The sequence below is a fragment of the Capsicum annuum genome, chromosome 2, assembly GCF_002878395.1.
Source record: "Capsicum annuum cultivar UCD-10X-F1 chromosome 2, UCD10Xv1.1, whole genome shotgun sequence".
In the NCBI taxonomy this organism is placed as follows: Eukaryota; Viridiplantae; Streptophyta; class Magnoliopsida; order Solanales; family Solanaceae; genus Capsicum; species Capsicum annuum.
In genome coordinates this window covers 120,920,174-120,992,262 of record NC_061112.1, presented here as the reverse complement: position 1 = coordinate 120,992,262, position 72,089 = coordinate 120,920,174, and the positions used below count along the sequence as shown (strand labels likewise).

Sequence of the window (72,089 nt, the reverse complement as noted above, 5' to 3'; positions counted from 1 at the left end):
AATTTAAGAAAGTCAAATATATATTGGCATATGTTTGGTACGGCAACTAGTTTGGCTTTCAATGAGGGACAAAGCTAATGTGACACATTTGAGATTTTTTTATTTTTTTTTTAAATTGGCAAATTAATGCCTACTTTTTGTTACCCTACATTTTTCTAAAATCTAGTTATTCCCTTTTAAGTGAAATGATATACAAGACAAATTAAAAGAAAGGAGTATGAAGTATGAACGGACCCAAAAATTTTATTGTTATCCATCTAATCGAACACACTTATTTCTAGAGGTAGTATTTATCATATATAGTTGGTGTTTAATTTATAAATATAAAATAAAACATGTCTTCAGATGCACTTTCTATTACTAAAAGTTTAATTGTTGCATATTGTAATTTTGATTTACGACTTAATCACGATAAATTAATATGACTTTGATATATATAAATCATGCAAGAATGTAATAAGGTCATTCAATTGAGAGATTGATGGCTACTAATTTTGCTGCCCCGCAAATTACTATTCTCTACGTCTCATTTTATGCGACACAATTTGGAGTACTACCCAAAGAAAGTAGGAAAAGTGTCATATTTAAATTAAATGAGTAACAAACTAATAATATGCGCCAGGAAAAAAGTAGAATGAAATATAATTTAGGGTTTAAATCAAATCTGTTTGAATAATTAAGCAGTCATATCTTGTCTAATTAGTGTGGCATCTCTATCAAGTTTATTTAATTAGTCTCACTTTACTACGCAATTAGAAAAACATACCCTTAATTTAGTTCTTTTTTCTTTTTGTAGCAAAAGTGTAACTGTATAAGAATGTCTTAAAAAAACTAGCTAGATTTCAACTAGTATCATAATTAACCTCTTTTGGTTGGTAATCAACCATGCATAAAGCCTTTGAATTTGTGATGCTTAAGCTAGTGGGGTGAAAGAGCAACAAGTATTTCTTTTGATTTAATTATTTGCCATTCATAATTTATTGGACACACTAACCTAACTAATCTAAATTCGAGTCGCACAAAGCTCAGTTAAATAAAATGTTCCTTTCAGATATAAGCATTCAGTATCCCTCGAACTATGACTAACGTTGCTACGACACACTCCAACTTCACATGGGTTTTATTACTCCCCTGAACTCAATTTTAACATTTTTTTTTTGTCACCCTTTAGTGCTGCCATGACACCTTTATTACTTAAAAAGGAAATTCACGTAAAGAATATCACGTCAACTAAAAAAATGCCACATCAGCTAAAAAGGGTGATAAAAATACGCTAAAATTTAGGATTTTTTTTTTGGGGGGAGGGGGGAAGGGACCATTATAAAGTTGAAGTGTGTCGTAACAAATTTGATCATTGTTTAAAGGTACTAAATGATTTACTCTTTCTTTTATCAAGAATTTTTTCATAATCAGGATTCGGAGAAGTACAAAAAGCACTAGTTAGTCAGCTTAAATAGTTTAGTAAAATTAGTACAATGGGGTTAGCAGCCTCCTTAAAGTAATACTTCATGGATGTCAAAGCACAAAAAGGGTGGGTAGATAAGATAAGGCAATACTTTTTCTAAAGTCTTTTAACTTTTATTTTACAAATAAATATTTGTTTTTTTTCCCTTTTGACCATACCTCTTTTTCTAGAATTATATTCATTGTCATTTGAAGTTGATGCCTAGGTTGTTTCCCATCCTAGCTTTCAATAATTTGTTTCCTAGTCTATATTCAACTCTCTTAAATTAAAGTTACAATTATCTTTTCTTTTTTCAAGTTACTTATAATTTAGTAAAGGGGGACACTGTAAGAGCTTGAAGAAGCTACATGCGTGTTATACATTATTTTTTGCTTTTTGAATGTCATTTCTTTTTGTTAATCATCAACTTGTAAAAGATTGGGTTCTTACTTAAATTAAATTAAATATGAACTTTTATTGAAATTCCTAATTTTTCAAGAGGTTAAAATTGGAATAAAGTTAAGCATGAGGATCTCGTGGATTCTTCAAATAATTGATGTGTACACTACACCTGCCATTTAATTCTCTTCAATATTTGCTAGCTATGCAAATGATGAAAATCTAGAATAAAATAAAAGAGAGGATTTTAATTAAATTATTAGTTCAATTAAACATTGATTATTGAGGATATGAATAATACCACTATTGCTATATTGAACTACTGTAATACAAGAATAGGAGAAAAAAAGTCAACATTTCAACTGTATAATTATATACGAAAAGATTCTCTTTTACTAGGTCTAACTTTTGGTCTTCAGTATTATTTTTATTATTAGTAGGTAGAATAGAATTAAATTTGTGCCTAACTTAATCTAAAGCTAAGAGTTTTGTTTCGTAATTTAGGTATGTCGGACTAATAGATATACTAATTACTCCCTCCTCTCATTTCACTAGTCCAGTATTTACTTGACATATTTCTTAAGACATAACAAATTAAAATACATTGGAAAATGACTATATATTATAATTAATAATAAGAATAAATAGTTCTGAAATAAAATGAAGAATTACTTTATCCAATGTTTGATGTGGGGTATTAGTTAGTATCAAAATTATTTATTCCATTATTTATATCATAGTGATGAGATAAGTTATCCCATATATATAATATGATGGGGTAACTAATTTCGAAATAATTAATCCTAAAATTAATTATTTTGAGATAATTCTTTTCCAATCAAACAAAAGTGATAAAATTATTTTTTAAATTTGTACCAATTTGCATGACACGCACCCAAAATAATTTATTTTTGTTAATAAAATATAATGACAATCTTGCCGCAATTTTAGCGGCATTTGGAAGGATATCTCATTGGATTGAGTAAAGAAATGGACAACCTTCAAATCTAATCAAAGAGGTCAATTATATTTAATTTAATTTAATTATTAGTTGAACATAAGATTATTTAAGTAAAAGTGCTTAGGTTAAAGGTCAAAGAAAGAGTTCTTTTTTGTTCTGTATATACAAAGACGAAGTCATAAATATGTGAATCACTTTAAAGGTTGCCTTTTTAGTTTTTACAATATGAATTGCTTTACTTGCCATTTCTTTCACTTTATGTCTCGTGGATAAATACCTTAAGCAGGAAAAAAATATTTCCCAGCCTGAAAGTGTAAATTTCGTAGCATATTAGTTTATAATATCATACTTATTTTTAGTAATGATCAAACCCATCGATAACCCCTCAACCTTGTCCCTAAAATTTAATTAGGCCTCTAAACTAAGACATATATCTATTAAACCCCTACCCCCCACCCACCCAACTTGGTTCCAATTGGGCATTTTCAGCTGAAAGCTCAAAGTGTGTGCTGCACAAACACGCTGATGTGGTAAAAAGGGCAAATTGGAAGCTGCCACATGGCATTGTGGGTTCGATAATTATTAAAAATTAATTATAAAATTATTTTAAAAATAAAAACAAAAAATTGATTATTAAAAAGAAATTATAAAATTCAAAAAAAAAACAAATTATTAAAAAATAATTATAAATAAATTTTAAACATATAAAAATAAAAAATTTCATTGAAGATCCAAATTATTAAAAAATAATTATAAAATTATTTTAAAAATAAAAATAAAAAAACAATTATTAAAAAAATTATATATATATATATATATATATTTTAAAATAATAGCATTGAGGATCCTAATTATTAAAAAATAATTATAAAATTATTATAAAAATAAAAATAAAAATAAAAAATTGTATTAAGGATTCCAATTATTAAAAAGTAATTATAAAATTATTTAAAAAATAAAAATAAAAAACTAATTCATAAAAATAAAAAACTGATTATTTAAAATAAATTATAAAAATTTTTAAAAAAATGGGATTGAGGATTCCAATTATTAAAAAATAATTATAAAATTATTTTAAAAATAAAAATAAAAAATTGATTATTAAAAATACATTATAAATATATTTAAAAAATAAAAATAAAAAATTGATTATTAAAAATAAAAAACTGATTATTTAAAATAAATTATAAAAATTTTTAAAAAAATGGGATTGAGGATTCCAATTATTAAAAAATAATTATAAAATTATTTTAAAAATAAAATAAAAAATTGATTATTAAAAATAGATTATAAATATATTTAAAAAATAAAAATAAAAAATTGATTATTAAAAATAGATTATAATTTTTTTTAAATGAAAATAAAAAATGGCATTGAGGTTATAAAATTATTTATAAAATAAAAATTTAAAACTAATTATTAAAAAGAAATTTTAAAATTTTTCAGAAAATAAAAATAAAAAACTCCCCACCTTCCCCAGCCCCCGCTCCCAAGCGTTAATCCCCCCGTTCCTCTTCTTCTCCATTAAAGTGAATCTTGCTTCTCCATGAACCTCAAAAATACACACACAAATTTTTGTTTAAATCAACTTCAAAAATCAAAAGGAGTCTAGAAAAAAATCATTTTTATTGAAAATTTTCATAAAATGATGGATATTAATGGAAAAAAAAGTGATCTTTCTTGTGGAGGAAAAAAAAAAAGAAATGGTGATAAAAGTGATTTTTCTTGGAAAAAAAAGTGATCTTTATTGAAATTTGTTGTAATTTTTCAAGAAATGGTGATATTAGTGGAGGAAAAAAGTGAATCTTGTTGAAATTTTTCAAGAAATAAAAATAATTATGGTGGATTAAAAAGAATTTGTTCATGTGAAGATGAGGGGTGGGGGGTGACGACGAAGACGCGGGGTGGGGTGAGGTTGAAATGATGAAGACAGGGGGTGGGGTGGAGACGTAGGGGTTAGGAGTGGAGGTGGGGGTGGGGTGCTGTAAAGAAGATGACATAAGGGGGTGTGGTGCTTTTTATAAAAAAGAATTAAGAAATAATAGTAATTTAAAATTATATTAAAAAAATAATTTAAATATAAAATTTTTAATTAATATTTTTTGGGGTCCTCAGTGCCATTTGACACATTTCTATTCGTAATATAATTAAAAAAAAACACCTCACGCGCTGTCCGAGAGTGCACTGCACGCGCAGTGCCATAAGGGTAAAAAATGTCCAATTGGAACCAAATTGGGGGGTTTTGGGGTTTAATAGGTGTAGATCTTAGTTTAGGGGCCTAAGTGAATTTTAGGGACAAATTTGAGGGGCTATCGATGCGTTTGACCTTTAGTAATAGAAATATTAAAAGATATGCAATGACCCTCGCGGTCATTTGTCTGTATTTTCATACATTTCGGTATCCAAAAATTTTCTACAACTGCCCCAAGTTATTTATGACTTGCTGGGACTGATATTCGATTCTCAAGCGGTTCGTTTCAGAATTTTTATAATATTTAATATATTATGAAATATTTAATTTAAATTGGCATTTCGTAGAAATAGAATTTGTCACCCTTTTAAAATATTTTTAATATTGATAAAATTCATTATTTTATTCTATATTTATATTACTCATAACTGGTCTTTATAGTCTATTAATATTCATTACGTTATGCCAATTTGTTCTTCGTTTGTTACGAACTTTCGCAAAGATCCCATCATGCTACTTGCAAAGGTCAAGATTCTTATTCTCTCTGCTCCATATTAGTTATCAACATTTTAAAAAATTAATCGTTCAAAATACATGTAAATCTATAAAATGAAAATAGAATTAAATAACTATTTTTTATTGCCGCATAATTATGAGAATGCCTACCCACGACAAAAAAGAAAATAAATTACTTTAAATAGAATGCTAACAAAATGAACAAGAAGGACCCCAACGACCAACTAAAATGAAATGTGGTCCAGAATTTTTATTTTCAGTTATCCATAGATGGCTATAAACCGGTTTCATATTTCAAGTCACTTTAATAGTTTAATTTACATTATTTCTTTCATTTAAAATAAAATAATTTATTTTAGATAAAAAGATTTTTTAATAATATTTTAATTTTGACTATAAAATTTATTTTTTTAAAAAAAAAAATCGTATCAACTTAAACTGAATTATTTTTTTGTTTGTGGAGAATAAAACTATCACGTAACCTACATTCTGATTCTCTCTCTCTCTTTTTTAGCTAATTATAATTTATATTTTATTCACGTATGAGTCATGAGGAGTGGGTCTTTCATTCATCCCCGTTTCTATATTATGCTGTACCAAAATGTTAGGGTCGTTTGGTACAGTGTATTGATAAAAATAATGTATTTATTAATTATGTGTATTAAAAATATTTTATTTGGTATAATTTTTAGTTAATGTATAACTAATGAAAGCATTAGTTATACACTCTATTGTGTATTATGGTGCATATTACTAATACCATCTATTTTTTATGAATTAGTAATGTAAAGTCTTTAATACATGCATTAACTTATTAAATGACTTTAATACCCCTCAATTTTCCTCTCAAAATATTTCACCATTACTTTTTGCGCCATTTTAATTTGCAATAGTGAATCTTTTCAAAATATTTCACAATTTTTTCCCACTATTTTAATCTACAACAATGAATAATTGATTTAAATAATTATAACATATTTTTACTTTGCTTCAAGGGTCTTTAAAAAGATTTAAAAAAATGAAACTATTTCTTAATTTTATGTTTTATATTTTTTTTTTATTTCGACTATGTTAATCCTTTGGCGTAATATTTTATGCGCAAAGACGAAGGTATTGCAATTAATCTGAAACCTCTATATACTAGTTCAACAATACTAATTATATTTGAGATGAAAAAAAATTATTGCAAAAAAGTATACAAAATCAAAGAAGGGTATTTTTGTAAACAAACTTATTTTTTTATAAAAATTATGTAAGATGTATTATTTCTTATACATCAAACTAAACAATGTATAAGAAATAATACCTGCATAACTAATACAAGTATAACCAATACAAACATTATTAATGCAAACATTATTAATGCACTATATTTTGCATTATTCCTTTTTTCTTAAGAACAACTTTTCATTTTAACTTAGTTCCCTCTTTATGTTATGTCATACTTATTTTTTATCTAAAAATAATTTCATTCAATCTTTTAATGTTATGATTTTACAAATATTAATAATTTATTTTATATCACAAATTTCATAATTATACAAATATCTATACCGTACTTGAGTACATTATTTACGAAGGTGGAAAATTGTAAATCAGCATTAGACTTTTATATTATGTGAAGCATGGAGGGATTTAGGTTGAAAATATTGGTGTTTCGGCACGCGTTAAACTCAATAAAAAATAGTTATAATATAATTATATACGAAATGCATAAGAAGTAGTATAAAACGAAAAAAAGAATTTGTAAAATTAAAAAGATAGGTAAGTGCTTTGATTTACATGTGGAATCCTAAAGCTTTGGGTGTCAATATATGTATTTGAACTTTCCGAACACCCACAATTCCTAAATTCTGAATCCGCCGGCCACTGTATGGAAGGATTAATCTGCTCAAGCGAACAAACTTTTTACGGATGAAGATACATATATATAGTACGGACAGTTTGTCTATTGATGAGATATAACTTAACATACCCAGGGGTCGACGTATATTATAGAAGTATTAAAATTCGTATAAATAACATAAATATCAATCATTTTGAAAGTAATTACACTCTCTTCCACTTTTTTAATTACTTTACTCTCTCCCTATTAATATACATAACATGACCAACATATACATAGCATTTTGTGTATATGTTGGGATTTTTACAATATTTAAAACATAAGTTGTGTATTTATGTAATTTTTAGTTAAATCTTGCCAATCGGCTCCTCCATCAAATACAGCAAGAAATGAAGTCAATATTTTTTGGAGGTCTTTTTAATTCCTTGTCATAAAATTTCATCCATAATCAGTGATATATTTTGATCAATGAAATTATCGACAAATTTCTGTATGAAATCCTTTTATATTTGTGAATTATTGTCGATAGGATTGACCGTCAAAACTTATGGGGTCGTTTGGCAGGCGGTATAAGGTGGGATATTTCATAAATATATTTTAGATATCTCATAATTAAATTTTATATCATATTTGTTGATGGCATAAAATTAATACCAAATTTAGTGTTGGTATAATCCACTTTATCCTATCAACCATGAGCTATTTTATATCAACTTCCATTCCATGTGGTATAAAATAATTTAGAAATTATAATCTTAGAATAATTTAATCTACGCATCAAATGACTCTCAAAATATAGCAAGGAAAAGACGGAGAATTAGGGGGGGGGGACCTGCAAGTTAAAGACTAAATCAAATTTACGTACGTGGTCCAGAAATTTTAATTTCTGTGGCTATCTGATAATTTAACTTGTTTCATGTATTGAATTGATCAAGTCATTTTATAAATAAATGCTGTCCACCCAATACACATAATCTCAACGAGCATGTCGACGATATTTATCCCCTTGGCTAAGGTGGAAACAAAATGATACTTTTTCTTGCATGTCTACTGTTCTTCACTAGGGTGAAAATTCAACTATTAACATCTTTAAAAGCTATGTCCTGTTTGTACTAGCGAGAGTTATTCATAAAAAAAAAAAAAGAAAATTAGAAATATCTTTTAGAAATAAAATAAACAACTAAAAAATTCGAATAATTTCCACAAATAATTTGTGAGACCACAACAGTACTCCTTCCAACAAAGAAAAAGAAGAATCACCTATTGGAAATATAAATATCAGTTAATTTTCCTAAGGGTAGTTTAGTCATTTTACTCCCTTAGTTTGTTGAGTCGGTTATTGTAGTCTATAAATAGACAGCTGTACTGTAGCATTAGTGAGTAAGAAAGATCAGTTTTCTCATTAGTGAGTAAGAAAGATCAGTTTTCTTCTCTCATTCGTTCCTTGTTGGCTTCAATGGTGAAATAGAAGTTGTGATTGTTTCTGTAAGTTCTAGTAGATTTCATTTGTTCGTTGATAAGTTGACGTGGTATCAAAGCCAAAATAGTGATCCGCACCGTCGATTTGTGGCTGAGCTAACGCAGCTGACAATGGTGGCAGCAGAAAAATCTCAGAATTCACAAGCTATAGAGGAAATTGATCACCATCATCCACTTTATCTTCAAAATTCAGACATGCCGGGGTTGACCTTGATCGGAATCAAATTGACTGGCCCGGAGAATTACACTTTATGGAGCAAATCGATGAGACTAGTGTTATTGGGGAAGAACAAGTTAGGGTTTGTAGATGGAAGTTGTACGCGAAGATTGTATAAGGGAGATATGGCTCGGATTTGGGAGAGATGCAATGCAATTGTGTTGTCATGGATTCAGGCTACTGTTTCACCGGAGCTCATTTCCAGTATAGTTTATGCATCAGATTCGAAGACGGTTTGGGATGACTTTAAAGAGCGTTTTGACAAGTCTAATTTGACTAGGATCTATCAGTTGTAGAAGGAGATCGCGACTCTGTTGCAAGGTACAGATTCAGTCACTACATATTTTAATCGATTGAAGGATTTATGGGATGAAATCGCCGGGCTAATACCGGGTCCTGGTTGTGATTGCGATGAAAATAAATCGTTTATCGAGCACTTGCATCAACAGTGTTTGTTACAGTTTCTCATGGGGCTCAATGAGAGTTTTGGTCATGTACGCAGTGATATCTTGCTTTGAAGTCCTGCTCTCACTGTGAATCAAGCTTATGCACTAGTAGTACAAGAGGAGAGTCAACGTGTCCTTGGTGTGACGGATGGTCATAGGGAGTCACTAATCATGATGGCTGGTAAAAGTAAACCACCTAAATACAAACAAGGGCCAAAACAACCACAGAATTTTGATCGTCCGCATAGAGAGAACAACTTTAGGCAGGGTGCAAGGCAGAACTACAGGCACTTTAAACCAGTAACAATATCAGGAACAGTGTGTGAGCATTGTGGCTACAAAGGTCATCTCAAGAAAGATTGTTACAGATTTGTGGGATATTCACCAGATTTTAAAAGTAAGAAGCATTTGCAGAATACATTTGCTCATAATTCTTCAGCTCAATTCGAAGAGCCAGTTGCAGGAAAGGGCAAATTTATTGATGGAGAAGAATATGAGAAGTACATAAAATTCAAAGGAAATGGGAAATATGTCACAGAGGATGAATATGAGCAATATCAACAATTCAAAGGAATGTCTGCCCAAACTAGTACTTCAGGAACTTCAGGTGATTTCCAAGCACATATGTCGGGTATAATTACCTTGTTATCCAATACTTATACACATGATTGGATTATAGATTCAGGAGCATCACATTATGTTACACCGTACAAGGATTTTTTACACGGCATGGAAAGATGTAGCAATCAATACAATAATGGCATTCAGGTACGAACGGGAATAACATGTCATATTACTCACACAGGAAATGCAGTGATATTAAAACATCACAAACTGAAGAATGTCCTTTACGTTCTAGAATTTAAATTCAATTTGATGTCAATCTCAAAGGTCACAAGAGATTTGTGTTGTTCAGTATCCTTTTATCCAGAATTTTGTGTTTTCCAGGATCTCTACAATAGCAAGGTATTGGCGATTAGTAAAGAAAATCTGGGGCTATATCTATTTTAGGCTAATACAGAAGAAATAATAATAGGAGCATCAACAAGAAATGATATAAGTACTACTGAGCTATGGCATGCGAGGTTGGGTCACCCTTCTTCAACTGTGATGGAACACATACCAACATTAAAGATCAATAAATGGACACAACAATCCTGTGAAGTATGTCCACTGGCAAAGCAGACAAGGTTGAAGTTCCCCATCAATGAGCATCATTTCAATACTATCTTCCAGTTAATACATGTAGATGTATGGGGACCATATAAAGTTCCCAACTTATGATAGAAAGAATTATTTTGTTACTATAGTAGATGAATTCAGCAGATATACATGGACTTATTTGATTCAGAGTAAGAGTGAAGTCATAGTAGTTTTAAAAGATTTCTTGTTGAAATTCAAAAATTAGTTTGATACTACTGTAAAGATTTTGAGATCTGATAATGGAAGGGAGTTTTTCAATTCCAATTGTTTCGATTTGTTCTTTTCCCTTGGTATTGTACATCAAAGTTCCTACCCTTACACACCCTAACAAAATGGGGTGGTAGAGAGAAAACACAGACATATTTTAGAAGTTGCCAGAGCCTTAAAGTTGTAGAGTAATGTTCCTAACAGATTTTGGGGTGAATGTATTAGAACAGTTGTGTACTTGATAAATAAGTTGCCCTCACCTTTGTTGAAAGGCTCCACACCTTATGAGATGTTATATAAGAAGCCCCCATCCTATCACCATTTGAGGGTGTTTGGTTGTCTTTATTTTACTGGGACATTGCCGAAAGGAGACAAGTTTGATGCCAGATCAACAAAAACAGCTATGATGGGATACTCAGAGACACAAAAGGGTTAAAGATTATATGATCTAGAGTCTAGATATTTTCTAGTGAGCAGGGATGTGACCTTCAAGAAAGATATTTTTCTTTTCAAAGGTATGAAGCATGAAGAGATCAATGTATTTCCTATGACACCTACAGGTTATACTTGTGATGAGATTACGCCTACCCTAGTTAGATCAGTACCTTCTCAACCAGCTGAGAATTTAGAGAATTCCTTGCCTCAGGTTTCAAGTAATGATGCAAACATTATCATTAGTCCTACTGTTGAACCACAACATGAAGAAAGAAGAACACAGAGGGTATCCAAAGCACCACTTTGGCTTAAGGATTTTGTGACAACTAAGAAGTCTTCAGCAAATTATTCCTTGGTTGATGTACTGACTTATGAGGCCTTGTCTCCAGAGTATCATTCTTATGTTTAAGCTTTCTCAGCACATGTTGAGCCCAAGATGTTTAAAGAAGCAAGTACAGATAAGAGATAGATTGATGCGATGCAACAGGAAATAAATGCTTTGGAAGAGAATAACACTTGGAAACTGGTCAATTTACCTTCTGGAAAACAAGCCATAGGGTCTAAATGGGTGTATAAGATCAAGTTTAAGGCAAATGGTGAAGTTGACAGATATAAGGCTAGGCTTGTGGCAAAGGGATACACACAACAAGAAGGTTTAGACTACCATGAGACTTTTTCACCCGTAGCAAAGATGGTTTTGGTAAGAACCATAATTAGTATAGCTACAGCAAAAAATTGGGACATTTATCAAATGGATGTCAGCAATGCTTTCCTACAGGAAGATCTTTATGAAGAAGTTTATATGCAGCTGCCTCAGGGATTTCACATTCAGGGGGAGCAAGGAATTTGCAAACTGAAGAAATCCCTTTATGGCCTGAAACAGGCCTCAAGGCAGTGGAATATCAAATTATCTGAAGACTTAATAGCAGCAGGATATCAGCAAAGTGCTTATGATCATTCTGTCTCCATATATCATGATGGATCAGACATGGTCATCATTCTTGTGTATGTAGATGACTTACTCATCACTGGAAGTAATGCTGCCCTAATTCAATTAGCTAAAGATGCACTACATAAGGCCTTTAAAGTGAAGGATTTGGGACAGCTTAGGTACTTTCTTGGAATTGAGATATTAAGATCGGATAAAGGAGTACTCCTAAACCAAAGAAAATATGTCCTTTAGTTAATCTCAGACATGGGATTAGGCAGTGCTAAACCCTGCAAGTACACCCCTAAAGATGAATCAAAAACTCACTACGGTCAAGTATGATACACATGTTGGGAAAGAGGATGATCCAGAGCTACAGGATGTCTTAGGATACCAACAATTAGTTGGTAAATTGCTATATTTGACTATTACTAGGCCTGATATTTGTTTTTCAGTTGAAGTATTGAGTCAATTTATGCAAAGGCCTAAAAAATCTCATATGGATGTTGCGCTAAGAGTAGTAAGATACTTGAAGGGTGCTCCTGGTCTGGGTATTTTCTTCAAGGCACAAGAAATCACTACTATGACTGTATACTGTGACTCTGACCGTGCAGCATGCCCTAACACTAGGAGATCAGTGACAGGTTATGTCGTTAAGTTGGGTGCTTCTCTCATTTCCTGGAAGTCTAAGAAACAACACACAGTCAGTAGGAGTTCTGCAGAAGCAGAATACAGAAGTATGGCAGCGGCAACCGCAGAGATCACTTGGCTTACAGGTTTTTTTGAAGGAATTAGATGTTAAGTTGCATTTACCAGTTGAGCTTTATTGTGACAATAAGGCTGCACTACAGATAGCAGCTAATCCTATTTTTCATGAAAGAACAAAACATATTGAGATTGATTGTCATTTTGTTCGGGAAAAGTTCAAGTTAGGGTTGATTATTCCAGCCTATGTCTCTACTGATCTACAACTTGTTGATCTCATGACTGAAGGTCTTAATGGAGCTCAGCATCATTTCCTCACTTCCAAGCTTGGTGTGTTAGATATCTTCCACCCTCCAGCTTGAGGGGGAGTATTGGAAATATAAATATCAGTTAATTTTTCTAAGGGTAGTTTAGTCATGTTACTCCCTTAGTTTGTTGAGTCGATTATTGTAGTCTATAAATAGACAGCTGTACTGTAGCATTAGTGAGTAAGAAAGATCAGTTTTCTTCTCTCATTCGTTCCTTGTTGGCTTCAATGGTGAAATAAAAGTTGTGATTATTTCTGTAATTTCTAGTAGATTTCATTTGTTCGTTGATAAGTTGACATGACCGAAAAAGGAAATTTGTGACAATCAGTTTCACTTCACTTTTTAATTTTTTGGACTCTCAAAACAGCGTAAATACGTAAGATAATTAGGAAAAAAAATTGATATAAATGTGATTGAACTTTGTTTCTAAGGTTAATCTTTTCTACTTTTGGTTCATCGATCTATATGGAATTTATTAATCCAGTAAATCAATATTTGTGCTATACAAAGCCTAATTATTGGATAAGGGAGGGGTGGCAGTAGTTCTCCTTGTCGAAAGGGACATTATTTTCATACTCGAATTCAATTCTCTGATTAAAAATAAATTATAAACTAAACGTCACACCCTATAATAATGATGTACTAACCACATTCGAAGTGATTTACTCACAAATTTCTATAAAAGATTAATAACATCATACTTACAAAATGAGATGAGTAATATTTTTGAACGTAAATATCTGTATTCAGAGGCCGATTTAGGATGAATAATATTTTTGAATGTAAATCTCTGTATTCAGAGGCCGATTCAGGATTCGAAAGCTTTTGGTGTCACCTTGTTTTGAATAATAATTATACTTCGTACTATATTTTAGGATAGTGAAGTCAATAAACTATAATTATATATATCAAGAAATGTTGGTACCGCATGAAGGCTTGCCTAGTTGGTATTTTCAAGTGTTTTGTAAGAAGAGGTCAAGGATTCCATTCTTCATAGCCACAATATCTTTTTTTTTTAAGAGAAAACAAATAGTTTAGTGCTAAAAATCATTCTTAAAAATTGAAAATACAATGATGAGCGGGAATCGAACCCGCAGCAATTAGAGTGAAACCCAACCATTCCGACCACTTGCACCACCAATTTCTTTGATATTGTGGGTGTCAAGCATAATATTTATATATTAATTGATATATATGCACATAAATATACATAATTTCAACCGAAAAATGGGAGTGCCTTGACACCCCAAACCTTCTTACATAGATCCGCCCCTGTATGTATCGGAGTAACGTGAATGAGCACGTGGGTGGGAAAAATGAAAGAGAGTGACGTGGGTTGGCAATCAGCAAAAAAACAAGAGGGACAGCTGCTGGGAAAACCAAAGAGCAGTAGGCACGTGGGAAGTACATGTGTCGGCTACGGTCAAATGCCGGTGCCAAGTAGGGACACGTGTTTCACTTATACACCTTTCCAATGGCCCAAATGTTTGACTCAAATAGTTTCATATTACTCGGCTCCTATTCAATTGACTTATTTTTTTTAAAAAAAAAATATTTATTAGGGGCGAATTTAGGAGGTTGGGTAGAGATTTTTGAAAATTTAATAATTTTTATGTAAATTTTATATTTATATTGAAAAAATTTAGTGAATATATAAAAATGATAGCGTGCTGTAAGTCTAGTGCCAAAGAAGGACTTATAAAAATTTTATGTTGATCTCTTGATTGTGGGTTCAAATCTACTTAATTGTTATTTTCTTCGTCTTATTTTATGTGTCGCTTTTTAATCGGACACAAAATTTAAGAAATAATTGATGACTTTATATAATTTATAAAATTGCCCCTCTTAAAGTTACTTTATTGATTATTTTTTAGTTGTCTTTTTTTAATAAAATGGAGATTAATGTGAAAAGATAACATTATTTTTGAAACGAATAAAAGAAAACGACGATACATGTAACGGAGGGAATATTTAGTTCTATTTTTATCTAATATGAAGAATCTATGATTTTTAAATTCTGAATATGTTATTAATAATGTATTTTAAAAATTTAAATTTAATTACTATTATTTAATATTAAGGATAGTATGAGAAATTTTATTTTCTTAAGTTGTTAAAATAAATAAGAAAAATAAAAATATAGGTTTTTAATATAAGAGTGGAATAAAAGTGAAAGAGTGGGGTTAGTACGGACTCCCGAGTCTTTAAAATCTTATTTCTACTATTATTCTTCCCTTTCTGTTTTAGTCCTCCGCTGACTTTCTCACCCACATTTGTTTTCAAGCTGATAATAGCTTATTCTTTTTCTTTTTTCCTCACATTTTCCAATAAGAAAAATACAACAAACAGTATATTATACAGTATTTTACTCTTGTTACAATAAAAAATAAGGAAAATACAAGCTTGTTCATTTGAAGATGAATGCAAGAGTGACTCACTTGTTTAATTTTTCAAATGAATTTGATATTTGTACATGTACTTCAAAGTACTCTATCGAGCAATTATTTAAATACTTCGTATCTAATGGTGGAGGGATAATTCTTATATTAAGGTGATTCAACATATAAAAAAAAGTATCTACACAAAGAACTTGACTTTTTTGTAGCTGTGTGTCTTTAATTGGAACACGTAGCTTGCTTTATATTTTAATTTAATAATTCTTTTTAGGATAATTTATTAAAATTTATCATTCTAGACGATTTGATAGTGTGAAAAGTCTTTTTCAAACTGTTAATAACGTACAGAAGTTAAACTCTTTTCAAATGTATACAGACTTGAAGTCTCGGGATTGTTATTTTTTGATGTGTTTGTAAAACTAATTTTTTACGTACGTGTACTGAATGTTGAGACTTGAAAAATGGTGTTGAACCAGTCAGATTTCTATTATTTAACAATATATATCTTGAACTTATTAATATATCGTTATAGTTTCTATTTATTTATTTATTTATTTATTTATTTATTTATTTATTTATTTATTTATGTGGCTCTCTAGATGTTTACATCAAAATATTAATGGAAAACCTCTTCTTTTACGTTATATCTTGCGTAATAGTCAATGAGCAGAATGTTGTTGAAATTGTCAGAATGAGAGTGTTTTTATTTTAATTTCTTAAGACATGCATCTAGATTCTAATTAATATCTTTCTTTTTTTATTTTAATTTATAGCTCACTGCTTTCTATTTTTATTTAATTAATGATTATCTATCTATCTATCTAGCTAGCTTCCATTTTAACTAAACCACTATATATTCTGTTGAATCAAAATTCGAATAAAAGAATAAAATGTTCCAATTTGCTTTCCATAAAGTACGTATTGTTTGTTCACCAAAACGAGACAAGATACTTAGTATGTAACGGTGACAAATTTGACTATACATTTGATTTGAAGTGTGAAAGAGTACTAGATATATTGCCAAAACTTAATCATCACCACATTTAAAATATTTTATTTTCTCTATTAAATAGCTATAATCATTTTCCTATTATTTATATGATCCCCGTTTGTCTCAAATGCTTAAATCCTTAACACGAAAAATGTGGTAAAATAAAATAGATAATTTACCTTGACAATATATATTTCAAGAAATAACTTTTTTTTTTCTTCCAAAACTAGGAATAAAGAGGAAAAATGGTTTTGATAGCTAGATGTATACTCATAGTGACAAATGACTATGGACTTAAAACTTTGTCAAACCTTCTTTACAAAAGTGGGGTCTACATTCTTTTTTACAAAACTTAAACTAGTAATAATATACATATAATATCTCATTCTGCCATTAAAAAATTATTAATAAAATACAATAAAAATAGACCTTAGCTAGCTAGCTCAAAGCCCTCAAACCGAAAAACCTTTTGTCAAAGTTTAAATACAGACACATTATCAACCTCTTGTCAAACCCCATCCTCCACCCTCCACCCCCCACCCCCGAAAGAAACAAAATCCCTTTTTCTTCTACTTCTTAGTTTGTTCTTCAATGGGTGATGAACTAAGAGATTTGTACTATCACCAGCCATTTCAAGAAGATTCTTCATCATCAGTTGTTCAAAATATACATATGCTTGATCCATCTTTTATGAGCTATACTAATGAGTATTTATATGGATCAAGTAGTGATTATGTTAACAACAATTCACTTGGGAAACCCTTTGGATTTTCATCATCATCTCCATCACCATTTTCTTCAAGTAAAGATGATATGATAAAACAAGATCTTCATCATGTGGATGCTAATATTAATATTAATAATATTAGTGAAACCCCAGTTACACCAAACTCTTCAGTCTCAAATTCTTCTTCTAATGAAGCTGCTGGTGATCATGACGATTCTAACAAGAAAGATAAGCAAGTCAAGGATGAATCCTTAGAAGATGGTGAAGATGCTTCTAAAAAAGAGTAAGTTATACTTCAAGATCCTGCCTTACCTTTTTTGCTTATTTTCATTCTTAATTTTGATGGATTAATTCATGGAAATGATGATTATATGTATAGGAATAAAGGAAAAAAGAAGGGAGAGAAGAAGCAAAGGCCACCAAAATTTGCATTCATGACAAAGAGTGAGGTTGATCATCTTGAAGATGGATATAGATGGAGGAAATATGGACAGAAGGCTGTTAAGAATAGCCCTTATCCAAGGTGATTTTTTTTTTTTTGGGGGGTGGGGTGGGGTGGGGGGGCTCATTTCTTTAAAAAAATCCTTCAAAACCCTAAAAGAATACACTTCTCTTCCATCAAGAATCCCTATTAGGTAGCTAGCTAGTCAAATCTATAGTATTTAACTAGTAAAATTGACAACATCTTCTTCTTCTTTTTCTTAGTCCACATTGTTACCTACTAGTATATAAATTAAAGATTGTGTTCCCACTTCCCTAAGTTATGTTCCCATTTCTTGTTCAAGACATTAAGCTTAGATTCGTATAAAGGTGTTATAAACTGGTCAAATCTTATCTCTGAGCAATCGAAATTCATATTGATATATCTTGTGTATACATATATATGTTGTTTGGTAGGATATAATCTTTCAATCTCTTTCACCAATGTCATGATGTTCTTCTTTTAAGACTAAAACATTACCTTCTTATAAACCATATATATATAGATCACATAATAGTTGAACTATAGATGATAACACTCTTGTTGTTTTTGTAATTCTACAGGAGCTATTACAGGTGCACAAGTCAAAAATGCCAAGTGAAGAAGCGTGTGGAGAGGTCATATCAAGATCCCTCTGTTGTTATCACAACATATGAAGGTCAACACAACCATCATTTGCCAGCTACACTCCGTGGGAGCGTTGCAAGAATGTTGAATCCTTCCATGTTAGCACAACCATCACCATTAATGGCACCACAAGCTGCAGCTTTTCATCAAGAACTCATCATGGCTCAAATGCCTCAACTTTTTGGCCATGGCAATGCTTTTGGAAGCCCCCCTATGTATCGCCAAAATCTAACTCATCCACTTCAGAATCATCAACAGATGCAGCTTCCTCCTCATCATGACTATGGACTTCTCCAAGACATGGTTCCTTCTATGTTTAATCTTAAACAAGAACCATGAGGTTCTTGAGTCTTTCACCTTTAATTAACCCTACTTGAACTTATTTATTTATAGCTATTTCTCTTCTCTTTTCTTTATCTAGTAATAATTTAGAGATATAGATGGACTCTTCTTTAATTATCTCATGTATTATATATTTAGTACTTCACCATCATATATACTATCTAATTTTCTCTTCTTTGAGCTTATTTAGATGCATGCCCGCCCTTTTGATTAATGCTTTTATACCTGAGGTGTTCTTTCGTATGAGAGGAAGCAATGATTCATTTTTCATCTTAAGGTGGATTTCATCAACATTATGAGGTAATTAAGTCATGTATTCCTTTTGATCATCTTCGATTTGTTTAATCATCTTATGTTGCCCTATATGGGTATATGTTCATATACACATGTGCAGAGATGGAAAAAAAAGTTAGATTGGTTTGTATTATACAGATCATTGTTTTGACCGCACGGATTTGTTTTTGGACACCTCCCAAGAGACCTCATACTAGTTGAATTGGGTGAGAGACTTAAATATTAGACATGTATCCTCTATTTCTCCGGTGTGGGATTGATTTGCTTCCCAAGAATCATTGCATAGCATGCATGACCGAATGTGAATTTAAAATTTTGATTTAATGAGTTATGAGTTTTCGAAAATATCGTTTATGGAGTTTTGAATAAATTATTTATACATTTTAAGTGGAGTTCAATCTAACACAAATACAATATTTGATATGACAAACCTAGTAGGTTCTGTCGAACCAAGATAACTAGAACTCTAGCTTAGACTTAGAGTGCACGCATCAAGGGATGTTATGGTTCTTACATTTCTTCCTTGCATTTTGGTCCTATATAAATATATGACATTATTTATTTATTTGTTTATTTATCCAAAGGTGTTTATTAATCATATTTATCCGATAATCAACTGATTATAGACTAATAATAATTGATTGACTTTGTAATGGAAATTAATAGAACAAGTAATCATCCCCATAAGTTTTTGTAATTAAGAAAATTCTATGCATATATAAAACAACCCTATTTAAACAGAGGTAGAGGTGGATAAGATTCATGTTTTAAAGTTGATGAATTGCCACAAATAATTTGAAATTAACATAACATAATATTTTGATTCACAATGGACCATTTCTAACAAAATGCATGATGGAAACAAAAGTCATTGAATTCCCGTCAACCACACCTTAAGGGAAAATTTCTACAACATTGCAAAGACTATATACATATATACACATTCATTTAAACTTCCTTTATGGAAAAGTAATATTTGTTGAATTAGCCAAAGCACGTGGTGTGACCGCAGTATTTTTAGATAGCAAAAGGACTTTTTATAATTGACGTGAATGAGGAATTAAGGGGTTATAAACTTTAGTGATAAATTGTCATTTCCATTGAGATAATGACACATTATTTTGTAATGCACTAGAGTTGGGATTTCAAAAGATTTTTGGACAATCACATCATGTGAAAAACACTATGGTACATATGTAGTTTGCGTTTCAATCTTCACATTATTATTCTCTGATCATGACTAAACGTAATTAGTATATTCCTAATTAATCTACTTTTAATTCGTGGTGCAATGGATAAATATGAAGGTTTCATTCAAACAACACTCAAATGTGACTTAGAAATAAGAAAATGACGTTCATATACATATAGGATTTTGGATTTTCATAAATCTATTCATGTCCATATTGAATCATAAGAAATAAAGTATGGTAATGATACTTGGTGGAGGATTAAACTAGTACATTTATGAAGAGGAAAAAAAAATTATTTTAGTTTAGAATACATTGAAGTTCAAACTAATTAATGGCCTTGAAGGTTAGTTATTTAACAGCCCCACGGAATCAAACAATAGTTCCTGGAAGATGTGATTTTGTGGATCAAAACCTTTATTTAATTTCTGATATATAGTAGAATAATTAATCTAAATTGTCGTACACTGATGAATTCTATTAAAAATTGATGGTGGGTGTATAATATATAATATTTATATACAGAATAGAAAAAGTAAAAAATAAATTTTATTTCGACTAATTGCATAAAGATACTAAGTATAGTGTGAAGAAAATCAAAAGTCAAACAAAAAAAAAACAAAAACAAAAGGATCTAAAAAATCGGCTGCCTTTGATGAGAAAGGCTCAACGGTCAACCAATAGCTATTTGACTTTGACTCTATTAATGACAAAAGCTATACAAATGGGACACACACACACACACATATATATGTAATTTTTTTTTTTTTATTCTCGAAACTAAAGTTGGTTCACAAAATTACAAGTTGCAGCAGAATTTAAGCACAATTTTTTGTTAGTTTTTCTGAGATTGTTTCTGTAAAAATATTGGAAAATTTCTTGTTTGTCTTTAGCTTTAAGATAGAGCCATTCAAATAAATATATATAAACTGTTTGGTGGGAAAGCAGTGAAGCTTCCTGAAAAAAAACACTAATGGTCATATATCTTGCTAGCTGAGTACACATCTGTTCATATTGACACTTTTGGTTTACAAAATGCATGCAGTACGTTTTAATTACATCTTTCTTGAAAGAATAATTTGTATGCGCGCAGGTTCAAGTCCTGAAAATGAAGTCGTCTATAATGAAAAAAGATTTCATTTTTTTAGTACGGAAGTTCAAAATGAATACAAAACATCGTATGAGAAAATCAAATAATAAAAAAAAATACGGAGTTTTTCGCAGTTGAATGTAAACCAAAAGACAATAGGTGGAGTTGTACAAGATACTATAAATCCCAAACATTTGGACTTTGGTCATATATGTGTATAAACATTTGGATAGAAAATAACTCGAGTCAGGCAAAAATGACTCGAACTTCATGAAACTTCAGTCAAGACTAACTAGGATATCATATATCTAAAGTTATCCAAAGTAGTACACGTGAAAAAAATGTAATTAAAAATGGACCTAAGTTTAATGTCGGTATTGTAATAGAATATTCGTACAGTTTACCCTTTTTAGTAAGATGATAAAGTTAGTCCATGGAAATACATGATCTGTCCGATCCATCTAAATGTTATAGTAAAGTCATAATAAAGAAAGAAAAGAATTATTTAGGTAATTAGACAATTACAAGAAATTAAAACTTAATAAGAGTTGAGTGAGTTAGATTATAATCCATTGTTTAGAACATCGAACCAACTCATTTTAGCTCAAACAACCTTTGTGTTAAGAGCAGTTAGAACTAGTGCTGACTAGATGACAGCTGTACAACAAGTGATGTAAAATGTAGCTAGCAATTAGTTAGAGTTAATTAGGATATTAAATAGTAGAGCTTGGATCAATTGTAGCCAATGAGATAAATCATTTTCTGAATGAGAAGTTATTTTTCTCTATTCTAATTCTTTCCAACCAACTCTCCTCTTCTTCCTCTCTGAGTCCATAGTAAATACCATTAATGGTGATATCTGAGAAAATCAAGTAATTCATCATGATATCAAAGCCAGGTTCGCTGGTCTCTTCGATCCGCCAATAGATCAATCCGATAATTAATTTCCTGTTGAACTCATTCTGTGCAAGTTTGAGTGGTTTGTATTTTCAAGGTCACAGCTGTAATGGCGGTCAACAATGGTGGAAATCCCAGTACTACTGCAGATCCAGTTAATGGTAACACTACCCAGCATACAGTCATTAATCAACATCATCCTTTATTCCTTCATCCATCGGACACACCAGGTAGCTCATTAATCTAGGTCACACTTACTGGTCCGGAAAACTACTCACTATGGAGTAGTACTATGCGTATTAGTTTATTGGGGAAAAGTAAATTAGGGTTTGTTAATGGGAAATACCCTAAGAACAATTTTGATACTTCTCTCCATGACCTTTGGGAGAAATGTAATGCCATTGTGCTCTTGTGGATCATGAATTCCGTTAGAACTAAGCCTCTAAGTGGTATGGTTTATGCGTCGAGTGCGTGTGCTGTGTGGATGGACTTGAAAGAGAGATTTGATAAAGTGAACGGTTCGCGAGTTCTGTTTTTGCACAAGTAAATTGCTACACTTACACAAGGAATTTCATCTGTTTCTAGTTATTTTTCTAGACTCAAAGAATTATGGGCTGAATTTGATGCACTCATGCCTTGCCCTGGTTGTGGCTGTGAGGAATCTAAAAGATATGTTGAACACTTTGAATATCAGCGGTTATTGGAGTTTTTAATGGGACTAAACGAGTCTTACTCCCAATCCAGTAATCAGATTCTCAATATGTCACCAACAATTACCATTAATAAAGCCTATGCAATGATTATCTTAGAAGAGAGCAGGAGAACTATGTCTAATCAATCTCACATTCCTGAAATCAGGGGAGGTACAACCCTATTAAGTGGAAAAGGTACAGTACATGGTGGTGGTAGTTCAGCTGGTTTCAATCCTCGATCAGGTGAAGGCTATTCAGGAGACAATAACTCTTCAGGGTTCAACTCTGGGGGAAATTCCTATAAAAGAGAAATCAATTCTTCTGATGCTATGGGTGAAAGAAATTCTGGTCCTAGCTCTAACTTTGGGAATGCTCCTAGAGGAAACAGATATCCTAGCTCAAACAACACTTATAGAATGAAGAAAGGACGAGTGTATTGTGACTACTGTCATTTTAAAAGGACATACAAAGGAAATATGCTACAAGCTTCATGGCTATCCACCTAATTCATCACCTAAAAAGAGGTTTGGCTCTGGATATACTTTTGGGCATCCAATAGCTAACTGTTCTCAGGATGTCTCTAGTAATGCATGTGCTAGGCAATCCGCTTCTATAGCTAACTATGCAGGAGGATCGAGTGTATCTGCAAGTGTTGATAACATCAATTGGATGCCACATCAATTCACTAAGGAGCAATACACATAGATCTTACAAATGCTGGATAAAGAATTTGACTCATCTGACTGTGCCATAGCTGTAATGTCTGCAGGTATGAGTTCTATTATGAGTCAATGGATAGTAGACTCAGGAGCCTCAATCCATATGGTTGGTTGTCTTAAGTTGCTAGACGAGTTTAAAATATTTCCACAAGATCAAAGGGGCAGAGTGTAATTGCCTAATGGTGATATAGCAAGTGTTACTCACTTAGGCTCTTCTCATCTATTTCAAGGACATAAGATCTCAAATGTGATGCACATTCCAGCTTTCAGATACAATCTCTTATCTGTGTCTAAACTAACTAAGAAAATGAACTGGGCTATTCTCTTCTATCCTGATTTTTGTATATTTCAGGACATCTTAAGTGGACAGGTGAAGGGGATTGGTAGGAATGAAGATGGTCTATATGTATTCAACTCAGATAATTCAAAAATCACCCGTGCTTCAGCAAATAACTCAATTTCTACTTCTAGACCAGTGTCAGTCTGCACTGTTCAGAATACATCATCACTTGATGTTCTTCTCTGGCATAGGAGGTTAGGTCATGCTCCTGTGAGCTCTCTGAAGATTATACCTGGTGTACCTAATGTACTAAATGATACTGCTGTCAAAGATTGTTCTATTTTCCCCCTAGCTAAGCAGACTAGGCTTTCTTTTCTTGTGAGTACATCTGTTACCAAGTCTTGTTTTCAGCTTCTACATACAGATGTGTGGGGACCTTACAGGGTTCCACTCATGATGGAAAAAAGTATTTCTTGACTCTTGTAGACGATCACTGTAGATATACTTGGATATTCTTGCTACCATCTAAATGTGAAGTAATTGTTGTTCTTAGATCATTCCTTACTATGATAAAAAATATTTACTCTTCTACAGTGAAAGTTCTTAGAACAGATAATGGTAATGAATTTTTTAACTCTCACATGACTGAGTTACTGCAAATATTTGGAGTCGAACAACGGAGTTCTTGTATGTATACTCCTCAGCAAAATGGAGTTGCTGAAAAGAGACACAGATACATTCTTGAAATTGCTCGATCCTTGAGGTTTCAAGCTAATGTACCACTCAAATTCTGGGGTGAATGTGTATCTACAGCTGTATACATCATCAATAGGACACCATCTTCAGTCCTTCATGGCAAAGCTCCAATTACCATTCTTAAGGGTGTTGCTCCCTCTCTTACTCATATGAGAGTATTTGGTTGCTTAGGATATGTTACTGATGTCAAAAAGCATGACAAATTTGCTCCAAGGGCAGTTCCAGCTGTTTTCCTTGGTTACTCAGCAACTCAGCAGGGTTACAAGATGTACACTCTTCACTCTAAGGAGTTGATCATCAACAGGAATTTGGTGTTTAAGGAATCAGTCTTTCCTTTTATATTCCCCACTACAGGATCTCCTTTGTTTTCTATTGTTGATCTTTCCTCTTACCTGTACACTTATTGTCCCTCAATTTCTATACCTTCTTCCACTTCAAGTCATGCTCCTGCACTTACTACTTCATCTGAACCACCTTTTATACCTCATGTTTCATCTACTGAGATTCCTACCTCTTCATCTGAACCTGAACCACCTATCTCTACTACCTTTTCTTCTTTCATTTCACTCAAAAAATCAGCTACGCCAGTCAAACCTCCCCTATGGATGCAAGACTATATCACCAAAAATTAAGGAAAGGCAAGGCTAGTTGCTGCTACCCATTATCTGACTGTCTGAGTTATGCTCATTTCTCTCTATCTTATAGTCATGCTCTTGCTGCTTATTCTAATACTGTAGAACCCTAATCCTTTGAAGAAGCTGTCCAGGATCCTAAGTGGGTTGCTGCCATGAAAGCAGAGATCTCTGCTCTTGAAAATAACCACACATGAAGAGTAGTGGATTTACCCCCTTCTAAATATCCCATTGGGTGTAAGTGGGTCTTCAAGATCAAATATACTTCTTCAGGTGCCATTGAAAGATATAAGGCTCAACTAGTAGCCAAAGGGTACAACCAGCAGGAGGGGCTAGATTATACTGAGACATTCTCACAGTGGCAAAGATGGTCACAGTGAGGTCTGTTCTAGCTATTGCAGCTGCTAGAGGGTGGTCTATATTTCAGATGGATGTGCATAATGCCTTCCTTCAAGGTGATTTACTTGAGAAAGTATTCATGACTTTGCCACAGGGATTTGCAAGCTAGGGAGGGACTAAAGTGTGCAGGTTTCACAAATCCCTCTATGGGCTAAAATAGGCCCCTAGGCAATGGAACAAAAAACTCACTGATGCTCTTGTGCAACTTGGGTGGGTTTACTCAGAGTCACTTTGACTACTCTCTATTCACTAAGAAGGTAAAATCTGAACTGATAGTAGTTCTTATGTATGTGGATGATTTGTTGGTCACAGGAAGTAGTGCTGAGTTAATACTGAAGACAAGACATAGCCTACAACTCAAGTTTAAGATGAAAGACTTGGATTGAGTTTGCAAGGTCATCAAAAGGTATTGTGATGAGCCAGAGAAAGTATACTCTTGAGCTAATAGCTGAGATGGGACTTGGGGGAGCTAAACCAGCTACAACTCTACTGGAGACTAATCTGAAACTCAAATCTGTTGAATTTGATAAACTTACTAATCAAAATTCAGGTGATGGTGATTCCATACTAGCAGATATTAGATAGTATCAGAGACATTGGTAGACTTTTGTATCTCACTATGACTAGAGTTGATATATCTTATGCAGTACAAGTGCTCAGTCAATTCATGCATCAACCCAAGCAATCTCATCTTGATGCTGCCATGAGAGTTGTAAGATATATTAAAGGTGCTCCAAGCCTTGGACTTCTCATGCCATATGTAAGTTCTGAAAAAATGGGAGTATTTTGTGACTCTGACTGGGGAGGATGCCTTCAAACCAGAAGATCTGTGACTGGGTACTTAGTCACCTTTGGTGGAGCTGTGGTCTCTTGAAAATCTAAGAAACAGGTTACAGTAGCAAGAAGTTCTGCAGAAGCAGAATTCAGGAGTATGGCCTTAGCAGTTGCTGAAGCAACATGGCTGGTAAATGTGTTCAAGGAGCTAGGGATCAATATAAATGTTCCCATTCAGATGTTCTATGACAGCAAAGCTGCTATTCAGATTACAGCAAACCCAATATTTCATGAAAGAACAAAACATATTGACATCGATTGTCATTTTGTTAGGGAGAAACTATTACAAGGAATGATCAAGACTTTTCATGTATCTACCAAGGAGCAAGTAGCTGACTTACTCACCAAGAGCCTCAAGAAACATCCACATGATTATTTAATGTCCAAACTGATGTTAAAAGATCTCTTTCAACCATCAGTCTGAGGGAGGGTGTTAAGAGCAGTTAGAACTAGTGCTGACTAGATGACAGTTGTACAACAAGTGATGTAAAATATAGCTAGCAATTAGTTAGAGTTAATTAGGATATTAAATAGTAGAGATTGGATCAATTGTACCCAATGAGATAAATCATTTTCTGAATGAGAAGTTATTTTTCTCTGTCCTAATTCTCTCCAACCAACTCTCCTCTTCTTCCTCTCTGAGTCTATAGTAAACACCATTAATGGTGATATCTGAGAAAATCAAGTAATTCATCACTTTGACGACGACAACAATTAGAACAATATATTTAGTATATTTCTACCAAGTGGGGTTGAGGAGGATAAGTGTATGCAGTCCATACCACTACCTCAGATATGAAATAAAGATGTTGTTTCCGATATACTTTCGGCTCCAAATAAAACAATCTAGACAAAAAATAGTAAAAGGACAAGATACAATAGAAATCAATACATCCAATATATAATACCATATACAAGATACACCAAGTAATACAACATCCTAAACTAATACTTTCTACCTTAATCCGCCTCATCCACAACTTCCTATCGAGGGTCATGTCATCGGTAAGCTGGTGTTGCTCCATATCATGTCTAATCACCTCCCTCTAATATTTTCTTTGGTCTACCTCTACCTCGCTTAAAACCATCCCTAGTCAACCTCTTATCACACCTCTGCACTGGGCCATCCATTCCCCTCCTCATCATATGATCAAACCATCTCAACCTCGCTTCCCTCATTTGACTTCCATCGAAGTCACCCCACCTTATCTCAAATAACTTCATTTCTAATTCTATCTTTCCTAGTATACCCATATATCCACCGAAACATTCTCATCTCTGCCCCCTCCCTCTCTCTCTACATATATAAAATCCTCTCATTGGTTAACTTAATTAGCTCTCCCCTTCATGTAAAATATTTATATATAGTTGTTCCACAACATGTAAACCCAAGTTGACCTAATATTCCTCACATGGTAAACTATCATTTTGTGTACGCAAGATTGATATTTGAATTCAAATTAAAGTTAAATATTGTATGATTAAATATGAGGTATAGACTAAAGATTTGAGAGAATCAAATTTAAAATATTTTCCCGACATATTGAAGATGTCAAAATTCAAATAGTATTAAATTAGGTGAAGCACATGGTGGAAGAGATGGAGTTACTCTAAAAAGTCAAAATTCAAATAGCCCTTCCCGCCAGATCAGGCTAAATTGGAACTATGTACGTACTCTACTATATATGAAAGAAGATCCAAACACAACAGTGGTCAATTTTGTTATTATTATGATTAGTAATAATATTTATCACAAGGAAGAATAATTGACCATAGATTTGGCATGGCATTATATTATATGCATTAAAGAATTACATGTTATAGGAAATAACGCATTTTTTTTCTCGTTTGCCCTCATCCTCCCATAAAATTCTCATAACTATACAAATTTTTTGGAAACATCAAATAGTAATTAAACCTGTTTTGTTTGTATTTTCTGAAATATTGTGTCTGTTTTTGAAGATCCATAAAAAAAAAAATTTCCCATTTCCTGGATCTATGTTTAGAAGAAGAAAAATTGAAAATGATAATAAAAATACTTTCTCCTACGAAAATTATATACTAGATGTGTAACGTAATTAGATGAAGGAATAAATATTAGTCTTTTGCCATTCTTATTACTTATTGCTATTCTAAAAATGCAATAATTCTAACATGGCATACAGAATTGGGAGTTTATGTTGGGGGATGACTATCGATAATTCTAATATGGCATAGGGAGTTTATGTGAATTAAAAAGTCATCTCAAAGTATTTACGTCAGATTTAATTTATAAAATAAACTTTCATCTTGATTTGTTTGTTTTCTGATATACGGAGATCGACTAGCTTTGTGAAAAATAATTAATTTCATATTTTGGTTAATAACCGAGGCCATGAAAACGCCAAAGGGATACAACACTAACTACATATACATAAAAAAAAAAAATAATAATAAATTTAACCTTATATATTGTAATTTTTTGTTGAATGAACTCTCTTTTAACCACAGGGGTTGGTGTGGTGGTTCAGCACCTCACCCCTTAAGCAAGAGGTTGGGGGTTCGATCCCCACCTCTGGTGAATGGAGAAAACGCTGTGGCCAGTTCCCTACCGCTTAGTGCGCTGACAGTGGAACGGAGACAGTGAAACGAAGAATTAGTCTCACGACTTCCGATTGTGAGGATACCTTGGGAAACCAAAAAAGCAAAATAACCCTCTTTTAAATTGTCATCAGTTGTCAAATATAGTACTAATCTAGAAGTAGTAAAAATAGTGAATGGTTGGAGTTAGCAGTGGGCTTTATGTAACATAACTTTTCAATCTAGAGTTGCTAGTGCAGCCTTGGAGGCTGTAGTGGTGTGAAAAATCGAATTGATTAATAAATTGAATCAATAAAGAGGTTCATGGTTTATATTATTATTAGGTTAATGCGATTATTATTAGGTTAATGCGATTATTATTAGGTTATTGCATTAATGGTTTTCTAATAGTTTATAAATTTCTTTATTGAGTTATTGATTTGGTTTCGATTTTTCCTCATCGGGTTATTGGATAAACCGATAACCCAATAAAAATATTACTTATTAGGTATAACTTAATTTCTCTTTAATTTCTACAAATCTATTTAATTTTCTAAAAAGTGAAAAAAATATACTAAATGCGCAAAGCATGAGTACTGGAAAGCTTTATGCATTCAGTAGCTTCCAGCGACTAGGGTTCAATTTTTTTTGAAACTAACATTAAGTTCAAGCTTGAAGATTTTTATAAAAAATACATCATGTAGGATTTTGAGTACAACTAAGATTCAATTTCTTTTCATATTAGTTGCTATTATTTTCATGTCACACTATATTGCCTGAGAACAAGAATACGAGAAGTCATATTTGTTTCATGAGCATTTTGTTATGGGCTTAGCATAATTAAAAATAAAAATCAATAAACCAAACCTATAATAAATAAAACCGAATCGAACCTATAATAAATAAAACCGAATCGAACCACTCCGATGCACACTTCTAGCAGACAACCTAACAGCCTAATTAGTGAAATTTGAAGATTTGGTTTTGTAGTTCGATACAAATAGTATTTGTCTAATCCTCTTTTCGCAGGAAACCCGGAAGATCCATAAATAAAAGACGATATCTTTGTAAAATCATTTTCTTCCATTACAAATTGTAAGTGGGCACTAGGCACAAGAGATCATTTCCTCTAGGTTCTTTTGCCCATAATTTTTTAAGGGCGAATTTCAGCCCTATGGAAATGCAATTTGAGAACTTACAAATGTTTCATCCAAAAATTCACAAACAATAAAAAGAAGATAAAAACAATTGCATTGGCCAAGAACATTTCAAGTCCGCTAAGTAGAGAACACAAGTACACTTATACATTGCCTATTATTTCTTTCTCTTATCACTGGGTAACGAGGAACATATACGACTATGAAAGACGACAGGTACACAGAACCAAAGAATTGAATACGTGTGGTAATTGATATCATACAAATGATTGTCCCTCGGAGACACAGGAATTTTGAGGCAGAATCTGAAAATAATTCCTTGTGTGCTCGGATTTAGCAACTGCAAGTGATACTCCACAAAACTGTTGATGATAACATGCTTAATGCTTTGCAAGCTGGCTTTGAATATCAACATCTCTATCCCCATTCAAGAATACAATACGATTGATCTCTCATTTCCATGTCTAGTTTAGATCTTCTCTAGAGTTCTATGCGATAGTGTCATCGGATCCGTCGCAATACAACCTGCCTTGGAGTGAAGTACTTCAGACAAGCAGTTCTACCAAATAATCCCAAGCAGGAAAATGCACACTAGGATGATGATTCATGAAAGGGGATGAAGTGACGGAGCAGACAGCATCAACTATGTATTGGAATTTAATAAATAGAAAGAACTTTCATGAAGGAAAATATTTTCCTCAAGATTTATATGCGGAAATTATTTTACCTTGAGAATTTATCTTCTTGATCATGTTTCCATGTTTGATCAAGTAGAAGAGTCGGTAAAACAAGATAACTGTATATGATAGAGGATAAGGTACAGATAGTGTTTTAGGAGTAATATATTTGAGTACGTACTGTGTGTTGGTTGGAATCATTTTCTCCCTTTAGAATAAAGTAGCCCTTTCAGAAAAGAACACTTTCAACAACATGACAACCGAACATTTAAAACTAAGTTGGTGTTTGGCCATGAAAATCAAAATTTTATGGAATTAGAGTTGGAGTAAACATTTTCGGTCATTCAAACCAGACAGCACTTTTTTTTTGTTTTTTGGGCAAGTAAGATAAGAACTTACAGATCAATGAGGAATCTGTAGAAGCATAAAGGAAAGGCAATATATGGACACAGAAATCAGGATCCCAGCAATGAAGTTGTGAAGTAGCTTCTGATTGTCTCTTGTAGGTATGAAAACCATCTTGAGTGTGTTCGTTAGTTCAAAAAGCCTATATGATATCTGCAGAAAGAAAGTGGAATGCCCGATTGAGAAAACAGATGAGAGCAAACGGACCAGATAAGATCACAGCTAAAAAGATTCAGGAAAATGAAAGTGAGAGCAAATGTTACCAAAAACATAAGCTTACCAAAACATAAATGGCAGTGACGAGCATAAAATTAAGCAAAGGATAATCTGGGATAAAGGACAGGAGCCACTTAGGCTGTCCATTCGGCATATTTGATCTGCACATGAAGTCAGGAAGCAATAAGAACTCAAAAGCATGCTGGGCTTATCAAATCAATCAACATATAACTAAACATTCTCTGACAAGATACAAGCATTGGACAAATAGCTCTGGCATTACAAGGAAACCACGTAAGAGTGCTGGGAAACTTTAGAGACAGGCTGGGAATAAAGTATATTACGTAAGAATAAGGATGTCAAGAATTCACAGATAAGGAATTGGTGCATACAGTAATACCTGCGAGAAAGTTAACCACGCAGAAAATCTTAAGTTTAGCAAATTACTTGAAAAATGTCGCAGGTGATGGAATGTTTTGTCATGATTAATTAAATAGAGGGCAACTATTTTGCTCAAACTGTTTTGATGGTTCATGATTGATTCAATAGAGGTTTGATGGTTCATGATTAATTAAATAGAGGGCAACTATTGAATTGCTCAAACTGTTTTGATGGTTCATGATTAATTAAATAGAGGGCAACTATTGCATTGCTCAAACCACCACCATTCAGAAGTTCAAATGGTTACCGAGGAGAACTTTTATTTTAATATTTTCGGTTTGCAACATACCCCCTTATGCGCAAGCTGATTCTGTTTTCTTAGGTTAAGCACGTGGAAAGTGTCATGGATGACAGTGAAACTCAATGCAGAATGTCAGAATACCACATTAAATTGTGTGAATTGTCTCATCTAAAAATTCAAAAATTAAATGACGAACAGTTTTATTTATTTATTTCAGGTTTGAAACAACAACGATTATATATTTAGAAGAAAGCAGAAATCTACACACCTCAGCCAGATGTGGAATTGCGAGATATAGGTTTCCAAGGTGATTTTTCCCAGCCATCTAGAAAAGTAGAGTACTTAACAGTTAAAGAAGCGAACGAAATACAGCTCCAACTTTGTCTAAGGATTAGATGAAAATAGTGATCTGCTGAACAGGAAAAGGAAGGTATGCATCAGCACCAAATGGGTCAATAGAATCTTACGCAAAGAGAGTCAAAGAGAAATTCCGTAGCTCCTGAGTAAAATTCCGCAAGCAGATGTAAACACTGAAAAAAGGAAAATAAAATGAGAAAGTAGCACAAGACATCAGGAGAGAAATCAACAATATACTTTCTTTATTTTTGGCACATCATATGCAAGCAATGATTGATGCTGTATACAAAGTTCACGTTTGGAAATGAAGGGCTAAATAGAATTTAAAGAAAGTTTAATACACACGTTATGGGAATCCACGACGTGTAGGGGTGAAGCTTGTTGTATGAGGTCTTGTCCAGCTTGTATATGTATTCATACCACAAGTACCCAACCTGAGGAAGACCGATGAAAAAACTTCACAAGCCCAAATTGGAGGAAGAAAGAAATAGAAAAAAAGAAAGAGATGTGCCGCAGCAGCAAATACAATTGGTGTTGTGTTAGTGAACACAATAAATCCTACTCACAGCGACAGCAACAGCAACAATTGATGTCTTAATTGTTCGCCTCCGCTTTGGTTCAGACTCCTCTAGTTTCTCCATCCACTTTTCGACCTGAAAAGATTAAGATAAACAAAATATAAGTCCTATACAACAAGTGAAAGACACAAGAATAAAGAATTAGAGTTCTATTGATATTACATTAGGGTGGAAGTAGGCATATATCATGCCAATAATCCATATATAACGGTCCAGCCCAGATCTGAAGTGCCATTCATGCAACCGAGGGAGATCTGGCTTGGCTGGATCAGTGTACCCTACAGTTTGTCAAAGTAGAAAACTATCATCAGGTGACAAGGGCTTAAGCTAGAATCTACAGAATGATTAGAAAAAAAAAGAAAGAAGGACAAGAAAAAGGGGGGATTCTTTAGTGCTACTTCTTGAAATATAAAAATAACACTTGAAACAGTTTTGTAGCATTCACACTATAATTATATATGTGATTTCTCTCGCATATGATGAATGCGATTACAGAAAAGCATCTCTTAGCATGAATATTAGTCTATCAGTACATTTTTGCTCCAGATAGGTGATTTTCATGAAGACGTCAAAACAAATTTTACAACTATTTCTGAACCATGTCACTTCTTTTTTGGATAATCGTGGCGTCCGGGCCATCTTGCACGCACCTGGACCGACAATATGTACTAAGTAACTCTGTCCACCAAGGCTAGGACCGATGGGAAGATATCACCTAGTATTTTTGTCTCTACTGGACTTGAACCTAAGACCTCATGGTTCTCAACCCATGAACAGTGTCACTTATGGTGATATTAGTTGTGAGAACTTAACCAAATTTATAACGATGACGTTTGCCATTACTTATAGCTATATGTATTCATCTTAAGCATAATATTGCATGAACGAGCAGGTAGCATTTTCCACAGTTCGAAGTGACTTCCAAAACAAAGTTCTCCTTGTCCAAGCCAACAAAACAGTAAGTATTTAAAAGTGATTATGGAGAAAGAAAAAGAGCACGTGCAACATAACCAACCTAACATATATGTCAAAGGACCCCAAAGAAATTCAAAAACTCCAGGAATCTCCCAAACCAGGATAACCACAACAAAGCACATAACAAGCTTCAGAGCCATCACTGATCTTTTCTCGTTGTAGTTGTAGCCAATGCCAAGAGCTCCATATACCATGAGAGTAAAAAGTGTGTGCATTGGACAGATGTAATACAGCATGTAGTCATTGTTAAGAACGATACAACAAAATATAACAAAGAAATTCAGCCTCCACATCATCTGCACACAGGACAAAGTTTACCATATTAACAACATTGAACCTAAGAAATGTAGGATGAAACCACCAAGAGTCTTCTAACTTAAGGTATAAAGTGTAACAAATAATGATACCTGAGCAAACCGAGCAAGACTAAAATCTTTTCTGATATAATAATAAGAGAAGTTCCCAAAACCAGTCATCCATACATATGCAGCAATGAAAACACGAATGGCATTGTATATCTCCGTCGCAGCAAAATAATGATACATCAAAAAGAGGACCTGTTGAACACAGAAGGATAAATTATTTAGACACTGCAAATATCATAGACGGTCGGAGTATATACAAAGAACCAGGCCAAATCCAGAGGAAATACATATAAACACACATTCAACAGAGACTCTGCATAATTGCTTCTTAATATTAACAAATTGAATAAAGAAGTTGTGCAAGAATCATGTTGCCACTTTGTAACACACTGACTGGAGAGACAGAGAAACAAAAAGCAAATGGAAATTATCGCTCCAAAGAATTGCTTACCAGATTTACTTCTTACTAAACGGAAGGATAAGTAGATCAAGAAAAATCATATAGAAAACACTTGCCTGCATCCATCCTTTCCACTCCTCTGTCTGATGACGGTTAAGATAAAGCAAGGATTTTCCAGAAAATGCTGATTTGTCGTTGTGTTTCTTGAAAGAAGTCATTGCTGAAACTATGATAAGGAGACAATATAGAAAGAGGAAGAGATCCCGATTGTAGCTCTGTTCACGGAAAACAATATAAAACAGAACCTTGTTATTTTGAGCTACACTTGCGTTGCAAATATACATCTTAAAACTCCACAATGGAGTTGGCTCACTTAAAAGTACAATTCCAGAAACGATGCAGAAATAGCACACATCAAAGAAGAGAGTGCCCCTTTTACTATAAGACAGTCCCAACCCCCACGCAACCCCACACGTCCTTTCTTAAGAGATGGAGCAATCGTCAGCTCAAAGCTCAAAGCTGACCATCAAATAAAAACAAAGCGAATGGGCACAAGAAAGAAAAGAAGACAACAATTTTATCTAGAATCAATCCGATGCTGGTGGTAAAAAATTTAAAATTCCAAATGCACCAAATAAAGTAAAGACGATCCAAAAATTTCTAGAGAGTAGGAATGAGTTAACACATTAGCATGCATATCATATATATGCTACTAACCCTTCTTTGAAAAAACACTAAAATTAGTTCCATTGAAGAAAAGTATGCTAAAGTTTTGATAAAATACTTTCAAACAACATTAAGACAAAAGTTACAAGCACAATTCCACATCCAACAGTTCAATCTGGATATTACCTTCAGAGAAGGATAATGAACAAGAAAATTCCAGAGTAACAAAACATTTAGGCTGCACTGGCTGTGTCTATTTAACACAGTATGCAGACAACAAGTTACTCTGGATGCACCACAAAATGCTCAAACCCATCCATGAGGTTAGTCAAAAGCATGATCTAGAAAGTCATATCGTGATGCATTATTGAAAAAATTTAAAGATTATGAACCTTGGTAGAATCTGCGAAAACGTTTGTTCGGTCACAGATATAGAAATAAAATAGAATTCCCCCAAATTCGGACCTGTGATTGAAAGACAGACAGGTTAGTATAATGACAAAAAATGCATCCAGCATAATAAAAACGACCAAGAGACTCACATTGCCCTTAAAGTTGCTCGATTTTCAAGCAAAAAGGAGTCCTCCATTGTTAGAAACCTATAAAATAATTAAAAAATGTTTCATGAAGAATAAATTAAGATGGGTCAAGGAAAATCCACTAATCGGCACAGTGCACTGACCTAACTATATTTGTTTTTATTGGTGAACTGGACGACTTCATAGATGCAGATTTTGATAGACCTCCTTCCAGCAAGACAGCTCGATCTTCTTCCTTGATTGTTGCATTTTCCAATTCAACTAGATTATTATCTGAATGACTGCTGTCACAGAGAAGCCAATAATATTAGAAAAAAGAAAAGGATAGTGCAATTGTTTGTATTTCTTTTGTGTAGATAAAACATCACAGTTGCTTTCAGAAATCAGGTTCCCTAAATATTAACAAATAGCAGCCATGTCTACAAGCTCCATGATGATGGGGTTATATAAGTTTTCATATTTTTTCCTTTTCCTTATCAGATGGAGAAATTTGAGCTGGGCCCACTTGGGTTTTATATATATATATATATGGAGAGTGTGTGTGTGTGTTGGGGGTTACGTCATGGTAAGGAGCTGTTTAACTTACACTTTGGATGGGAACAACCACTTCTTGTACTCCAACCACTCAGAGTATAACCATGCAACAAGTACAGGGATAAATCCAAGCAAAAATGACACCTGTAACATGAAAAGGGAAATGCTTCAGTAGATTCTAGATATAATCGCCTTGACGAAATAAAGACAAAACAATCGAACCAAAGAAAATGATGAATAAAGTTCCACGTTGCAGCAGCAAAAGTGCAATGCACCTTACTCCTAAAACCTAACACGCAAAGATAATTCCACAACAACCCGATTCTACAAGTTTTTTAATAATATCTTCCATCCTCCAGGAATGGCATCCCCCACTTCCCCTCTTCCTCTCTCTCTCTCTCCTCCCCTACCCGAGCAAACGATCAAAAATAGTAGAGGAAAAACAGGTGTGTCAGAAATCTGAAGCAACCGTGATCACTAAGCAAGAATCTTTTTGTCCAAATACAAATGTTCCGACAAATGAGATTAAGCTTCAGTTGAGTTTCATCAATCGAGTGAGCCGACTGAGATTTGCTCAATTGTTGAATTATTGTTGTTTTTTTATACTGATAAGTAAGAGTTAAGTTTATGTAAGAATATGAACACACTAAGACAGTGGGCCAAAATTTACAGATTGTATAAATTTCTATCATGGAATCTACATCATTTACGGTGACCAGGTCATCCCAGCTGTCAAAAAAATACATGTGTGCTCAAGCTTATGTAAATTTCTCCGTTTTCCTTTAAAAACACTATCGTTTCTTTCTGTCCAGATGGTCCACCAAATGACCAAAGGTATAGTGTTCCAAAGCTTGTGTGCTTATTAAACAATTGTTGTTGTTGAGCATCAACAACAACAACATACCCAATGTATTCCCACATTGTTGTTGAGCATCGAAGCAATAAAATTGAACATTCTCTTATCATAGATCAGACTTCCAGTACCTAATTGTTTCTCACATATGATGCCATATTTAGTGGTGAGGACATGTTTAACAGCAGCAGTAAATTGTTAAAACGACCTAGAACGCCACCAATCAATTGTACTATAATTAGTTCTTCAACATACCGATAACTATCTGTTCACTAGAAAGCAGGTCTGTATGAGCAACTCACCAAAAAATTCTCTTTAAATCAAACAAAACAAAAGGTAACCCTGTCTTCAGATGCCAAAGGAAACAAAACTACCTTCATAATGAATGCAAAAGTTGCAAATGGTGTCAAATGCTGAAATCCAAGTTGCTTATACTATGAGAGTCAATTTCTAAAGTTTTGGATCTAGCAAGATAAGCCAATTCCTAAAATGCGAAAATCCACCACTAATTTATCTAATATCAAATATTTAGTTTCGCTTTAGAGATTTAAAGACAAACAGCATAGCTGGAATCCAAAGTGTAATTACTGGAATGACCATCATCTGTTTTGGATTTCTTGGTCACAATCAACTTACTTAATTTTTTCCCAGGGCCTTCCCCACCAACAATAGCAGGGGGAATTCAGTGTTACTAAGAGCCATCCCTTTGTTTCTTAAAGTGATGAAGCGACGAGAAGCTAGCGGTTATCACTTCATGGGTGAAGCCACGTGCTCAAACAATGACGTGCAAAGTGATCAAAAGAAGGATACAGTTCTTTGAACCACAACTTTGAGAAGTTGGATTAACATCGGCATTATTACATACCAAATGTTAAAATTAATTATTTTAATCGCAATTTGAGTATTCTAGTACTACATTCATATATGTTTGATACTTCTTAATTTTCATAAACTTCACTTCTTTCGCTTCAAGCCTGATAAACCTTGTCGCTTTCGAGCACTTTTCACTAACATAAACACAGCGCATATCAAATCTTTAAAACTATTAAGTATATAGCAGTTGATAGATGGCACTTTAGAGAAACGTTTTAAATTCAGATTTACATCTTTCTGATGACGCACTTAAAATCAAATCTCTAACAATCTCATACGGTACTAACTTCCCTACTGTTTCATCAACAGTAATAACGACAGAATTACGTAAATAATAACAACAAAACAGCATGATCTTCCAAATTATTGCTTCTACTCCACGAAACAACAACAACAACAACATGCTGCACCCTCACTGTATTAACATAAGCACGTGAATCTTAACACAATTTCTTCGCTTATTCCTCTAGCATATATGAAAACATACTTACTATTACACAAGCAGGAAAAAATAAATTGGAAGAACAAATTCTCTCGCTAGCAAAAAAGCTGAATAATGTAATCAAGAACAGTCAAATTCGACCTTCAGATTCCATCCTTTGTTAACAAAACACGAATAATTCCTTTACTGTCAGTTAAAAAACTTCAACAACAACATGTTGCTACTCTTTACTAGAGAATAAAAATACAAACTCAGTATTTCCATAGATCGCCTTATCTCAATGCTCTTAGATCAAAATTCAGCAACCTTATCAGCATTTTAACTAAGTTGTATACACTCTCCAAACGGATCCGACTCAACAGAAGTCACAATTAACACTACAATTCCACATTTCCACAATTACTAAGTTAAAAAATATATATAGAATCACTCATCACTATAAAACAAAAAAAGGATCAACAAAGAGCATTATACTACCTGTCCAGACGTGAGAGAACCTGAAACTGCCGCCATTTTCCCAAAAAAAAATAAAAAATACTAATACAAAGTTCACCGACAAGTGAAATGCTCTGAAATAGTATGAAACAAATCGAAAATCATAGAAAATCTCAACAATGAAATTGTGTATTCACATACATTATATGTACGTGTGTGTCGAATATATATATATATATATATATATATATATATATATATGTTTGAAATCTCTTTCCCTATATGGAGAGATCTGAAGCAATGAAGAAGGAAACTCCCCGCGTAGGGGGTTGTCGGTGGGGGTGGGATGAAACGGCGTCGTTAGATATGAATTAGTGAATGAATTTTGGGTTATTATACAGAAGAAATGTCTTTTTCCCTTTTCTTTTCACACCAACCGTTGATGGTAGCGGTTGTGGATCTAGGTGCTTGTATTAATGCTATTATTTATTTTTATTTTTCCTTTTTAGTCTAGTTGCTAGTACATTGTTTTCCTACGCGTTATAGAAACTTACAAAAAAAAAAAATTGAATTATTTCATTATTATTTTTATTTTTTGGTAGGAAAATTACCAGATTTTTTTATTTTTTTTTTTGTTTCCTATTCGGTGCCTGCATTGGAGTCCCGATTAATTTGGATCGTGCGTTACAGGGCCTATTAAGGTGGCAGTGCTTTCAAGTTTTCTCCATAGTAAGAGTCAAACCTTGACCTCTGGTTAAGGGTAAAACAGCTCCATCCACTGCACCACAACTCATATTGATTCAAATTCTATGTACTTTCACCATCAAAATAGTCTTTAAAAATTAAGTAAATTGTTAGTATTTATTAAATAGTTAAACATAAAATAAATTGAAAAACTAAAAATTATTCTTATCTGTTCAAATTTTGATGTACAGAGTTATTGTGTTGGTGAGAGTAAGAGATGAGAGATACGATATTCTGAAATCAGTTAAGATATGCATAAGCTGGCGGCAACAAAATTATTAAAAACATGTATATATATATGGAAAAAGCTCCTCCGAGAGGAAATAGTTTTGAATATGTAAGGTATGATTAATGTGGAACTCATTCGAATATATTATACATTGAACAATCGCTAACAAACTAGTATAGTACAATACTAGAGAACGGATTAGCTGATTGAGTTCTATTACATGGATAATTAATTATTGATATATCATTTGTAGGATTAATTATTAAGTACTATACTTTTGTTTTAAGAAGTTTAGTCATGATGATTGCATTGATAAACAAGACAATTAAGCCTTCGTCCCACCTAATAATGTATAAAAGAATAATTCTACCGTTAATAAATTCTTGGTAGAATTGGACTTGGGACTAGTTCCATCCCCTTTATGTTCTAACTTCAAAGATTGAAATTTAAGATAACAAGGCTCATGACTTATTAATTATAATAATAATTAGCTTAATGTAATGCATATAATTAAGGTCATTAAACAAATTAATTACAATGATTTATCCATACTTAATATACTCTATGGACTAATGAGTGCAATTAAAGCAACAAACTTTGTTAGGTGGCTTAAAAGAAACTGAAAGAGATTTAGAGGTCGTTCATAAAATTCAACAACTAAACATTGACTAAGATAGTGAGATCATCAATCAATATATATATATATAAAAGAGAATGAAGACCATGCTGATGTGACATATCTAAGAATTAAGATGTCAGCATTTGCATTTATCTTTTTTCTTATTTTTTTTGAAATTTTGTTCTCATTCTTTTGGTGAAAAAATTAAGATAATATACACGTTTATTAGAGAAATAGTCCCAATAAGAGCTGACTGTTACACATGTTCACATTCCATATTAATTAAAACGTTACAATCTTCTTGGAGATTTTACCGCTTCTCTTTCGTAAATGAATCAGTCCGAGGCAAACAAACAACGCAGTATACATCCCAAACCAGTTTTTTTTCGATAGTTTCTCATGGATCTTTAGGCATTGGTCACATGTTGGGCCATCTCCAGTAGAAAACCTCTGTACAAGTACCTGCACACCAGACCAGATCTCCAATAGCACACCAGGTAATTTTTTAATAATATTGCTAACACACAGAAGGTCTCCGATTCAAGTTCGATGATGTCATTCTCTATTTTTTTTGTTTTGAACTTCCACAGTGTTCAACTTAGTGATTATTGCTTTGACTTTTTTTCTAGAAGGATGATATTGTTATTGTTGTAGCAACAACTTATGTCTCTCTTATGTTTAGGCAATATATATATTTGATAAAGACATGATCAGTGGTGTGTTATTTGATATGCTAATTCAGAGCATGAAGTTGAATAAGCCAGAGGTTACAAAGACCTACATTCATCTATTGTTATCTAATAATGCATGAATTTATTGGTTCGTTTGTTGATTTTCTCCTTCAAGATTTCAATGAGATACTTGAATCTCCGGCTAAAAATTTTGTGGTTCGTGTGAAGGATCACTTTGAAACACTTCACAAAGAGCTTCGATTCGTCCGGACTTTCCTCATTTCTCCACCAGAGCAGCCAACAAAAATAGAAAAATTAGATGACATGTCAGCAGTATTGAAGCTACAGCAATGGAAGCAGGGTCTATCATTCGTCATTGCCATAAAAGAGAAATGAATGAAATCTCTGCCAAAGAAGAGGAACTTGAAGTTATTGGTTTGTTACATTAGGTTGAAACGATAAAGCCAAAGTCTCCAAAGATTTATCTGAACATTCAAAAGCTGCCAATAGAATCAATCTTTCCACAGATTAACGTGTTGGGGTTTATAAATTCTCTGTTTGAGAAGGTGCAATTTAAGTTGCGCAGACTCTTTACTTTAATGTCGCACCCGTATCGAATTCTCCAAAGATACACTATTTTTGGCGAATTCGACACACACCCGCTGACATTTTTGAAGGGTCCGAGCAACATAGCGTGCAACAGCTTTTATGTACTCCAAAATTGATTCAATTGCTCTTGTGAAACTCCAATTGTAGGCCGAATTGCAGGAGCTTGAGCTTTTCAAATCATTTCTCAAGGATGTTGCAGCTCATGACTATCTAGATGAGAATGCTGAGGAATATCCTTCGCACACATATTATACATTTGGCATACAAGATCGAGTACAACACTAATTCTCTTCTTGTAAAGCCTTCCTCTTTATGGCATTGTCTGTTAGACGATGTGATACTGGAGACTGTTTTTGTTAAAGACACAAATCTAGGAGAAACCATAATTGCAAAGCTAATTATCAGACCAACAGAGCTCGACATTATTTCCATTGTTGGTATACCTGGTCTTGGAAAGACAACACTTACCAAGATAGTGTTTAGTGATAAAGTATTTCTCAACGCGTCCAGGTACGAGCTTGGTGCTGTGTATCTCAGTTATATAAAAAAAAAAGAGTTTTTACTAGAAATATTGTGTCAATTTGACGAGGAAACTTACAAGATCAGCAAAATGGATGATTCAAAATGAAGCTAGTTTGTATTTCCCTAGCTAGCTCTTCTCTGTCAGCATGTGAACTGCTTTTTGTCAATCTACCATTTTTGACATTGGTTGTAGCCTTTTTATCAAGTTTCTCCTCTGCTAAAACTATTGCGACAGAGTTATCCAGCCCTGTGGAAGAATCAACATCAATAGCCACTTTTGAATCTTCACTTGTAGCAGTCGTTGGCTGTGTTTCTTGTAGCATGTGTTTTTCTCCTTCTCTTAAGCTTTTTGTTTACATTATGACTAATTTGCTCAATTTAAATGATCTCTGAACATTAGTAAAGTTGCTTTTACCACTTGAGACAACTACACCTGACAAATGATCCTTCATTTTGACCGTGGTCTTTGGTATAAATCATAGTAATTTGGATACAATTTGCATAAAGTTATGTCATCCATGTTTTTATTCAAGTCTAGAATTATGAGTTGATTAAGAACTTTTTACACTTTTCATAATTTATGTTTTACAAATTTTGAAACCTCATATGAATCAACATAACAATTAACCTTATTCTTCAAAATGAAATAAGAATACAATAAAAGAAAAATAACAAAGAAAAGGAAACAAGAAAAAAATATGTAAATATTTATTCTTTTTATGTAATTATTTAATTTATTCTTAATTTTTCTTTTTTCATGTTGTTCATATATACGAAATCAAGTTAACTTTTTCATATTTAATCTAAAATGTTCTTCATGACAGCTAATTCTCATAGAATTTTAGTATGGTGCGAAGCACGGTCAAGTACACTAGTTAGTGATAATAAGATACAAGTTTTATTCAATTACCTTCAATTAAGCAATAAAAAAATAGTTGATTTCTCCATATATTCGACGCGCAGGTGGGTTGTTCTTTGAAGAAATTAATAGAATTGCCTTCTATCAAAATATTAGCAGTATATTTTATATATATTACTAATATACATAATATGCATAAATTTTATATTCTTTATATATCGTGAGAGCTTTCTAGTAAGGTCTCTCGTTATAACAATATTTTACAATAGCGGGTTGATTTTCTTTAAAATCGATATTCATTTTATATTTTACTTCTCCATAATGACATTATACTTAAAACAGAAATGACGTTAATTGTAATGGTATAACTTTTATAAAATTACCCCTCTATAACAACAAATTCAATATTATGTATTATTAATATTTTATAAAAAATATACTTTATACAATATAAAATGAATACGCTCTTCATCAGATATAAAACTAAGCAAATTATAAATTTTTTAGAAAAGTATTTTATCATTGCACTTTAGGCCAACATAATTTTAACACCTAAAGTTTTTTAAAACTCATGAGAAATCACATGGATTGGAGATTTGTACAATCACAGGGTAAAAAGAGGAAAACAAACTTTAGAAAAATCTTCTCAGTATTATTTTGGTTAACTAGTTTAGGTGTACGCGCCTCACGTGTGTATCTTATTTTATTGAGTTCAAAGATTACACTAAATATGATTTTTGTTTAAATAATAAAGATAAATACAATAATTAAATTCAACATCTTTTGAAGAATTTATTTAATTAAACCTAATCTTTACCTATCACCTGTAAACTGCAACAAAACAATACGATGATAGAGACATCAAAACAATATAATTAAATCTAACCTTTTATACAAAAATTTCCTCAAAGCCGTCCGACACTCATCTACCACGTGTGAGCTCTAACAAAATAATGCGACAATAGAGATATTTAAATAATACAAGTAAACTTTACCTTTACACACACAAAAAAATCTCAAAACAGAGATATAAAAATAATACAATTAAACCTAACCTTTACCTAAAAAAATTTCTCAAAGCCTACCGACATTCATCTACCACCTGTAAATTCATCTACGACCTATAAACTACAACAAAATAATACAATAGTGATCACAAAACTTCAGTTTTGATGAAAATAATTCTTGTCTGAGCGGAAATTTTGACACTAAAGAATAAATTGAATGAAAACAAAGAAGATATATATATATAGACACACACACATGTTGAATTCTATTATGTTGGCAAAAATAGTGAAGAAATTGAAGGTTAGAAAATTAAGCATCCACCAATCTAAATATGCAATCGAATCAAGTTAGATGTGTATCAATCATATTTTTCCAATAAATAAATTAGTTTCTTCTCTAGTTTAACATGCATCTCAATATTTATAGAAGTATTTCATTAATAGAGTCCTATTTTTGGAGTATTTTTCTATTCTATTTTAGGAGTATTTTTCTAATTGATCCGTACAAGGAAAAATAATAATTGATTCTCTTTTCATATATTTTAGGAGCCTAGTTAATATAATAAAAATAATTAAATAATAAATTAAAGAAAATAGTGAAAAGACAGTTTTGTTTAAATGAGAGTCTTTTAGTAAAGGACAAAAAGTTTAAAATCACTTTTCTAAGAGTTTTCACACTTTTAATATATTATAGATTATAAATTATAAATTATAGATAATGTAAAATAAAATTTTGAACGAAACTATTTTTGAAATCCTAAATAATCAACATTAGTATCCCGTATTAAGGAAATATTACAAAAAATTTATACGACAATGAAGAAAACATGTGAATTAGACATCAAAAGCAAAAAATAAAAACATGTGTGAGCCTAAAATTACTATCGACACAATTCTCCCCGACTCCTGCCAAATGAGAAGCAAGTCAAAACATAACTACATACTAACCTTCTATCCTAATTTGTTACATTCATATCATCCTATCTCATGCACAAACAAATATACCGCATGCATGGAACAATATTAGAACTAAATTGCATATAAAAGCTATCACCATTGTAAAAAATTTCTTCATAAATCAAAATGAATTTAACCTTCTGCGCTAATTCATTACCTCCTTACCATCCAATCTAATGCACCTGTATAAAGAATTACAAATTTCTTACAAATAAATATACTAAAACATGCAACAATATTAGAAGTTGCACATAAAATCTACGATATTACAAAAAGTATGATTCATAAATAAATAAATAAAAAAATCTTCTGTCAATATATAGTCTCTATACCCTCTTATCTAATGCACTTGCATAAGAAAAATCACAAATTTCTAAAAACAAATATATTGCAAGCAAGCAACAATATTAGAATAAAACTGCACATAAAAACTACAACAATACAAAAAACACGATTCACGCGTACACAAAAAGAATTTAACCTTTTACCTAATTTTGCAATCTTAATATTCTTGTATCTAATGCACCTGTATAAAAAAGAACCACAAAATTCTTAAAACAAATAGACTATGGACATGTAACCATGTATGATTCTATAAAATTTAATCAAATTATTAGTTTAAATAGAATCATAGATTTTTTTAATATACAAAGTAAATTTCTATGATTGATAAGTGTTAAATGTTAATATTTAACATAAAAAGGGACTCATAAATCCAAAAGATTGGAGTTTTATTTGTAACGTACCCCTTTTTTTTTTCTTACTAAATTAATAATAAAACAAAAATATTGATTTGTTTTCTAAATACATTAATAAAACAAGTTAGCTGATTATAAAAGTGTACTTCTTTTTTAGCTGAGAAAAATTGTGTGTTTATTTTCCAATTTTCTTCCTCTTTTTATCATATATTTTAATTATTTTTTTTTTACTTTTTGTCAGAGAAGTAAAAGTGAAAAAGTGAAAACACTTTACAAAATACAATCTGGAATTGTATTTGAAATTTATGACCGACACTACATCTTTTACTAAAGTGAAATACTTTTTCAAAAAAAGTAAAAAATTCTCATGACCAAACAACACAAAAATAAGAAGGAAACTCTCATCCAAAAATCGTGAAGACGTCTCAATCACATGTTGTACATGAATTTTTACTCACCTACACATCATGCGGAATGCAACAATAAATAAAACTATATTAAAGAAACATAATATTTTAAAAAATTAAAACTAAAAACACAAAATCAATTTCCCGTTTAAATGTCATTTGGGACAAAAGAGTGCCCAATATACAGAAATCCGAAAAAAAATTACCATGAAAGAATTGGTCAATCATGAAAAAAATCTTTTCTAATATGGAAAGGACTCTTAATTTAAAATTCATACTTATTTTTTCAATTTGGAGGTGTACAACTACATCTTATTTTCCCTTTTTTCTTCATATACTACTACAAGCCTCCGTTACACTATATTTATAGGGTTTTTTAAGACTCATTATTTATTACCATACTTACACAAGGAAAGAAAACCTATCAAAATTAATTAGCTATATATTTGCCTCTTACCGTATAGCTTGGGACTCTTTAATCCTTTAATATTATAAAGTTAGTTAAATAAAATTAGAAAAAAAAGGGTGAAAAGACAATTTTGTCTATTGCGAAGTTCTTTAATGAAGGACAAAAAATTCAAATAACTTTCTAAGGGGCTTCATATTTTTAATATATCATAGATATAGATATAGATACAGATATAAATTATAGATATAAATTATAGATATAGATATAAATATAAATATAGATATAGATTATAGATTATAGACTTTCCTTTACGGTAAATTAGTAAAGATGGCATTAAATTGCTTATAAAATTATTAAATTCCTTTTTTGCTATTGGTTATTCAATTCTTATACCACAATTAATAAGAATTAAGTTTATTGCATATTTTTTATTCATGTCATATGTCTAAAAGCCAAGCTATTTTTTTAGAAACATAACTATCACTGTGTCAATACTAAGAGGACAATCTACACACATATAAACAAGTGAAGAAGAAACATTGAAACATAAAAATATAAAGAAATACTTTTTTAAATATTGAGTTTTGATCGTATTTAATTAGCGATTGTATTTATTTATCAATTGGAGAAGTGTGTAACTTGTCTTCTTTTTCTTCCGGTCACTTGACAGGTGGGATTTTGATTTTATACATGTTCTAACTTTAAACCGTCAAGTCATTATTGAAAATAGGTGAACTATATATATAAATACTTTTTATGGAACGAATATATAAGTTAAAATGACACCTAATTAACTAAAGGTTTCACTTGGTGCGTTGGTCCAAAGCTCAAAACCTATGTTTTTTTGTTGTAAATATTGAAAAAAAAAATATTAGATTGTGGTTAAATAGCGTTGAACCCAAGACCTCTTCTACCCTTGTGGTGTGGCTCACTGATCGGGGGTTGAAAACCCATCACAGCTATCTAGGATCGATTCTTAGGTAGGGCCTTTGAGTCGAGCCTATCGCACCGGGCTTGCCTAGTACGGTTAAAACCCCCTGACATTACTTGCAAGCTGTGTACTGGAGGATTTACTCAGTGCGCACATCCGAAGGGTATAGCGATTGCGGGTTTTTCTGAAATTAAAAAAAAAAAAAACTTAAAATAAATTACACCATTGGGCCAAGGATATATTCTACTATATAATAAAAGGCTATAAGCACGAACCTCTTCAAAATGTGTGCTTAAAGTAACAACTTTATTGATGAAGGTTTTTTGATCATTTTAGTTAAAGTTTGATGGAGAATTTCAAATGACCAAACTATTCATTAACTTTTTCTTATTGTCAAAATTGTCCTACCTTTTTACAGCATGGCCCAGTAAGGATATCTTTGTAAATATGACAATAACAATACAATATTATTGGCCATAAAAAAACTTTACTGTAGCTTCCATGTTAACTTTTGCATGTTTGGACCATTTTACCCTCTTCCTTATATCATCAATCATATCATTCATCCTCTTTCACACCATCCCATTATTCATTTACTATTTGCTCCATAATTTTACTATATCGTTCCTAATTAATTATTATAAATTATTTATGTGTGCTTAAAGTAATAACTTTATTGCTGAGGACTTTTTGGTCATTTTAGTTAAAGTTTTATGCAATATCTTGTTTGAACATTTGGCTTCAATGTTAGATGGAGAACTTCAAATGACCAAACTATTCATACTTTTTCTTATTGTCAAAATTGTCCTACCTTTTTATAGCATGACCCAGTAAAGATATCTTTGTAAATATGACAATAACAACACAATATTATTGACCATAAAAGAACTTTACTGTAGCTTCCATGTTAACTTTTGCATGTTTGGACCATTTTACCCTCTTGCTAAATTCAAAGTCATCTTCTCAGCAACTGTATGCCTAAGGACCAGAGGAATCTCTCCTCTATCCTGGGCATCCATCCCTCAACTCACTTTGAAAACTCGGAATCAAAATAAGCCACAAAATAAAAAAAGTGACCAAAATAGGTCACCTATTTAATAAGTTACCAAAATAGGCTAAACGTAATAAATTATTACGTTTTTCACTTTTTTCTTAACGATCAATTGACAGAAATAAATAGTAAACATGATTTGTAAAGCGTAATAAATTATTACGTTTTACAAAAAATGTAATAATTTATTACGTTTTCCACAAAAAATAAAAAAATAAAAAATAAAAAAGCAGTGTGCTGTCACATCAATTTTTATGTCAAATCATGTAGTTTGTAATAATTTATTACATTTTACAAACGCTGTTTGTAAAACGTAATAATTTATTACAAATTACATACAGTATTTGTAAGTTGTAATAAATATTACAACTTACACCTACCCCTATCACATCACTTTTACTTTCCTCACTTTTTAAATGTAACCCCATCCCACCCACGTAGAACCCTCCCACCCAACCCTACAAACATAAAAAAAATTATGTTAGACAAAACATTATATTTGATATAATTTGATCTGATTACAAACATATTGTCAAACTAAGTTAAAAATATAATTCTACAAGCCAACTTACAATATTAATAAAATATTAGCAAGAAATTTTAACATAGGTTCAGACTTTGTAATAGGATTGCGTTTTTGCATACAAAATAGAGGAGGATGTCTCTTAACAAGAGATGAAATAATACTATTTAAAAATCTAACCTATACTCCGGTACAAACAGTAACATTACCTACAGTATATAGAACACTAAGAGCACACAAAAAAGAAATGGCTTCTAAAACATGTTATGAAGAATGCTCAAATAATGACAAATGTCAAAACCAATGCCAAAATAGTAACCTATTAAAAGAAAATAAAACGCTAAAGGAAAACATTGAAGAATTAAAAAATTACACAATAATTAATGCAGAGGGATTAGAATATATAGAAGAAATAGAAAAAGACTATACATTAATAAATGTTAAACTCAATTTTATAATTTTCAAAAAGGTATAAATAAAATAGGTATGATAAATAGTCCTAAAGATTTAGATAAAGTAATAAATATTCTAGATAAAATAGAAATAATAGGAGAAAAACCCTTAGCACATTGAAATTCTAATGAGATAACGTGTAAATTAGAAATCATTAACCCAGAATATACAATAAAAACAACATCTATAGAAGCTAAAAATGAAGATACAGAAGAATTCGATAGACAAATTAAAGAATTATTAACTCTAGAAGTAATAAGAAGATCAGCTTCTAAACATAGGTCAGCAGCATTTATGGTAAGAAATCATAGTGAACAGGTAAGAGGAAAAGCAAGAATGGTAATAAATTACAAAAGACTAAATGATAATACTAAAACAGATGCGTATAAATTACCAGACAAAAGTGAATTAATTAATGGAATCCAATGTAAAAGAATATATAGTAAATTTGATTGTAAATCAGGATATTGACAGGTAAAAATGCACCGGACAGTGTAGAATGGACAACATTCACTTGTCCAGGAGGACATTTTGAATGACTGGTTATGTCTTTTGATTTAAAGACAGCTCCACCCATTTTTCAAAGAAAAATGAATAATATTTTTGGGAAATATAAAAACTTTGTATTAGTCTATGTAGATGATATTCTGGTATTTAGTGAAAATATGCAGGAGCATTTAGGACATTTACAAACAGTCTTTAGGTTATTCGTAAAATATGAAATAATAATAAGTAAAAAGAAAATGGAACTATGTAAAACCTATATTAATTTTCTAGGAGTAATCTTAGGAGAGGGAAAGATTAAACTCCAACCACTTATAGCAAAGAAAGTATTACAAATGCCAGACAAATTAGAAAATACGAAAGACTTACAAAAATTTCTAGGATTAGTAAATTACGCTAGAAATTTCATTCAGGACTTAGGTAAAATAGCCGGATCTTTATATGCTAAAACTGGAAGTAAAGGTCAAAAACATTTTAATAATGAATACATTAAATTAGTCCAACAAATTAAAGAAAGAGTCAAACATATTTCAGACTTAAAAATTTCACTAAAAATCAATTATTTAATCGTTCAGACAGACGGAAGTAAATTACGATGGGGAGCCGTATTAAAAACAAGACCTAATAAATATAGTAGTAAAAATGAAGAACAAATATGCGTCTATTAAAGAGGCTTATACAAATAAAAAGAAATTATTATGTAATTGATGGAAGAAGGTCTTTAATTTATATATATCAAAAAAACTTTTATTTAAGAAACAAAATAGTCCATTAAAAAATGAAACAATATAAATACAATCTCAAACTTTGTATTACCTTAATAAATTTGAAATTATTTTATTTTATTTTTAAATTTAAATAATTACTCTGCCGTTTAATATTTAATAATAATGAGTAGAAAAATTGGTTTTGTACAAGTACTAGGTAGAAGTGTATAATAATTTTACTAGAAAATTGAAGGGGGGTATACGTGGGGTGGGAGGGTTCTACGTGGGGTGGGAGGGTTCTACGTGGGGTGGGGTTACATTTAAAAAGTTGGAAAAGTAAAGGTAATGTGATAGGGGTAGGTGTAAGTTGTAATAATTTATTACAACTTACAAACTGTTTGTAAAACGTAATAAATTATTACAAACTACATGATTTGATATAAAAATTGATGTGACAGCACACTGCTTTTTTATTTTTTGTGAAAAACGTAATAATTAATAAATTATTACATTTTACAAACACTGTTTCTAGAGATTAAAGCTTTTAGTTTGCTACTCCGTTTGAACTTAACTAGTGATTTGAAGACATAAAATCTTCATCACAAGTTAAAGATCATTCGGTTGATGATTGGAAGTCATAAAAACTTCATCGTTAAACTAGAAATAAGAGGTATTTAAAGTTGTTGCAACTTTATTAGTAGTATTTTGACATACTAAAAGGTTCCGTCTTATTGTGATAGAAAAATGACTAACGATAGTCAAGTGCATGATGCTGGAACGACTATGGGGGCAACTAGTATTGCCACGAAGAGTCGTACTAATGCTCCGCAAGCTATGGCACCAGCAGAGAAACCCGAAAAATTTGCGGGTATTGACTTCAAGAGGTGGCAGCAGAAAATGTTTTTCTACCTTACAACTCTTTGTCTTCAACGGTTTACATTTGAGGAAGCTCTGGAGGTACCCGAGGGAACCTCTAAACAAGAGCGATTTGTGATTGTGGAGGCTTGGAAACGCTCTGATTTCCTTTGCAGGAACTACATTTTGAGTGGTCTCCAAGATGTCCTTTACAATGTGTATAGTGAAACAAAAACAACAAAAGAGTTATGGGGAGCGCTAGAACGAAAGTACAAGACAGAGAATGCAAGAACTAAAAAGTTCTTCGTTGCAAAATTTCTGAACTATAAAATGATAGATAGCAAATCGATTGTCTCCCAAGTGCAGGAACTGCAAGTGATCATCCATGATCTCCTAGCGGAAGGTATGATTTTGACAAATACCTTTGCTGAACAATTTGAAAGTGTTCTTAATATTCACATAACCTTCATTGTAGGTTTGATCATGAATGAAGCGTTTCAAGTAGTACCAAAATAGAGAAGCTACCACCTATGTGGAAAGACTTCAAGAACTATTTGAAACACAAATTTAAGGAGATGTCTGTCGTAGATCTAATCGTAAGATTGTGCATTGAAGAAGACAATAAGGCTGCGGAAAAAAGATCAAGAGAAAATTCTACAATGAATGAAGTAAATATTGTAGAAGATGACTACAACTCCAAAAAGAGAAAGAAAGTTGGAAATGAAAGCTATCAACCCGAGAAGAAATTCAAGGGAACGTGCTACAACTGTGGCAAGATTGACCACAAATCAATAGATTGTCAGGCCCCTAAGAAAGGCAAGAAAAAAGATCAAGCAAATATGGTTGAGTCCAAGAAAGAAATGGATGATCTGTGCTAATAAGGAGTTGTTTTCAACATTTACTCCGGCTCAAGGAGAAGAAAATATCTTCATGGCTAACTCCGCTACTGCAAAAGTAGAAGGAACAGGAAAAGTATGCTTGAAAATGACTTCAGGCAAAGTGTTGACACATAACAATGTCCTGTACATACCGGAGTTAAGAAAAAACTTGATTTCTATGTCACTTCTAGATAAAACCGGATTCATATGTGTAACTGTTTCCGAAAAAGTTATAATTAGTAAAGGAGAAGTGTATGTAGGAAAATGCTATCTCATTGAGGGCCAATATAAGATGAATGTAATGACTATTGAAATCAATAAAAGTTCTACTTCTTTTTACTTGCTTGAGTCTTTTGATTTGTGGCATGAACGATTAGACCATGTTAATTACAAAACTTTGAGAAAAATGATTAACTTAGAAGTTTTGCCAAACTTTGAGTGCAATAAATCAAAATGTCAAACGTGTGTGGAATCAAAGTATGCAAAGCATCCTTATAAGTCTGTTGAAAGGAATTACAATCCCTTAGACTTATTACACACTGACATTTATGATATGAAGTCAACACCATCACGTGGTGGGAAAAAGTATTTCATAATTTTTATTGACGATTGCACTAGATATTGTTATGTCCACTTGCTAAATAGTAAGGATGAAGCAATAGATGTATTTATCAACACAAAACTGAAGTTGAAAATCAGTTAGAGAAAAAAATTAAAAATATAAGAAGTGATAGGGACAGAGAATATGAATCTTCTTTCACCGAAATATGTGTAGAAAATAAAATTGTCCATCAAACTACGACCCCGTATTCACCTCAATCTAATGAAATTGCGGAAAGGAAAAATCAAACTTTGAAGGAAATGATGAATGCCTTACTTATAAGTTCAGGTTTACCACAAAGCTTGTGGGGGGAGGCTATCCTTACAGCCAACCGAATACTCAATAGAGTTTCCCATAGTAAGACACAATCAATTCCATATGAAAAATGAAAAGGAAGAAAACCCAACTTAAAATACTTCAAAGTGTGGGGTGTCAAGCGAAGGTCCAAGTTCCTATAACAAAAAAGGTTAAGATATGACCTAAGACGGTGGACTGCGTGTTCATAGGATATGCCAAAAGTAGTAAAGTATGTTGGTTTTTGGTTCATAAATTCGAACATCCTGATATTAATAAAAATATGGTAATTAAATCAGATAACGTTGAATTCTTTGACAACATTTATACATATCAAACTAGACATGAACAATCTAGTGGGGGGTCTAAACGACCTCAAGATGAACCAAGTGAGAATGCACATAATGATGAGAATCCAAGACGTAGTACACGTCAAATAACATCAACTTCGTTTAGATCGAATTTTGTAATATTTCTCTTAGAAAATGAGCCTCAAACATTTAAGGAAGCGATGGCGTCTTCGAACTCATCCTTTTGGAAAGGGGCAGTCAATAGTAAGATTGATATTATCTTAAGCAACCATACGTGGGAGTTGGTTGATCTTCCTCCAGGAAACAAACCTTTAGGTTCTAAATGAATCTTCAAAAGAAAAATGAAAGCGGATGGTACTATCGGCAAATACAAGTGTCACACCCCCTTTTTTAACTCCAAAAAGATATAATTTTAAGTTTCAAAAGGATTTTATTATCAAAGTGACAAAAAGAAAATTTGTTTTGAAAAAATATTATTTATATTTTTTATTCAGAGTCGCCACTTGACATAAGTCGGGTGTGCCAAGTCACCCGTGGATATCCTTTTTCAAAAATGGTTTTGTCTCTGTAACACTGATCTGTGAACAAAGTTTCCAGCTAAGGAATTCTGTTGACCTAGGGGAAGGTGTTAGGCACCCCTCAATCCCGTGGTTCGACCGCGGTCACTTGGTGGAGCGTATCGACTAATTTTGACATTATGAATATATAAACCACACAAAAACACACAAACCAATCAATTAAACAAACAAAACAAATCCAAAATTATAGTGTCTAGTCCAATTATTATAACCTGAAATTAAAAAAAGGACTAAAAAGTAAATCTACACTAATCCTAAACTAAGCTTCAAGGCTTTACTCGATGCCTCGGGCCTTCATCATGAACATCCTCCAAGTACAAGATACTTCGGGGCATTCCCCGGATAAATTAATACAAATTCCTCGAGGCATCCCAGGCCAAATGAATACATTTTTTTAGTGCGAGAAAATCAAACTAATTCAACAAAATTTTAAATATTCCACGAAATTTCCAACATTCGACCAAACAAACCTTAATCCTAAATTTGCCTACCCGATCCGGCCTAAAACATAGTACTATCATATTCGAGAGAATTAATAGATATTTTTAATCAATTCAACCAACTGTAGACACGTAATTTTTTCCCCCTCAAAAGTTCGATTTTATTCATTTTTACCTTACCATATCATGTACCCTCGCCCACGTGATTACATCCCACAAAAATACAAAAAAAGTAACTCTCAACAAAATCCCTAACAAACTTTTATTCTTTTAACACCCTAACAACCCTCTCCAATAAGAAAATGACAAATCACCACCTCACCACCCCATACCCTACCCCTTACCCCTACCCGCGTGTACCCCACTACCCCACCCACTCTCACAATTCACTCTACAATATATACTCTCACAATCACACAAAAAAAAAGGATGAGCAACCCAAAAAAAGGAAAGAGAGCAGATCTAAAATATTTTTCTTCTTCCGTTTCCATCATCATCACTGACTTCACGCCGCCTCTCCGTCCTACCAACTACGGCGGTAATAACGCCGTCACCATTATCTTCCTTCTCTCGAAACCATCGACAAAGCAGCAACTCATCGCCGCCGTCGCCGAGCTTCCGCCGACCAACGACGGCGGCAATAACGCCGTCCTCACCATCTTTCTCCCCTCTCTAGCGTCGCCGCCTCAACCACCGGAGAAAGCTCTATCGCCGGCGAAACAATAACGACCAGCAACACCAGCCCCCTCCACCGCCAGCTTCCTCCGTTCTTCCCTTCGCCGCCAGCAGTCGCTGCTCCGGCTGCGGCGCATCGACTACTGGCTCCAAACGCAGCTCACCCCGCTGGCGAAACAGCTCCAGTCACCACTGGAGAATAGGCATCGCCGCCGTTCTCTCCGTCATCGGAGCTCACCGAAGCTCGATCTGCGTCTGGGTTTTGGGTTCCTGTTGTTTGTTAGGGGTTTTGGTTTCGTTTGTTTCCTTGTTCGTCATCGATATTGGATTTTGAGTTTGTCGTTGTCAAATCGCGTCGTCGTTATTGTTTGGGTTTCGTATAACAAAGTTTCTCTCACTGGTTTTGAAGTTGTCCTATTAGTTTTTCCCTATACTGAGTTGGACTCATCGCGATCGAGGTTCTCCGGTCGAGTATTTTGGTCTTCGAATTTCTTTATTATCGTCAAGGATCAATTTCATCGAGGTCCATTTCTTCTAACCGAATCTTTAATTTATCTTGACTTTTTTTGTGATGTTGTGGGTGTGGATGATTTATTTGTTGTGTGTTTGGTTTGAATCTTCGTTGTTAGTGTTTGTTTGATGATTGTAACGTGGTGATACGTTTCGATATTATGTTGGAGAAATCGCAATTACCGTGGTTGATTTGATTCATACTTATTTAATCATGTTGGTTGAAATAAATTTGGGGACGGGAATCGAAAATTGATAAAAGTAAGTATTATGATATTTTTGATACATTGTTGATGTTGAATGTGGTATGTTGTCGAGCGGGTAGGCAAACAGTAAGCTCAGGTAAGCACGTTTAGGATTGGTGTTTGTTGAATGTTTTGTTTATCGTATTTAGAAAGTGTATTTATTTAACCGGGGAATGCCCCGAGGTAATTTGTATTTACTCACCGGGGAATGCCCCGAAGAATTTTGTACGCTAAGGGTGCTCGTGATCAAGGCCCGAGGCATCGGATAAAGCATATTTTAGGACTAGTGTAGGTTATTTCAGTATTTTTTATTTCGGGTTGTAATAATTGGACTGGACTTTACATTTTTGTTTTGTTTTTGTTATTGTTTGATTATTTTGCTTGCTTTTGTGTGGTTTGTACATTTCGTAATGCCAAAATAGTTGATACACTCTACCCAAGCGACCGTGGTTGAACCACTGGATCGAGGGGTGCCTAACACCTTCCCCTCGGTCAACAGAATTCCTTAGCCGGAATCTCTGTTCGCAAACCAGTTTAAGAGTCAAATGGTTTCGAAAAGGATTTTCCAAAAGGTGACTTGGCACACCGGATTATGCCAAGTGGCGACTCTGAATAAAAAAAATGCAAATAATCCTTTTTCGAAACAAATTTTCATTTCTTGTCACTTAAATAATAAAGCCCTTTCGAACTTTAAAATGTACATTTTTGGAGTACGTAAAAAGGGGGTGTGACACCAACCAACCGAAATTAATTCGATTCCACTTTATCAAGACCAATCCCCCCCCCCCCCCCCAAATTATTATTTATTAAGCAATCACTCAATTCTCCATCAAACAAATTTTCAACTCAAATAATCAATCCACATCAACAAACACGTATGATGATTCAAACATATCGAAGCCAAACTAGAACAGGGCTCGTGCATATAATTAATTCAACATATAAACATCTATTGATAAAGATTAATCAAGAAATAGGATAAGAAATGGAACTTTCGAGAATGACTTTTGGTGATAATATGAGTTAAAGAAACCTGGAAGCTCCAACCAAAAACCTCAACGACGAACCAAAATCCAACTCGGTGCCTCCAGTCGAAGCCAAAAATTGATTACGATGAAACAAATGAGACGCACCAAAACTAAAACCCCAAAACCAAAATTAACCAAAAATGTCCTACAATAAAAAACACGACGAACCCCCAAACCCATAAGAAAATAAAAAAAATCGAGTTGAATCAAGTAAATCCCATGAGTTTTTGGGGGGATCAGTCAAACGACGAACCCAAAAGCCTATTTTGGTGAAGATCTAGCCAGAAAGACCCAGCTCTAATTGAAAAGTCGTCGAGATATTTTTCCAAACGCAGAAATCAAGTCTCAGGTGAGACGTCGTTCATGTCGCGACCTTGCCTAGTCTCTCTCTTCCCTCGATCTACTCCCCCCGTTCTCTATTCTCTGTAGACTTTTCTAGCCATCTCCCTCTATGTGGGTATCGATTGTGAAGAAGACCATTGTGTGTGCGTGTAGGAAGATGGAGAAGAAGGAGAACCAAGAAAAGGCCTTTTTTTGTCTTTTTTTTCTATTTTTTAGAAGTCAGAGATGGCCAAAATGGTGTATATCTCTAAATCTCTTGTGATATCCGTGTATATGAATATATGGAGAGTGCTTCAGTTGTTGTTGTGATGATGAGCCTAAAAAACCATCCCCTCCCTCTGTAAGGTATATCTATTGTTATCTATAGTTATAGTGTAGATATAGTCTATGGAGTTTCCTGGAAAGTTCCTATCTTTTTTAGCAAGAAATGTGAGAGGTAGGCTAGGTGGGATGGTTATGTGAGGGGTGAGGTGTTGTTTTTTAATTGAGTGAGTAGTTGGAATCTTTAAAATAAGACAAAATTAGTTAGGGTTTGTTATTTGGATAAAAACAAAACAAAAGAAATAAATAAATAAGTAAAAGATGAGGTGGTTATTCATTTGTTATTCTTGAAGAAAATTATAAGATAGGGTCAAAGTGCGTGATAACAAAGTAAGAATTATTTTCGATGGGACAAAATTACGTGTTTATATCATGCCCCCTTTGAATGAAACACTAAGTGTTTTCATGCAAAGAAGTAGACAACGAGACAGAATTTTGTCTCGATCATTAGTCAAAGAAAGAAGGGCAATCGAGTCTTGACGGACATCCTACCTACCCAAGTTATGAGGGAATGAAGTGACAGGTATCTTTCAGGATTGGAAGGAGGATGACTATACCGAGTTGGAGAGTCGAGTGAGGTTCCATTGGGGTTCTGGTCCGCGGCTCTGTCATTATATCAAAAATAAAAATTACAATTTAAACATAAATGGAATTACAAAATCCTATCTATCACCCTATTCTTCAGGCGGGCTCCTGACTTGCAATTTCTTTCAACTTGTTTCTTGGTTTTCCATTGCTTCATTTCGTTGTTTGACTTTCATTTATTTACCTTGCTCTTCAGGCGGGCTTCTGACTTGCCATCACCCTGTTCTTCAGGCGGGTTCCTGACTTGCAATTTCTTCAATTTCCCATTTCACTACCCTATTCTTCAGGCAGGCTCTTGAAACTAGAATCAAAATTGGAACGAAAATTATCTGAAATAAAGATTAAAATATAGAAGGGTTTCATCATTTTTGAAAGTAATGTCCCATTTTTTAGGAGGGTCCTGAATATAAAGTAAAGTCCCATTTTTCAAGAGGGTCCTGAACAGTAGGTAAAATCCCATTTTTCAGGAGGGTCCTGAACAGAAAGTAAACTCCCATTTTTCAGGAGGGTCCTAAATAGAAAGTAAAATTCCATTTTCCAGGAGGGTCCTAAACAGAAAGTAAAATTCTATTTTTCAGGAGGGTCCTAAACATAAAGTAAATTCCTATTCTCCAGGAGGGTCCTGAGCATGAAGTAAATTCCCATTTTTCAGGAGGGTCCTGAACATAAAGTAAATTCCCATTCTCCAGGAGGGTCCTGAACATGAAGTAATTCCCATTTTTCAGGAGGGTCCTGAACATAAAGTAAATTTTCATTCTCCAGGAGGGTCCTGAAGATGAAGTAAATTTCCATATTTAGGAGGGTCTTGAACATAAAGTAAATTCTCATTTTTTAGGAGGGTCCTGAACATAAAGTAAATTTCCATTTTTCAGTAGGGTTCTGAACAGAAAGTAAAGTCCAATTTTTCAGGAGGGTCCTGAACATAAAGTAAAGTCCCATTTTTCAGGAGGGTCCTGAACAAAAAGTAAAGTACTATTTTTCAGGAGGGTCCTGAATAGAAAGTAAAATCCCATTTTTCAGGAGGGTCCTGAACAGAAAGTAAAATCCCATTTTTCAGGAGGGTCCTGAACAGAAAGTAAAATCCCATTTTTCAAGAGGGTCCTGAATAGAAAGTAAAATCCCCAAATATGCTTTCCCAAAGGTAGCTGAACTTATTGAACAAAATTTTGCTCTTATTTCATCAAATAAAATTTATCAGTTAAAACTTAGTGGTAGCTTGCAGCACTTGGCTTCTCTGTATCTGCTCCAACACTCGTTCCTTTCATCTTTGTTCCAACTCGCTAACACTTGCCCTGTCTTGCCGCATCATTGACCAGACCAGCTCGGGGAAATGACTTTGACTCAAACACTGGGTTTCTATTTTACTCTGCCTCCGTGATGGACCCTTTGACATCTGATACTCCCATGAATCCCGCAACCTGTCGGTTGATAGACTACCTTTGCCTTGCTTTGAATTATGATCATGTTTCTCTCATGTGTTGGCCTTGGCTTTTCCTCATACAATTAGGAAGACTGGTAGCAAGTTTTGAACTCCTTTCTCGTTTGTTTTGACACAAAATAGACTCATAGAATGTAAAGAAACAATGGTGACTTTTCTTTTGATAAAATACATAAAAGGACAAACATATGAATGTATAAATAAAAGAAAAGGGCAATGTCCCTCTTTTTAACAAAGAAGATAACTTATCTGAAGATGGCAACCAACTCTAATGACAGTGAGATGCATTTTGGATTAAACTGCCTGATCTTCCTATCCATACTTCCCATTTATTGTTGAGTTCGTGCCTTTACCGCTACCGCTGCCGCTTCTTCAGACCCATTGGACTTATATATATCATTCAATAGACGACATCTTAAAAGATTTTTGCCGTAAACCTCTTTTCTTTTTACTTCCTCTCAAACTCGCCATCGCCTTACGGTGCTCGTGAGGGTTTTCACCAATAAGACTCTCTCATTTTTATTTCTCTCAACTCCCCATCGCCTTATAGTGCCCATAAGAGTTTTCACCAGTAAGACTCTGTCATTTTTTATTTCTCTCAACTCACCATCCCCTTATGGTGCCCGCGAGAGTTTTCACCAATAAGACTCTTCATTTTATTTCTCTCAACTCGCCATTATCTTATGGTGCCCGCGAGGGTTTTCACTAATAAGACTCTCTCATTTTTATTTCTTTCCTAATTTCTTATGCTGAGGAAGACAAGTGATACCCCAAAATACATCATCATATCCATTGCATGCTTAGACTTAACATTATCGAAGATTGATCTGAAGGTCTTTTTTTGGTTGTAACTTGGCTTTTGGATAAGGTTAAAAGAAAAGGATAGCAAGAGGCTCAAATGACACTTGGAACGGGGTGGGACCTACAACTTTTGGAATCGACTCAAACAACACATTAGCTCATGCCCCAGTTTTGTTGACTGGGTGACTCTAAAAATTTTATTTGGTTGGAATGAGCCCGAGATAGGGCAGCCTACGTATCTCACTCACAAGAGAGGAGAATCAGGTCGCACATAGTTCCATCAGCCTTTTTTCTTCTATTTTCTAACTCTTTTATTCTTATTTTTCTGACATTTATCTTTGACTCTATTCTGATTCCAAAAGAGGGATATGAAAGAAAAATAAAACTAAGCTCAAATAGGGTAAACAAAGGATGACACAATGTTTGGATAGCAGAATGAAATGCCTTCATCATATCAATCTTAAAAAATGCAAGTACTAAATATGCAATAGGACCAACAAAGGATAAAATATCATACATAATATCTTTTGACTGCATCAGCATTGATAGCCATCTCTGCCATTTTGCCTTCAATATCTGTCAAATATAAGGCTCCACTGGGCAATACTTTCTTCACAATAAAGGGACCTTGCCAATTTGAGGAGAACTATCCTTTAGCTTCAAACTGATGAGGAAGGATACGCTTCAACACCAACTAACCAACTTCAAAATTTCTGGGTCGTACTTTTTTGTTATACTCTCGATCCATTCTCTTCTGATATAATTGTCCATGACATACCGACGTTAGTCTTTTTCATCAATCAAGCTCAACTGTTCTAATCGAGTTTCGACCCACTCATCATCATCAATCTCTACTTCCACAATGACTCGAAGAGAGGGAATTTCAACTTTTATGGGAATGACTACTTCTGTCTCATACACCAGTAAATATGGATTTGCCCCTGTTGAAGTACGTACGGTAGTGCAATAACCTAGCAGAGCAAATGACAACTTCTCATGCCATTGTCTAGACCCTTGTATCATTTTCCACGGTATCTTCTTGATATTCTTATTGGTGGCTTCCACTGCACTATTGTCCTTTGAACGATATAGAGTGGAATTTCGATATGCGATCTTAAACTGTTGGCATACTTCTTGCATCAAATGACTATTGAGATTGGCAGCATTGTTCGTAATATCATGCTTAGGATTCCAAACCTACCAAAGATGTTGTTATGAACGAAATCTACTACCATCTTCTTTGTTACTGACTTGAAAGTTACTGCTTTTACCTACTTTGTGAAGTAATCTATGGCCACCAAAATGAATCTATGTCCATTTGATGCTTTTGGCTCAATCGGTCCAATCACGTCCATCCCTCAAGCTACAAAAGGCCATGGAGCAGACATCATGTGCAACTCAATAGGAGGAAAATGTATCAGATCACTGTGTACCTGACATTGATGATATTTTCAAACAAATCGAATAGAATTTCTCTCCATAGTAATCCAATAATAACCTGCTCGGAGAATCTTCTTTCACAAGACATAACCATTTATAAGAGGCCCGCATACTTCAGCGTGTATTTTAACCATGACTGTCGAGGCTTCTTTTGTATCTACATACCTCAAAAGTCCCAGATTTGGGGTTCTCTTGTATAAGATTCCCCCACTTAATAAAAATCCACTAGCCAAACGCCTAATAGTCCTCGTTTGATCGCTGGTGGCATGTGTTCGGTATTCTCCTGACTGAAAGTATCGTTTGATATCAAAGAACCAAGGTTCGCCATCGAGCTCTTCTTCAACTGCATTACAGTAAGCATATTGATCATGACTCTGTATATGCACTGGATCAATATAGGATTTATCAGGATATTGGAGCATTGAAGATAGAGTGGCTAAAGCATCAGCAATCTCATTATGAATTCTTGGAATATGCCTAAATTTTACTGACATAAATCATTGGCATAGCTCTTGCAAGCATTGTATCTCCCAATCGCCTTGAATCTGATAGACGAGCAAATCTGAATCCCCCAACACTAATAACTCTTGGACTCCCATATCAACAGCTAACCTCAAACCAAGAATGCACGCTTCATATGCCGCCATGTTATTGGTACAATAAAATCAAAGTTGCGCTGTTATCGAGAAATATTTCCCCAATTTAAAGATAAGAACTGCACCTATTCTGACTCCTTTCATGTTAACAGCTTTATCAAAGAACAACTTCCAACTTGGATCAGCCTCTAGAATGACTTCCTCGACACAGAATACCTCTTCATCAGGAAAATATGTCTTTAGCGCCTCATACTCTTCATCAATGAGATTCTCAGCATGATGATCTGCCAAGGCTTGGGCTTTCACGGTTGTTCGAGTCACATATACAATGTGGAACTCGGTAAGCAATATTTGCCACTTTGCCAATCGACCTGTCGGCATAGGCTTTTGAAGATAAACTTCAAAGGATCCATACGACAAATGAGATAAGTAGTGTAGGACGAAAGATAATGCTTCAACTTTTGTGCTACCCAAGTTAGGGTGTAATACGTCCTTTCAAGAAGAGTGTACCTGGCCTTATATGTAGTGAACTTTTTGCTAAGATAATAAATAGCCTGCTCCTTTTTGCCTGTTACATTATGTTTCCCCAATACACAACCGAATAAATTATCCATAACCGATAAGTACAAAATCAAAGGCCCGCCAGGCTTGGGTGGCACCAACACCGATGGATTTGAAAGATATCTTTTGATTTTATCAAACGCTTCTTGGCATTCTTCAGTCCACCCAATCATAACACTTTTTTTCAGCAACTTAAATATGGGCTCACACGTGGTTGTGAGTTGAGCAATAAATCTGCTGATGTATTTCATTCTACCCAGCAAACTCATCACCTTCGTCCTATTCTTGGGCGGGGGAAAATCCTGAATGACTTTGATTCTCGAGGTATCCAATTCAATTCCCTGACGGCTAACTACAAATACCAACAGCTTTCCAGACGAAACTCCAAATATATATTTTACCGGGTTGAGCTTGAGATTATACCTGTGAAGCCTTTCAAAGAACTTTCTTAAATCTTTAACGTGGTCAGCCTGACTCTTTGACTTAATAATCACATCATCTACATAGACTTCAATCTCCTTATCCATCATATCATGAAACATAGCGGTCATCACTCTTATGTATGTTGCTCCAGCATTCTTCGAACCAAATGACATCACTCGATAGCAATAAGTCCTTCATGGTGTGATAAAAGACGTCTTTTTCGCGTCTTCATCATCCATAATAATCTGGTGGTATCCGACATAGCAATCCACAAAAGAGGCAACCTTGTGTTTAGCACAATTGTCCAACAAAATATGGATATTGGGACAGGAACAACATTGGATAACCGCGTAGGATAACGAGCCACTTGAATGACTTTGGCTTGAAGTTGTTTCATGATTTCCTCTTTGATTTTGATGCTTACACCAGTTTTAAACTTTCTCAACTTCTGTTTCACAGGGGGGAAGGCAGGATCAGTTGGTAATTTATGAGCCACTAATTCAGTGCTTAAACCAGACATATCATCATAAGACCATGCAAAAACGTCCTTATAATCAATTAATGCTTGAATCATTCCATATTTTAGTTGTGGGAAAACATGTACAATGATTGTAGTTTCCTTAATATCTTTTTGATTCCCTAGATTAATTGGCTCAGTTTCATTCAAATTAGGATTCGATTTATCTTCAAACTGTTCCAACTCTTTGCTTATTTCTTCTAGTGCCTCTTCTTCATCATATTCCTCCTCTTGCTTTATTATATCTTGGTTAGTTTGGATTTTAAGATCATACTGAAAATTTCGCATGCATGTCATGTCATTAGAATCAGCATAAAGAGAACTATATAAAGAAAAAGACAAAAATAAAATATATTAGACGCACAAGAAATGGGGACATTGCATTTCATTAAAAGGGAAAGATAGGAGGGTTTAAACAAAAATAACAACGGAATATAAACAAGCTAAATTCTGAGTTACATCTCTAAAATAACTCAAAAAATTGAAAGGAAAACAAAACGAACTATCAAAAACTCGTTCCTGACAGGGAGAGGAGTGACTTCCCAATTGTTGAGACGGACAACTGGGCCTATGAACTGCACACCTGCCTTATTGGTACCTTCTCCTACTTCAACCATGTTAACTTCAATCAACAGGTTCTGAAAGTCATCAACCAATTCAGCTTCAAACCCTACAGGCTTTGTGACACCACTCTTGACAAATTATTCACTGAGTAGTGGCATTATGCAAGGGAGTGACCATGTTTCCTTTTTCCTTCCCTTGGCCTTCTTCAGATCTTCAGTCGTAGGTTCTAATCCTAGACCAAAAGTGACCATGTTCTCATTCGGACATATAGGACAAACCATACCGTGCAGAGACACTCCCAAACCCCTTGCTAGCTCGAATCCATATTTTAACTTTTCATTTATCATCATGATAGAAGCGGCAGATAATTGTGGCCCTGGAATAACCTGCCCTTCAAAGATACGATGCACCGACACTGTATCAAAAGTCTAATAGACAAATGTCTCCTCTATACTATTTGCTTCAACGAGAGACAAAGAAGAATCTTTGTAGGTGGACAAATCCCCTTCACCATGAATAACCACTTCTTTCCTGTCATGCTTAAACTTAATCATCTGGTGCAGTGTAGATGCAATCGCCTTGGCCTTGTGAATCCATGGTCTTCCCAACAACAGATTGTAAGAGGAGTCGATATTCAGCACTTGAAACTCTATGGTGAATTCAACCGGCCCTATGATCAAAATTAGTTCTATTTCACCAATGGAGTTGGATTTTGCTCCATCGAAAGCCTTGACACATACATTGTTGGGCCTGATCCTCTCAACACCGATATTCAACTTTTGCAAAGTGGAAATAGGGAAAATATTTACACCTAAACCTTTGTCAATCATGACATGAGTGACGTAGAAACTTTGCACTTCACTGTAGTATAAAGCCCCCGGTTATGCCTTGTACCTTCAACAGACAATTCATCGTCTGACAAGCTGATCCGATTGACCTTAAAGATTTTAACAACCATTTTCTCAAACTGATTTACTGTAATCTCCCTAGGAACATATGTTTTATTTAATACCTTCAATATAATATCACCATGTTCCTTGGAATGCAGCAACAAAGATAAGAGGGAAATTTGAGCAGGGGTTTTTCTTCAACTGATCTATTATTGAATACTCTGGCAACTTCATCTTTTTTAAAAATTCATCGGCTTCTTCTTCGGTGACAAAATTTTTGATAGATGAAGGCCCACTCACAATTAGCTTGGGCTTCCTTAAACCTTTTGGCACAAAGTATCTTCCTGACCGATTCAAACCCCTACCTCATCTACATCTTCCACTACTTTCTTTCCCTGATAAGTTATCACAGTCCGCTTATAGTTCTAAGGAACCTTTTTTATATTACTATCGGAGGTTGGATCACTGGTTTGATAATAATAGGCGCTGCAAATGCCCCTTTCACCGTCAAGATAGGCTTACCCGGAGCTCCTACCACCATCAACTTAGGCTTGTCCTAACTTAAACCAACATCTTTTTTGGTGCCTTGTACTGTGATCACGAGTTTCTTTTCTCTCTCTTGGATTTTATCTTCTCCCGTTTCTTTCTGTCTCAATGACATTGCTTTCAATGAGTCCTCCATATTCACTGATTTATCCTCATTGGTCTGTATTCTAACAATAGGTTTATAACATCTTGATGACTCTTTCCCATCATATATCAATTCTAACATATTAGTTTTAGCATGGGTTGGTAATGGATTTTGGTTAATGTTTGGAACCTCCGGGCTTGGACCAAAATCTGATTTGCATCAATTAAATCTTGGATGACTCTCTTTAAATACCAGCATTTCTCGATATCATGGTCTGGCATGTCAGACCAATATGCACACCTTAAAGAATAATCGATATTCCTGGGAGGTGGATTTAAAAGCCTTCCTTAAATCGGGCTTAGGAGCTTCATCTTTCTCAACCTATCAAATAAGCTAGCATACGTCTCCCCGAGAGGCATGAACTGATTTTTGATCGCCTTCTCTTTATTGTACTCGGTCCTGGGTTGGAAACTAGGTCTGGAGGGGTTTTGGTAATTTGGTGAAGCTGATGGACGATTTTATAGAGCTTGCACATGCCATTGTGGGTAAGAAGGGGTTTGGGTATATGGTTGTGCGCTATATATTGGGTAAGGAGGGGGTGAAATGGCATATGGTGGGTTTTGCAGAGGGTAGTAATCGTGGGGAGGAATATATGGAGCTTGGACATGGGCTTGGGATTGGGGATAGGGGTGAGGCGGTCTTTTAGGGTAGGAATAGGGTCCAGAAACAACGGTCGCCATGTCCTCTTTCTTCTTTTTACCTCTGAACGCGTCAGATCTACCTTGAATCGCTTGTGTAGTGGATTTCAACTCGGTAAAACTCACTATTTAGCCGATCTTAATTCCGTCCTCTATCATCTCTCCCATTTTGAGAACTTCAATAAAAGACTTTCCCATTGCCAGAAGTAAATGTTAAAAATAGGTCTCATCCTGTGCCTGAATGAAGACCTCTACCAGCTTACTCTTCTTCATTGGAGGCTTTACCCTGGCGGCCTGTTCATGCCACCTTATCGCGTATTCCCTAAAACCTTTACTGTTTTTCTTCTTCTTCATGTTGACCAAGGATTTTTCATCAGGAATCAGGTCGACGTTGTACTGAAAATGTTGCACAAACTCAGGAGCTAAGTCATCCCAGCTGTTCCACTTATCGATATCTTGATCGACAAACTATTTTGAAGCCAGATCGGAAACTCTTGCCAAAGAAAGCCTTAAGCAACTCTTCCCTTACCTCTGAGCCCTCAACTAGTTGCAATAATGTCTCAAGTACGCCACGGGATCACCTTGCTTAGCATACTTCTCAAATTTGGGCATTTTAAAACCGAGTGGAAGGTTAACGTCTGGGAACATGCAAGGATTTTTATAGGAAACACTCTTATAACCTTCGATTCCCTGCAATTTCCTCATGGCCTATTCCAAACTTTTTAATTTACATGCTACGACTTCTTGTTCTTCTGTTGTGACAGGCTTCTCCGTATCAAAAAAAAATATAGGTGGATGAGTGTACCCATACGGTTCATTAATCCTCAAAGTAGGCTCCATGGCATAATACTGATTATCTAAAACCTTCAATACTGGCTCACTAGAAGACCGAGGAAGCACCATTATCAGACGTACAACATAGGAGGGAGCTTTAGGTGGTGGCAGAGCCTCGAAAATAGGCACTTCCGGTGGCGCTGGCTGAGCAGCGGGTGTTAGTTGGGGAGCTTGCAAGGGCACACTAAAAGTACCAGGATAATATTATTATGGAGTGAACCCTGGCGCGTGTTTCGGTGACTCCATGGGAGCAGAGAATTAAGCCTAAAAAAGCGGTGGGCAATTAGAGATATTCTCAAGATCTTCAGGGAGCGGAGGAGGAGGCATGCCACTAGCCCATGCTCGGTGCAGATCTATTTATTATTGCCTGAGTATTAGAACCTCATCATTGCGTTCTGAACTTTCCTTCGGGGATCTTGATCTGGTTCTATGAGTGAATTTTCAATCTTCCTACTAGCTATGGCGGGCTTTGCTTTTGATCTAGTGAAGTACGGGTGACTAGCCAGAGTGCTACAAACCAACCACTGTTATCTAAAAGATGATGCTCATCAAAGACAACACCCGTTAGGATTAGGTCACGCAACAAACATGGGAATCACATTGGTAAAATTGTTCTAGATTCATGTTCATTTCTACCAGCCTTTGAGGGTAGCGAGGTCATTTTAACATCATCCCAATTTTTATCTACACTCATTCACTTCTTTCCTCCAACCACACCTCTTTTCTTTCACCCTCATTTCTCTTTTTTTTTGTATCAGTTCTTTCCTTTTCTTGTCTCATCACCCTTTCTTTCTTTTCTTCTCTCGCTATCTACCTTCGTTTTATCATTCTTTATGGATTTTTCTTTTCTTTAAAAGAGGAAAAATAATGAAAAACAATGAAACAAAATTATTAGATCGAACCCATAAGTAGGTTGCCTACGTATCATGTTTTACATGAATCAGACCTTGCGTAGTTCAAGAGGCATGTACATAAAATCACAAGGTAGAAGATTTTTATGATTTTTTTCGATGAAAAATAAATAAAAGAAAGAACAACGCTGGTTACTACATTTCATAAAAAGACAACTAAAATTGACTTCGAATTTAACACAACCTTAAAACTAATCAACCAAGACTAAACAACACTCTGGACCCACAGGACGACATGCGTGACATTCCTAATGAAGACCCTAGAGTTTAAAACAAACTTGACATGAACTTTAACAAAGGCATAACAATACAATGACAGAAAAATAAAGGACTCAAAATAAAGGATAAGAAATGACGCTTCAGACTGGTGCTCTATCTGATGACCCTGGCTGAGATGAACCTGTTTATGAAGTTCTCTTTCTCCTATTCAAACTTTATAGCATATCTTGCAAGGTCATTGTGATATTAGGAAAGAAGCTTCTAGCACGTAATCCTGCCTCTTGGGGAGTACACCTGAAAAGATTTTTCTGAAACCTTTGTATATTCATGAGCAGACCTGATAACTGAACTCTCAATAACTCTATTTCCCCCCCCCCCCAAGTTTTCATTTCCCCTATCATTACCTATGCATGCTTCTTGTATCCGCCCTATAAGTTGCACTGGTAACGGCCAACTTATACCTCGGGGTATGGTTTGTAGCCAGATATCATATCTCGGAGTGTAACTCGGATTATCCAAACCTTCTTTGAAAGTGTCCACACCCTTCTCTGCCACGTGATTCTTGAATTGCTCATATTTGCTCTCACCTAAGGTTTCGTTCTTAAAGTACTCGACATATTTTAGAAGATCCACCACTGGTTGATCACCTTGCAATCTACCCAATTGGCGCATTACCCTAGCAGGAGTGTATGGTCGAGTGCAATTAAGTCCTATCATAACCAAAAAGAGTTGCATCTGACACCTAGATAAGATTGTTTTTGGAAGAAACCATAGACATCTCCATAGAATGTCATCCTCAGTTCTTGACTCAAGAAATTCAATCCAAGCCTCGATTCCCACGGGTAGCGAGAATTTGGAAACGCGTATTCTTTGTCCCATGGCTTCCACTCAATTGGGCATGCAACGGTCAATCACATCCGGTCTAATTAGAGAAGGTGCATGCAAATGCTCCATCAACCATAGTTGAAACATCAGGTTACTTCCCTAAAAAAATCTCATCCCTCCCTTCACTTCGGTTAAAGCCTTATATATTTCTGTTAAGATCATAGGTATGATAGTAACCTTGTCCTTTTGTTCCTCATGAAATAAGGCCATCACTACAGATTGCAAATGTGTATTGATGCGTATTTTTTCTAGTGGAAATACTAAAGTACCTAACAAAGCACGGGTGAATACTTCAAGACGCTTTCTCTCCCACTTATCCTTAGTCATATGAAATTCATCCCAAAAGCAATCAAAACCTTCTAAGGGCCTGAATCTAGCAAACAAAAAATCTAAGGAAACCCAATAATCATTCAAACAACCCAAATACGTATCTTTACTTTTTAAGCCACAACATTGCAAAAACCTTGTGCCAGTATGATTTCGAGCTTGAATCATACCTTTATCGATATAGGGCAAATGCAACAAACCAGATATTTCTGTCAAATTAGGAGTCATTTCACACTTTTCAAACCTGAACACCAAACTACTCGGATCCCAAAAGGTCAACACACCCTCTATTAGATCTGGACGAGGGGTAATATGTAGAAGTTCTGTAAGATCACCTAATATTTTAATCAGTTTCTGCTGGTCAACATAGTTAAACACGCCCCACCACTTGATTAACTTTTTGGGCACCTTGACAACCATCAGGACTCTAGACTTGGAGGACAAATTCATCTTATAATAACACATAAAATGTTATTCCAAAAATTCAATAGGAGCAAAAGATTCCCAACCCTTGGGACTTTGACGAGGACATGTCAAAGGGACATGCCACTTTATGAATCCAAATTGCCGAATAGTACCACGGAATAAAATCAGCATACTTGGCTAGGACAAGCTAACGACACTAGATTACGAAAAGCAAAACCTAAGTTAAGACTAAGAGAATGGTCAAAAAATAAAGGTTACCGGACCCACCACGGGTTGCCTACGTATCCCAACCAGAGGGAAGGAAATCAGGTATGCGTAGTTCGTCCTGATTAGACAATTAATGATTAACCAACAAATTGACCCTAACTTAAAAGACACAACCAAAGACAAACGAATAAAATCTTTTTCGGGTTTTAATTAGACACTTCAACTAGAACTGACACCAACAATTATAAAGAAAAAATCTTTTTGGTAATTTCATTACAGGAAATGTACAAATTTCTACCATTTTGTTTGCATTTTATTTTATAAAAACCTACTACTATATAAAAATCTTTTTGCAGTTTTTGAATTAGGAATGCTTACTAAAAAAACCAAAACGAAAATCTTTTTAACGTTTTTGATTTTTTGGGGAAATGAGTGCAAAAAGTAAAAAGACATTTTAAAAAAAAATTTGAATTGTAAAAATCAAAAGCCATAAAGGACCAAGTAGGCCCCGCTACACACTTGCTTCTAACTCATGCTTTTGCCCAAATCAGTCTGTCAAATGACCTCGTTACCCTCAAATATGCAACATTTAGCACGTAGGGATGCTTTAGAGGTGAGTTTCCTATAAAGGACCAAGTGGCCCGCTCTAGGTCTTTAATATGATGCACATAAGCATGACCTAAAGGCTTACCTACGTTGGGGTTCACTAACAAGGCTGTTCGGGAGAGCGTATGATCGATAGTGGTTGTTCTTCTTTCCACCTACTCCATAACACCGATGGCTCCCCCCTAAAATAAGAGTGACTCAGCTATA

The 72,089-nt window shown here is 33.9% G+C and overlaps 3 protein-coding genes across 6 annotated transcripts; 2 read left to right on the top strand and 1 right to left on the bottom strand.

Annotated features, from left to right (window-relative positions):
* The first annotated feature begins 12,582 nt into the window (after nt 1-12,582).
* On the top strand, nt 12,583-13,339 carry LOC124896249 (secreted RxLR effector protein 161-like). The gene is made up of 2 exons (XM_047407787.1): nt 12,583-13,048; nt 13,266-13,339. Exons 1-2 carry the CDS (start codon nt 12,583-12,585, stop codon nt 13,337-13,339), a joined length of 540 nt encoding a protein of 179 aa, XP_047263743.1.
* Nucleotides 13,340-17,117: 3,778 nt separating this feature from the next.
* Nucleotides 17,118-18,940, top strand: LOC107857040 (WRKY transcription factor 71). Its single transcript, XM_047406761.1, has 3 exons — nt 17,118-17,682; nt 17,779-17,922; nt 18,444-18,940. Exons 1-3 carry the CDS (start codon nt 17,264-17,266, stop codon nt 18,844-18,846), a joined length of 966 nt encoding a protein of 321 aa, XP_047262717.1. The 5' UTR covers nt 17,118-17,263; the 3' UTR covers nt 18,847-18,940.
* An 11,479-nt stretch (nt 18,941-30,419) lies between these two features.
* Nucleotides 30,420-39,796, bottom strand: LOC107859135 (protein REDUCED WALL ACETYLATION 3). Of its 4 annotated transcripts, none has more exons than XM_047406759.1 (16): nt 39,388-39,796; nt 36,795-36,886; nt 36,352-36,492; nt 36,212-36,268; nt 36,062-36,134; nt 35,120-35,278; nt 34,646-34,795; nt 34,279-34,534; nt 33,426-33,541; nt 33,252-33,338; nt 33,031-33,119; nt 32,796-32,858; nt 32,597-32,653; nt 31,711-31,807; nt 31,425-31,583; nt 30,420-30,877 (listed from the first exon to the last, which is right to left on the bottom strand). In XM_047406759.1, exons 1-15 carry the CDS (start codon nt 39,421-39,423, stop codon nt 31,428-31,430), a joined length of 1,629 nt encoding a protein of 542 aa, XP_047262715.1. In that variant the 5' UTR covers nt 39,424-39,796; the 3' UTR covers nt 30,420-30,877; nt 31,425-31,427. The 4 variants fall into 4 exon arrangements, with proteins under 4 accessions (XP_047262715.1, XP_016559527.1, XP_047262716.1 ...); XM_016704041.2 differs by having other exon boundaries at nt 30,420-30,873; nt 39,388-39,795; XM_047406760.1 differs by having other exon boundaries at nt 36,352-36,489; nt 39,388-39,795.
* Nucleotides 39,797-72,089: the final 32,293 nt, after the last annotated feature.

Bases quoted from the DNA above. Each gene is read 5' to 3' on its own strand.
- LOC124896249 (XM_047407787.1), top strand. From the start codon at position 12,583: ATGAATCAAAAACTCACTACGGTCAAGTATGATACACATGTTGGGAAA. The intron at 13,049-13,265 runs GTTTTTTTGAAG...TCATGACTGAAG, and splicing joins AGAGATCACTTGGCTTACAG to GTCTTAATGGAGCTCAGCAT.
- LOC107859135 (XM_047406759.1), bottom strand. From the start codon at position 39,423: ATGGCGGCAGTTTCAGGTTCTCTCACGTCTGGACAG. The intron at 32,859-33,030 runs GTGTGTATTAAA...TCCTTTTTTCAG, and splicing joins ACGTCGTGGATTCCCATAAC to TGTTTACATCTGCTTGCGGA. The intron at 32,654-32,795 runs GTAAGATTCTAT...CTACTTTTCTAG, and splicing joins TTCTCTTTGACTCTCTTTGC to ATGGCTGGGAAAAATCACCT.
- LOC107857040 (XM_047406761.1), top strand. From the start codon at position 17,264: ATGGGTGATGAACTAAGAGATTTGTACTATCACCAGCCATTTCAAGAA. The intron at 17,683-17,778 runs GTAAGTTATACT...TTATATGTATAG, and splicing joins GAAGATGCTTCTAAAAAAGA to GAATAAAGGAAAAAAGAAGG. The intron at 17,923-18,443 runs GTGATTTTTTTT...GTAATTCTACAG, and splicing joins AAGAATAGCCCTTATCCAAG to GAGCTATTACAGGTGCACAA.